Below are 72,089 nucleotides of genomic sequence, written 5' to 3'. Positions count from 1 at the left end.
GACTCACCAGCAACAACATCAGTCTGAAAATAAGGAAACGGATCATGAAAGGTTTCGTTTGGAGTGTGGCCCTATACGGATGTGAAATTCGGACAATTGGAAGAGAAGAGAGAAGACGGCTAGAGGCGCTTGAGATGTGGTGCTACAGAAGGATGATGAAGATCAGCTGGAGAGACAAAGTAACAAATGAAGAGGTGCTTAGAAGAGTACAGGAAACCAGATCTCTGTGGAGGCACATCCAAACAAGAAGAGACAAACTTATAGGGCACATCCTACGACACAACATCATGATTGGAACAATAACAGAAGGAGCTATTGAGGGAAGGAATCGGCAGGGGCGACCAAGAATATCATACGTGAAACAGATCATGAATGACGTTGGATGTAAGACATACGTGGAAATGAAGAGGAAGGCAGACAGAAGAGAGGAATGACGCTCTGCTGCAAACCACCTTCAGGGTTGAACACTAAAAGAAAGAAAGAAGAAGACCAGGTCACCACAAGACCAACTGTGTTGTGGCGCCCTTGTAGACATAAAGTGTTATGTTATGGGAACGATGTTTGGGCGAATTGTGATGTCTATTGTAATTTTAATTTTGACATGCCAAAGCATCGCTCATTTGATGTTTTATGTACCTGGAAATTCAACGTGAAGATGCTGTATGTAGCTGGCGCAAGATGCTTGTAATGGTCTTTATGAAGATCTGAGGACGGGAACTTAGTTTTACCGAAATCGGTTGTCTGCAGTAAAGTTCTTTAAAGCGATCTCGGCTAAGAAGGTCTTCTTCTCTTAAGTAATAAACGTGTAACTACATAACAGTTATCCGCATGTCGGCTTGTATTACGATCGTTTCGCTAACCACGCTGGCCCATTTCGCACGCACCGACTCTCGCGCACGGATTTCGTCGAACTAAGTGATACGGAGAGGGGTTAACTGTCCAACCTGCGAGCTCAGTCAGTGCTGAGAGTGCCGGCCGCAGCTGCAGCACGCTGTGCACTTTGCTGACGGCCGACGACATGGCGCTGGCTTCTGGAAGATGTCAGCTGTTCTGAAGTTCGCCGATGACGGCCACCACCATCCATCCTGGTCCCCAGATCAAGCGCAGTGGCGCTCGCGTCCATCACACAACTTACCCTTTCCGCCCTCTCGCCGCACAAGGACATACACGATAAGCCAGGTCCCGGTCCACACTGCTCTTTCGTTCTCCCACATAATCTACGGCTCAATGGCGACTACAATCCTTTAGAGAAGGAGTTTCACAATCTTATTTTTCGTAGAGCTTGAGCCAGATAGGTGCCCTCACTGCTTACACAACATCGAAGGAATCATCTATTGTGTCTCACTGTTTGGAGGCACAAAACGCCTGGATGTTTTCAGCTCAATACTAAATTCAAATAAGTAGGAGGCGGAGTTGATAGGAGCTGAAGGAGTCCAAGTTGTAATAATATGCGGTACGGCACATTATTAGAGAGAAGGATTATTATTCAAGGAACACATGGTAGAATGGAATTACTTATCTTCAGTAGTTTGTAGGACTGCAGCTGCGGCTATGAACTAACAATCTCGTAAAATGGAATACCATGAACTAATACAACATATTTCAGGGAGCCTGATGGGCCCACCCTAGAGAATCAATGAAAACATTACAGAACTGGCTGAGGGCCGATTATGAAAGTGTGTCTGCTTAGGTTGAAATCTAGCTAAGAAGCGAACGATGCACACTCCAGTTCCATCGAGCTGCACAGCCCTCTAGAGTGTGCTGTGCTCAGCAGACGATGGGCTGCCAACCTCGTGTTGGCACGGCGTTGTAGTAGTATCTGTGGCAATGATACTGCATCAGCGAATAGAAATCTTGCCTATTGCAGCAATAAGAGGCTTGTGATGTAAGTTTGCTGAACTCCATCATCACTTGGGATGAGAAACGGTTTCACTACTGAGAATCGGAATACAAAAGGCAGTGCATGGAACGGAAACGTGCGGATCCTTCAAGAAGGAGGCTTTAACAAATATTACAATTACCTTTCACAACTGCTATTATTAGTGTTATGTTAATATTAGAGTTTTTAGAACTGCATGTACTACTCCTACTATTAGTGCTACAGTTACAGCCATTAAAAATGTACATTAGTATCTTCGTACACACACAGCAAGATACAGTACGGTTCCTGTTTCACTCGCAAATAGAGCGAAGAAAAACGACTGTATGTATGTCTCTGTATGAGCCATTTTTCTCTTATGTTCGTGATCTTTAGGTGAAATGTACGTTGGCTGCGGTACGATCTCTCTACGGTGAGCTTCAAATGCTGCTTCTCCTAAACTTTCTCGATAGCGTTCCTGGCAAAGAACGTCGCTTTCCGTCCGGCAACTCCCACTTGAGTTCCCGAGGAAGTTCCATAACACTTGCGAGTTGTTCGAATCTATCGCTAACAAATCTAGCAGCCTCACTCTGAATTTCTACGATATCTTCCTTTAATCCGACTTCGTGGGGATTCCAAACACTCCAACAGAACTCAAGAACATGTTATACTAGCACTGCATATAGGGTCTCCTACACAAATGACCCACACTTTCCTAAAACTCTCCCAACAAATCGAAGTGGACCATTCGCCTTCCTCACTGCAATCCTTACACGTTCGTTCCTTATTATAGCTTTTATTTCATATGCTTTGCTATGGCTGGAATGGAACTAATTACCAGATCTGATCTGTTATTGGTTTCAGATGGACGCTGAGACCGAAGTTCCCAATTCAAACGCTCTGTCTAGCCTCAGATGGTTTATATCTTTTAATGGCGCGGCATGTGGGCTCGCGCTTATCTTAGGTAGTGGTAATGAAAAATTGGAAAAATGATGGCATGTAGCTCATATCGCGCTCTGTTTAACTCTAATACTGTGATTTCGGTATGTGTTGTAGTTTACATGAAACAAAAGGGGTGCATTAGTTTCGTATTAACCCTTATATCCAGATTTATCTATAGTAATCTGCAAGGTTTCAAAAGATTACCTTACGAAAACTGCAAGAAATACAAGAAAACTACACACGTCAGTGGATTGACCTTCTTTCCCAGTTTCGATTCGCTATCTGCACCATGGCGTAGTTTCACAAGGATAGAGACGTGCGAGAACATGAAGACACACTGAGGCGACAGAAGTCACGGGATAGCGATATGCACATATACAGACGGCGGCAGTTTCGCGTACACAACAGATGAAAGGGCAGTGCATGGGTGGAGCTGTCATTTGTTCTCAGGTAATTCACGTGAAAAGGTTTCCGACGTGATTATGACTGCACAACAGGAATCGACAGACATGGAACGCGGAATGCTAATTGGAGCTAGACGCATGGGACATTCCACTTAGAGAATTCATTATTCCAAGATGTGTCAGGAGTGTGCCAGTAATGCCAAATTTCGGGTATTACCTCTCACCACGAACAATGCACGGCCGAAGCACTTCAGTTGACTACCAAGAGCAGAGGCCTTTGCTTCGAGTTAACAGTACTAACAGACAAACAACACTGCTTGAAATAACTGCAGAAATCAATGTGGGAGAGTATGGCGAAATTAGGCGTTAATGGGCGTTGGCATCCGACGACCGACACGGGTGTCTGCTAACAGCACGACTCCGCCTGCAGCGCCTGTCCTGTGTTTTTGAGCAAATCGGTTGGACCATACACGACTGGAAAACCGTGGCCTGGTCCGATTAGTCCCGATCTGAGTTGGTACGAGCTGATGATGATGATGATGTTTGGTTTGTTTGGCCCTCAACTACGAGGTCATCAGCGCCCGTACAAGGTCCCAATTTTCACGCAGTCCATTTTTTGTTTCACAATACAATCTCACTGTCACGAATGGTGATGGTGATGAAATGATGAGGACAACACAAACACCTAGTCCGCAGTACGACCTGATGGTAGGCTTCGAGTGAGGCGCAGCCACCTATCTAACCAGGGACGCAAGTTGCCAAGAAGACAAAAAAGTGGTGATGCCTTCATAGTGGTGTGGGCGGCGTTTCCATAGAATGGACTGGGTCCTCTGATCCATCTGTACCGATATCTGACTGAAAATGGTTATGTTCGGCTACTTGGAGGCTATTTGTAGCCATTCATGGATTTCATGTTCCTAAACAACGATGGAATTTTTATAGATGACAATGCACCATGTCACAGGGACATGAGGTGTTCACGATTGATTTGAAGAACATTCTATACAGTTAGAGCACTCAATTGGCGTGACATGAATTCCACCGGACATATATGTCATATTGTCGAGAGATAGTTCGTGCACAAAATCCTGTACCAGCATCAGCTTCACAATTGTAGGCGGCTGTAGAGGCAGCGTGGCACAGTATTTCGATACACGACTACCAACGATTTGTTGAGTCCATATCACGTGTAACTGCTGCACTACGCCGGGGAAATGGAGGTTCGACTCGTTATTAGGAGGAATCCCATGACTTTTGTCACTTCAGTGTAAATGATCAGTTCTGTGTAGTCTGATAGAACTATTTCGCTTCTGCAGATAGGCAGCCCAGTGAACAAATTTCCGAAGTGAGCTGCACTTTCCCAGGCAACTCGTGTCAGTGACGTCAATGAGTTGCAAGCACGTTGTGACATTTTCCGTTTCACAAACAAAGCTCACACTGAACACCTGCAATGCGAGTTAAAACTTTGGAGAGGTTCCATGCCCTCTTTTGCATGTCTCTTCTCATTTTCGTCAATTTCATTACTATGTTATTGCACGGTAATAACAGACCGAATAAGGTTATTGTAATGAGAGTATTTGTACTGAGAGCTCAAAAATGCTTTTCACTTGATTCCTATACGTGTTGGGTTAGTTATTTGGGTGGTTTGTGCGAGGCAAGCATTGGAGGACGCAGGACAGGCATTTCCGGTTGGGGGCTGCACCTCCCTGAATCCTGAGGGGTTCCTACAATAGGCTTCAGCGCCTGGCGGAACGACTGACTGGTCGAGCTTCACCTGCCGGCCGCAGTGGCCGAGCGGTTCTAGGCGCTACGGTCGCAGGTTCGAATCCTACCTCGGGCCTGGATGTTTGTGATGTCCTTAGGTTAGTTAGGTTTAAGTAGTTCTAAGTTCTAGGGAACTAATGACCACAGCAGTTAAGTCCCATAGTGCTCAGAGACATTTGAACCATTTTCTTGCGGAGCCGTCCATGAATAGCATTCCAGGGGGTGTTTCAAACAGGATAGCGCTCGCATCTGCTCGACCTGCGAGACGTCTGTCGCCGCAGTTTATGTGTTAACCATTTCGCCGCGCCCTGAACGAAGATTTCTGGCACCGACTGACTGCATTGTCATCTTGATTCTGGGAGTACTTGTGGACCGTGCCCTGCTTGGTGCGACTATTTGACGCCAGATGGCCGGTGGTCTAGGCAGGTTGTTTTCATAGCCGGTCAAACAGCAAGTTCAGTGCCCTCAGCTGAATAGAAGAGGCATGATTCGTAAATTTAAACTAAGGCCAGTTGACATCATAAAGCCCTGCTTGAAATTGGAGGGAACGGTCGCTATCGGTGCAAATGATGTTCAGAGACAGTACGGGGGAATTTTGGAATAAGAACAGAATGCTGATTCCCGGTTTTAGAGGAGAGTAGGGAGTAGAGAAATGTTGGCTTCGCTCATGCGTTGTGCGGGCAGGGAATTCAGGATCTGATCTTCCTCGGAGTCTGACGGTCTTTTCGGAGGAACGTGGAATTCTCGTACAGCCTTCGCGGACAGGGTTTGACACAGAGTCGTTGCACGTCAGAAGTCGGTGGCTACTTCATCAGGACGCTGCCTACCGACGACGTGCTGCAGATTTCAGTATACCCTAACCTTTAACCTACTGTTTTGTGACACTAATCATGTGCATTTATGTTCTTATGTACCAGGTGATCAAAAAGTCAGTATAAATTTGTAAAGTTAATAAACCACGGAATATGTAGACAGAGAGGAAAAAATGGACACACATGCTTGAAATAAAATTTTATTAGAACTAAAGAAAAAGTATTGCTAGACGCGTGAATGATCTCTTCTGCGCGTCATTTGGTGATGATCGTATGCTTAGCTGCCACTTTCGTCATGCTTGGCCTCCCAGGTCCCCAGACCTCAGTCCGTGCGATTATTGGCTTTGTGGTTACCTGAAGTTGCAAGTGTATCGTGATCGACCGACATCTCTACGGATGCTGAAAACCAACATCCGACGCCAATGCCTCACCATAACTCCGGACATGCTTTACAGTGCTGTTCACAACATTATTCCTCGACTACAGCTATTTTTGAGGAATGATGGTGGACATATTGAACATTTCCTGTAAAAAACATCATCTTTGCTTTGTCTTACTTTGTTACGCTAATTATTTCTATTCTGATCAGATGAAGCCCCATCTGTCGGCCATTTTTTGAACGTTTGTATTTTTTGGTTGTAATAAAACCCCATGTCATTCCAAGCATGTGTGTCAATTTGTACCTCTAGATCTACATTTGTCCGTGATTTATTCAGTTTTGAAATGTATACTGATTTTTTGATCACCCAGTATAATAAATCTCACTGTAACATTCAATCCGCAAATCATTTCGTAGATATATGCAGATTCCCATTTCCTGTTGTTTGTTATGATGACATGTTCTTTTTTTGAGTCGATTACGATTTTTATTAAATTATTGTGAGTGTGTACTCCTTATTTTACCAACTAGAAGAGTCCACCATCATTTCCTTCCGTTACCATTGTGGGCATAATTAATTAGCTGGTAGATAAGGAGGGGTCGAGTACATCTCTCGTGTCTAGTGCCTGTATGTCTTGTAGTTCTCTTTTGAAACTCCAATGGTACTTATGAATAACCCTGCACAGTTAAGTGAACAAAATTGTGGTGCGCCAGTGGGTGTATCAGAAGCGCTGTGCCCGTTGTGTAGGCCGTGGACGCCGCTGGGAGTCGCCGGCGTCCGGCATTCGGCTCACGTGCCGCAGCCGCCCCGGGTCACCAAAAGTGTTTGCAGCCGCGGGGCGGCGCGCCGCCCTAATGAAATATGACCCCGCTCTGTGGAGGCTGCGCTCCTCCCCCCTCCCCGCCCGGCCCGGGGGCGGAATTACAAGTGAGACGCACACGTGGGGCGGCGTTATTCAATTTCTCTTATCTGCGACGTATGCTAAACGAATCACGCGACGACGAGCTCCCTTGTGGTCGAATTACTATAAAGTGTCTGCACCTCCCAAGACTTTCAAACCCACGACATTGTTCACTCGATTGGAACGGTCCAACAAGTCCAGAGAATACTGTCCCAGTACCGCTGGTTTCAACGCTGCTTGGGCGCCACAAGCATACTATCAAACTAATAGAATTATTTTTTCACTCTGCAGCAGAGGATGTGCTGTTTGAAAAGTTCGTGACAGATTAACGTGTATACACACCAGGAATCGAACCCGGAACACTACCTTTCGTATGAGATGAAGCAAGGCTCACGATCACACTCGCAGCTTTACATTCGCCTCTACCTACCTCCAGCCTTCCAGACTTCAGTTGTCCTACATACATTGCGGAGACCTGGTTTAATCACAGCCAATTCCAGAATGAATATTCATTTTTCTGCAGGGTGCTGGGTGATTTGAAATTTCCCGGCCGACCAAAATTCTGTATCGGGCCGGGACTCGACCCCCAATCTTGTCTTTCGTAGGCAGTGCTCTTACCAGATAGATATCGAGGAACAACTCGCGACCCTCTCTCTCATTCCTGCTCATAGCTGAGCAATTTTTCACAGTACCCACTCTCCTGTAGGTGCTAGTCGCACAAGGTGTATATAACTTCTGTGAAGTGTGTAACGTAGCAGCGAGCTATTGGCAGAAACGAAGCTGTGAGGGCGGGTCATGATAGTTCAGCTCCTGTAAGCACTATCTGCCGACGACAAGGTTCCGGGTTTTAATCTGCCAAGATGCTTCCACTTACCCCTCTGTTCTTTATGGCAATGTTGGGTATGTTCATGTGATCGACCCTCCACATTTACAGTTACCACTTTTGCCAATTTTTCTCATCTACTTTCCATTAATAATAATTGATAATTGTTTCTCCAGTGCCAAAGTAGCTGGTACTTTAGACTGTAACAGCTGTTGCACATTCCTGTCTCCCGTGGTATATGCGTGCATCATTTTCTAAGGTCTTTGGTTTTTTTTATCATACGTTGTCAGTGTCATTTTTCGTCTCTATCTTTTCTGTATTTTTCAGAGTATTATTTTTTATTTAATTTTTTATTTATTTATTGTTCCGTGGGACCAAATTAAGGAGAAGTCTCCATGGTAATGGAACAAATCAATACACAAAATTATAACACGATGGTAAAAACAGATAAAATGAAATACGAGAAACGTATTCAGGCGACAATGCGTAAGTTTAAATAAAGAAAATCAACAATGTAACACTGGAATTTGATTAATTTTTCAGCTCTTGCAGGAGCTCCTCGACAGAATAGAAGCAGTGAGCCATGAGCAAACTCTTCAGTTTGGACATAAAAGCGTTTGGGCTACTGCTAAGATTTTTCAGTTCTTGTGGTAGCTTATTGAAAATGGGTGCAGCAGAATAGTGCACTTCTTTCTGCACAAGAGTCAAGGAAGAGCATTCCACATGTAGATTTGATTTCTGCCTAGTATTAACTGAGTGAATTATTAATTAATTGTTATATTTGTTTCTGTTGCACTTGTAGACAGCCTGCCTGCTTCTTATAATTAATAATTTGAGTGAACTAGTATCTACACATCAATTTAATAATGCTCCTTACTTATTTCCTCTTCTTTAATTTTCCACTTCCGTGTGTTCCTTATTATTCTAGAACTCACCACATAAAAACTCCACAGTATTGGACAGTCAACATCCCTATCCGATTTTCGGGAGATAAAAGCAAATATTTGTTTAGTTTAGCACATTTTCCAAGAAAGGTGACTGTAGACAGTAATACAGTTAGTGGTACAGCACTGTTTTCTCATTTCGACGCCTGTCGTCTTTGTGGTTCCGTACATCAGTTGGTAACAACAGAACCCTTACAAGATCTCTTTGTTGTCCATATCTCTGTCTGTCTGGCTGTTAAGGTCCAGTTTTCTCAAGAACGGATAGAAGTATCGACTAGAAATGTATATCGAATACTAATGTTTGCGGTCCCTTTTTACTTTATAAGATATTTAAGCTTCTGAGTAAAGGTATTTGCAGAATACCAGTCACTGCCTTTCAAAGCTGTGAGGAATAAGCAGAATCAACACGTGGTTCGGATTACCCGTTAAAATGTAGCCCCCCTTTCCTCGGTTGAATAACTGGGGTAGGTTAGGGACACCCAAGTCCAATAGAAGGGACCAGCACCTGGCTGATCAACCACACGAAATTATTATTAATATCCACAAACATAATAAAGTTGGTACGGAACACTCAGAGCACGTGTCCTATTCGCATTTGTACATTTCTCTTATGGTACAACAAAATGTTAAAAAAATTAAAAATTGCTATCGATGGTTTACGGCATTTCAATCACCAGTTCTCACCTCCTAATGCGAAAACATTCTGTTGGCACCGACCTATATAGGGAGAAATGATCATCACGATAAAATAAGAGACATCAGGTACAGCATCGAAAAATTTAAGTGATCGTGTTTCCTGCTTGCCGTTCGAGAATGGAACGGTAGAGAGACAGCTTGGAGGTGGCTCACTGAATCCTCTGCCATTCACCTAACTGTATAGCAGAGTAATCACGTAGATGTAGATGTAGATGTAGATGTACCATCGGCTTGAAAAGCAACATATGCTCTGACTTAGCCAGGCTAGTGCATGCGGAATTCCGACAGCTTCAGGATCCTGCAGAATACGCTTTATGATACTTATGATACTTTATAATACTTCTAGGCTACTCACTCAACACACCTAAACCAAAGACAGTCAGGAAAGACTAGTTAAAATCTCAGATAATCCACTCATTTAAAATTAACTAAATCAAAAATTGGTAGTTAAGAGGAAAACAACGTTGAATAAGTAGCGTATGGATGTGCCACATCTCTCCAGTGTAGCATATCACACAAGCCTCATCTCGTCTCTGCACATCTGTGGCTTTTGAAATTCCAGTAAGAAGTGCCCTTTCGAACTATTTATCTCCAGACAGGTTCGCTCAACCTGTGGCTGCTTTAGCCATTCAGGAGGCGGCAACTTTCTGTATCTTACCCGGAACTCTACTATTGTTTTTATATTAACTGTATGTTGGATAAGAGTAAAAAATACCCCTAAGTGACATCCTGCAAACATAGCGACCGTTGCCTGTTTCTAATGAAATTAACAAGCCTTTTTATACTGCAGAGAACATCCGTAGTCCAGTGGAGGCCTGGGTTTTGTTCATTTTGTTTTGTGGCGATTAATAGCGTATGTTTGATGGCGAGGGAGAACGCTCCGTAGCCAGGGGTTACGTCTGTCTCCACGGGGACCCGACCCCTTCCGAGCCAAAGCATTTTCGTCCCATTGTATCCCCATCGACGCAAGCCTTTTCCTGGCAACACAAGCTGCTGTGGCGAGACGCCCTCTCACGTCATTAACTGGCTGTTTCTGTTAACTACAAGAACATGTTACGTTTCCAAAGTGAATTTCTTTAACGTATTGCTAAAAATTGGAAATAAAACTTATTGAAAGTAAAGTTTTATATCTCTCAGAGAGCAGCGACATTTCTCAACGTATATTCTTCTTTCCATGAACACTTTATCAAGGTTAATTTATCAATTCGTTTCGAAGAACCGTTCCTGTTCCGAAATAACGAAAGCGCCGGTACGAAGGTGAGGAATGCAAGAGCAGAGAAGGCTGTGAGACGACGTCAGCCAATTGCCCGCTGACTAGGATGGTACCACGACAGGAGCGTCCTCTACGAGAAAAGGTATAAGCGCCGCTCCTGCCAGCCTCGAGGAGAGCAGAGGGGCTTAGATGAGCACTGACACCAACAATAGCAGTGACGTATGAGCCAATGTGAATGGTCGCATGGAAACTGTATATAGTGAAGGGCACTGACTGTTTGCATGTCGCTCAACGCTTGCGACAACTCGTTGTAAATCCAAAAACAAGTATTTACATTCTCATTTATTGTAATAAAGACTATTAATGTGATTTGCTTGAATTGTTACATGGCTATCCGAGAAGGCAGCATCTTTTAGGCATCCTATAAGAGAAGAGTGGGCTGGACGCCGCAGTTCCCATACGTTCAGGAGAAATGGAAATATTTTAAGTAGTAGCTGGGAGAGCATAGTCTCAGGCATTATTGGCTACCTTAATTGTGGGAAAGCGGCTGTTTGTGTGCGTCAAAGTGTAAAGACAATGACTGATGCGAGAGGCACTTCTCTTTTTGATAGATCTTTCACACCTTACCAAAATGAGAAGAGTGATTCGTTGTTGAGCTCTGGGCTCTTCTCAGTCAACACACAGTAAGCTGGTAGATGTTCAAGTGTAGTCCATTTTTAGTACAATTTGGCTCCTGATGACCGAGGGAAACATTACGAAACCTTCATGGGATTCGGAAGGACTAAATGCAGTTTGAATATGTCGAGACATTCTCACTTGTATCATTCATACGATTACATCTTCATTGATTCATTGTTAATTTATTTGACGAACACTCTTGTCTACTGACCCAAGCGTGAGTCTCTCTCTCTCTCTCTCTCTCTCTCTCTCTCTCTCTCTCTCTCTCTGTGTGTGTGTGTACCTTTTAGACGTGTAACTGCATGTACCTTGCAGGTGTGTAGTATGTTGTCTTCCGATTCTACAGCGAGGGCTGTCACTGAACTACGGTTTGGGTTGCAGCAAATAAATATTAAATGTATTTATTGGCGCATTTGTACAAATTTTGCAGTTTTATGTCAAACGTTACGTGTTTAATGTAAAGTATTGGTAGAAACCAAGCTCGTTTCAGATATCTATCTGCATGTGTAGTCCAGCAGCTATTTATGAATAGAATTTTTTGATACAGAATTTGAATTGAAATTGGTCTAGTGTAATTGAAATAAAATTTAAACACAAAATAAATTTTTCACTTAAACACTTGCAACGCATTTCATTCTTATGTTCAATATACTGTGACACATAATGGGTATATAACCATATTTTACGTGTATGTTCAACGCACAGTAATATTCAACAGTGTAGTGCTGCTGTTCTTTTGTAAAGTCTCCAGTTTTCATAATTCGAAATTTTATTGCGTTATTGTTGTTCCATATACCGCTATAGTCTCACCTAGTAATCGAGAACAAATGCTGACTATTTCCATAAGATACAAGAGTGGTTGTCGAGTAACTTCTAATGACTAAGTATATGAGCCATAACTGTATTAAACGCAGCAATACTGTATTATCACAATTATTCAAGCTCAGATGTAGTTAATTTTTTAAATTCTAGTGAGAAAAATATTTTCGTACAATTTAACAGGAAACATTTGATTAAGACAAGATTTACACGTTAGAAGCAGGGAGTGCAGACTTCAAATTACGCATTGCCTGCATGTTAAAAGCCTTGAGCCCAACAGTCAAATACTCACAGCGACTAACCATACAATTTGGTTTGCAGACATGCATATGTAAATGGACAGGTGCACAAGCAATACAAAATTCTAGCATTATTTCACAGGTAACGTTGATCCAATCAATTAAGTTGCATGGGTATCGCCATGTGTCGAATTACACTGCTGTGCAAGAGCTAGTAACTTTCATACGATGTGTCACTGCTAAGGGACAAAACTCGATGAAACTTGGACCATGTTCAGAAAGAGCTGCCGCAATATAGTACAGAAGGTAACTGAGAGAAATACGTCGTGAGACTAATAGAAATGACAATTTATACTCAAAGGCAATAGTTACACTGAAGTCATAGCGAATCAAGATGGTCTCCAGGACATTACGAAAGGCGCAGCATGGTTCTTAATGCTGTGTGTTGTCGCCACGGTTGGCTTTGTGTGCTCTGCAGCGTGCTACCGTGCTACCGTGCTGGACAGAAAATTGGAAAGAAGTTCTTGTAGTTGGACGTTCCATTCCTCTGCCAGCTCGGTTGACAACTGGGACATGGTGCACCATGCTTGCACCGTGTTTGCTGAGATAAAGTCGGAGGGGGGGGGGGGAGTGGAGGGGGATAGGCAGGACAGTCCATTCGCCCAATAAGAACTTCTCCATACACGCTGTTCGAGCCCATGGGGAAAACTTACAGTGTCAGGAGACAATTCACCGTGACTGTACCGTGTTCAAACAACAATCATAACATCATAACACTTGGACCACCAAAACGATCATGTGGTGGACGTACCCCCATATGACGATAGGTGGGAAGGCCTAACACACCCAGCAGCATCGTAGAACTTGATTGTCGACGTAATTCAACTTTCTGGCAGATTAAAAACGTGTCGTAGCTGTAATCGAAATCGGTGTCTTCATTTTCACACGACAAACCTTAGCAGGCTGTCATATGCATGTATGTTTCGCTGAGTATGTCAGAGTCTCGATATTTTATTTATGATGGATATGATGGATTGTCTGGCAGAACACAAATTATACCAAGTGGGCTAAATAGGTTAGCCTATGAAATTTTTTTCCATCTACATAGTAATGTTTCTTGAATGCATTAAACCCTCCAATATAAAAGATAATGAAGATTTATTACGTAAACCAAGTGAGAATCAGCATTTCATTCGTCATCATAAAAGGCATTAAAATGACTGATACATACATCACATACCGGTAACTGTACTGCTCAGTGGTAAATAATCACTAAAATATGTATAAGAAACAATTAAAAGGAACGAAGCAGCACAAAACTCGTTACAGACTCATACACTTTATTAGCAATTTCTGATGTCACTGGTAATAATTTCACATTGCCAATGACTAGTAATCGTGCATATTATAAGATCTTACAACTTTTTTTTCCAAGTTCTCCGAAATAAATGCTTCTCTATTATCGGTAAAATGCTTTTAAAGTTTAAAAATATTCTTTCCGCTTTGTATGACGTTACAGTGAAAAGAATCCACTGCACCACTGACTCTACGAAGAGGTCCTCCACGTCTTTGTCTGATTTCCCTGTGCCCCAGACATCGCATTACCAATAAAACGTTACTCCACAGTCTCACCACTAACTTTCATTTATTTAACAGAAATTGTGATTCCACATATACAGGTCATTCCTCCGTAGTAAAAATATTTACATTTAAAATCTGATATCTATCTTCTAAAATCTGATATTTCCTCACACAAAGTCTCTGGTTAGGAATAAAACATGTACAAGGACTATGCTTCCAGATGAAATGAGAGCAGACTCCAATGAAAGATCCGTTTCGTAGAGTCGTTTGATCTTTGGTACCAGGTTACGGAAGTGTGACCAGATATATCGAAGAATGTGTGGGGTTCTACTATTGACAGTGGTACGGTGTAGTCAGATGTACACGTACCTGTCAAGCATCGCTGGTTCTCCGGAACATTCGGAACAGAGTCTTTATTTTCGGTGGGAGGCACCGTCTTGCTGAATCGCTCAGCAACGCCCCAGCAATACCGTTCAGGAGCATCAACCCGAGGAGAGAAAGCCGTCGTTGAGGCTTCGCGTCGATCATTCGAGTCGCACAAAGTATTTATGAACAGTCTGCAAATGTGAATAAAATACGGATTTGGAGGTTCCCCGTCAGATGGTAGGCCAAGAGTGAGTGATTAATCCGTTTACCCGGGTCGGATAACCGTAATCACACACGAAATCAGTGAACAAATCAGTATCGTCATTCGTAATCAGTAACATCCGCTGGTGGCCTGTATTAGATTCTGAACACTTATTGAAGCCACCGTAAACTGCTACAGAATGTTAGTTTAAGTGGGGAAAGAAATACAATGTGGCAAACTTCACGTAAAAGTATAATTTAAATTTAACCGTTGTTAGGAGGTGTATTATTGACGATATTAGTAAACGAAGAAAATGAACTGTTATCCTTTCAAAGCACTTAAAACTAAAGAACTGTAATATTCGTAAAGAAAAGAGGTCGACACAATTTATAGCGGGTGGAAGGTTGTATTGGCACAGAATTTTTGCTTCTCCATTTGTTGTAAAAGCAGAAACAATCCAATAACTTAGAGGCCCATATCGTTCACGTCGATATGCAGCATAACTTTGGAACATATATTGTATTCAAACATTATGAATTACGTCGAAGAAAACTGCCTATTGACACAGAGTCAACATGGGTTTAGAAAACATCGTTCCTGTGAAACACAACTAGCTCTTTATTCACATGAAGTGTTGAGTGTTATTGACAAGGGTTTTCAGATCGATTCCGTATTTCTTGATTTCCGAGAGGCTTTTGACACTGTACCACACAAGGGGCTTGTAGTGAAACTGCGTGCTTATGGAATATCATCTCAGTTATGTGACTGGATTTGTGATTTCCTGTCAGAGAGATCACGTTCGTAGTAATTGACGGAAAGTCATCGAGTAAAACAGAAATGATTTGTGGTGTTCCACGAGGTAGTGTTATAGGACCTTTGCTGTTCCTTACGTAAGTAAAGGATTTTGGGAGACAATCTTAGCAGCCGTATTCGGTTGTTGGAACACGACGCTGTCGTTTATCGACTAATAAAGTCATAAGAATATCAAAAATAAATTGCAAAACGATTTAGAAAAGATATGTGAATGGTGTGAAAATTGGCATTTGACCCTAAATAACAAAAAATTTGACGTCATCCACATGAGTGCAAAAAGGAATTCATGAAACTTCGGTTACACGATAAATCAGTCTAATCTAAAAGCCGTAAATTCAACTAAATACCTAGGTATTACAATTACGAACAACTTAAATTGGAAGGAACACATAGAAAATGCTGTAGGGAAGGCCAACCAAAGACTGCGTTTTATAGGGAGGACACGGATCTACTAAGGAGACTGCCTACACTACTCTTGTCCCTCCTCTTTTCGAATACTGCTGCGCGGTGTGAGATCCTTACACGATAGGACTGACGGAGTAGATCGATAAAGTTCAAAGAAGGACAGCACATTCTGTATTATCGCGGAATATGGGAGAGAGTGTCACAGAAATGGTACAGGATTTGGGCTGGACATCATTAAAAGAAAGGCGTTTTTCGTTGTGACGGAATCTTATCACGAAATTCCTGTCACCAACTTTCTCTTCCGAATGCGAAAATATTTTGTTAACACCGACCTACATAGGGAGATACGATCACCGCGATAAAATAAGGGAAATCAGAGCTCGTACGGACAGATACAGGTGTTCGTTCTTTCCGCGCGCTATAAGAGATTGGAATAATAGAGAATTTTGAAGGTGGTTCGATGAACCCTCTGCCAGGCACTTAAATGTGATTTGCAGAATATCCATGTAGATGTAAATGTAGATGTAAGATTTCACTCTGTTGAATGCAATAAATCTCTCTGTACAATACAGTATTGTATATTGTACAGTGCTGTATGGTTGAACAGTGAATCCTCTGTTCAGATGTAAGAGAATGCCTCACGGCAATAATAGTGACAGGTGTAATACTAAAACGCTAATTATACCGACGTAACGCAAGAATACGGCTTCTGTTCAAGAGTTACACCTTACATGGGCACTACTTAGACAGCATGACACTCCTGGACAATTGATAGTAGCCATTAACCAGACACACGATAAAGCCTCACATAGATTAGGTATTACACAACCACGCCACCGGCAGTACCCGAAATAGCGGCCCTTCGTTACCTGCAAATTAGGTTATCAAGTGCAGATAATGTTGTCACTTAACCGGTTATACAGATTATAATCCCATTTGTTCGTCGGTGCGTCACAAATTGAGCAAGTGACCGCTTCGATTACCGTGCACGCGATCTACAAGTACGACTAATGACGGCAAACACCTGTTAATGGCAGATTTAAATGTGTTATTACAACTAAGAAGCAGTATAAGCCAGGAAAGCTTTTAGCTGCTGAATTCAGAGCGCTTTGCCAGATATTTTTCGCTTGACATCTAATTTCCTAGTTGGTCACCCGAGAATACTAACTAAGTCACTCTAAGACTAATTGTATAGCTGTAAAATTTTATCTGACAATTTATTCGCAGCTGTGGATGTTTTACGTTTGATACAGCAGGAATTTTTTGCGTATTGTGTGTGATCAGTTGTGGAGAACACAATATATTTGACACATCGGGAATGGATGCGTGTGATGTCCTTAGGTTACTTAGGTTTACGTAGTTCTAAGTTCTAGGGGACTGATGACCTAAGAAGTTAAGTCCCATAGTGCTCAGAGCCCTTTTTTTTGACACGCATTATTTTTATACAAGTTAAATACATCTTTGGACAGTTTAAAAAAGTACTAGAAAAAAGATAATAAGAATGTCAATGAGTGTATCTGGGGAATTTATTTCACATAAACTGACTACAGCAGTAAAATTGTTTTGCCACAATACAAGTAATTTCGAAGTTAACAGTCCAGTTTATACATTCATATCCATTATTTTACGACGTTATTTACTAAGGCTACAGTCAATAATAAAATATAGAACTAAGTTGAAATTCACTAGCAACACATTAGCTGCAGTGTATGATCTGTGGAATATGTTAGGAGAAAAAAAGTCAGAGAATCACTGTACGTCTGCGACAGCAAACTCAATACGGCAGTAAGATCATAGTCAATAGCAAGAAGTTTTCTCCTACCATAAAGGTCCATTCCAAGGCAGCCTAACGAAACTTCAATAGCGAGTGAAGGCAATAGGTCACAATTATAAGTACGACGGAGGTTGTCCATGCATCCTGGTCATGACATCACACGAAACGCATCCGTTTGAGTTGTGGTGTTAACAGCAACCTATGCATTGGATGTTTAAGCCATGCGCGGCTCGTGCTTGTCATCTTGTGTTTACGGTACTGCTGCCTTGTTTAATATTCGATATACTGGCGTCACTAAGTTGCTGGCTTGCCTGCCCGTGAGTGGTAGCAGCAGCGCTTATCCATAAGAGCACTGTCTTATTATCTTTCAGCGACCGCTAATATTTCCGAGTCGTCGTGTTTCGGGAGTTGAGTCGGGACGGAGCCGCAGTGAGGTCCAGACAGCCATGACTCTCCCGACCATTGCCGACACACATGACTTGAGTGGGATCGACCTGGATTGGTCGTTCGGTCGGTCGTCTCATCGGACAACATGATTTTGTCACCGACCGCTTCTGGGTTCTCCGCGTGTGTCGACTTGTGATTCGTGCTTGTTCCACAGTCACTGGACTTAGTATTATTCGAGTTGTTTGTGTGGTTTGACTGAGCAGCTTTTTTAATGCTGTCTGCGTGCTGCAGACAGTCGGTCGGTTGTGACACAGCAGCGGGGAAGTCTCCACAGCGCGGGGTCAGGTCGAGACCGCTGGCGGCATACACGCGTGGTCGGGTTGTGAGGCGCTAGCTGCGAGAGCTACAAAGTTCGTCGCCCACCGAACCTGAAGTTGAGTGATTAGTTAACCTGTTATGAAGTCTCGACTGTTGTGACATCTTTTTGATCATTGCAGGTTGTTGCTTCCTGGGCCGTTCCAACTAGCAGCCACGTATGTTGTGTTTTGAGTCGGTAAAATTTTGCAGCCGTCTTCCTGTACGGTCTCTAAATTGGTTATTACTTATCAGTGAAGTGCACCAGCGGTATTTTCTGCCTTGTGGCCGATAATGCCCCATTTACCTGCCCTGGTCGTTAGTGTAGTTTTCTGGCAGTGTGTTTTTCCTCGCCGTGCTGATCCTTTCCAGCATGGCATATAGTTCGACAGTCCTATAGTTCTTAGCTCACTTTTTTTAAAGTGTTTATTGGGTCTCGGCTGTTTTTAGATGCCAATTTTGACTAATGCTTTCTGTTGCCGTGCCGTTGGTCGGGCAGAGGGGGATTGATTAGGTTAAATTAAAAGGAAAGTCAGCGTTGGCCGTAATATTGATGTATAAATACAGTTATTGTGATCGCTTCTCAGTTTTGGTTGTTCATAACTTGATACCCATGTCTGAGTTTAATTTGTACATATCAGCACTGAAGATGATCACTATGTGATCGAAAATCGACTCTGCCATCAATAATAATAGATCAATATTACGGCCAACGCTGACATTCCTTTTAATTTAACATACATCGTCATTGTGCACACAGCACTCCATGGAGTCGCCAATCAATTGATTAGGTTGTTGGCCGGTCCTACAGCCGTCCCTGAGTCGGGTTGCCATCCAACTGTTTAGCCTTACTTTTGGCTGCCTGCCCCACCTCACCTTACGTTAGAGCCACCTCCTCAGGCCGACCTTTGGAACACTTCTGAGCACCACTGCTATGTTGGTTTTAGATTGTGATTTTCATTTCAGTCTGAAGCAGTGTGCGAAGCCTTCAGCTGTCTACTAATTTACTTAGTTTTATTTTTAAAATAAGGCCTTCAGTTTCTTTTAAATAATTATCTGAAATTCTTTTTATCCAGCCCCTAAGTCCTGAGTTGTTCAGTTAACAGTGTGTGGCATTCAGCTGTACCTTTATGAGAAATGTTTTTAAGATAAGGCCTTCAGCTGTCTTAAATTAAAATTTCAAAATTGGTTTGTTGAAAACTAAATTTAAAAAAATATCTGAAATTCTTGTTATATAGTCCCTAAGTCTTGAGTTGTTCAGTGTCTTTTGCGTGGCCTACAGCCAAGTATGTATTTTATCTTTTAAAGGCCTTCAGCCACATGTATTGTTTAAAGCAATTTTAATAACTTGTTTCAGGTCCTCAGCCGTTCTTGTTTTGGGTGTGGTTTTGGGCCTTTAGCACACAAGGTACCGCAAGTTTTCTTAACTAGGCCTTCAGCCATATTACACTACTGGCCATTAAAATTGCTACACCACGAAGATGGCGTGCTACAGACACGAAATTTAACCGACTGGAAGAAGATGCTGTGTTATGCAAATGATTAGCTTTTCAGAGCAATCACACAAGGGTGGCGCCGGTGGCGACACTTACAACGTGCTGACATGAGGAAAGTTTCCAACCGATTTCTCATACACAAAAAGCAGTTGACCGGCGTTGCCTGGTGAAACGTTGTTGTGATGCCTCGTGTAAGGAGGAGAAATGCTTAGCATCACGTTTCCGACTTTGATAAAGGTCGGATTGTAGCCTATCGCGATTGCGGTTTATCGTATCGCGACATTGCTGCTCGCATTGGTCGAGATCCAATGACTGATGGCAGAATACGGAATCGGTGGGTTCTGGAGGGTCATACGGAACTTCGTGCTGCGTCCCAACGACCTCGTGTCACTAGCAGTCGAAATGACAGTCATCTTATCCGCATGGCTGTAACGGATCGTGCAGCCACGTCTCGATCCCTGAGTCAACAGGTGGGCAAGACAATAACCATCTGCACGAGCAGTTCGACGACGTTTGCAGCAGCATGGACTATCAGCTCGGAGACCATGGCTGCGGTTACCCTTGACGCTGCATCATAGACAGCAGTGCCTGCGATGGTGTAATCAACTACGAACCTGGGTCCATGAATGGCGAAACGTTAGTTTTTCGGATGAATCCAGGTTCTGTTTACTGCGTCATCATGGTCGCATCCGTGTGTGGCAACATCGCGGTGAACGCACATTGGAAGCCTGTATTCCTCATCGCCATTCACCTCTTGTTCGCATTGACGGCACTTTGAACGGCGGACGTTACATTTCAGATGTGTTACAACCCGTGGCTCCACCCTTCATTCGATCTCTGCTAACCCTACATTTCAGCAGGATAATGCACTACCGCATGTTGCAGGTCCTATACAGGGTTTTCTGGATACAGAAAATGTTCGACTGCTGCCCTGGCCAGCACATTCTCCAGATCTCTCACCAACTGAAAACGTCTGGTCAATGGTGGTCGAACAACTAGCTTGTCAGAACACGCTAGTCACTACTCCTGATGAACTGTAGTGTTGCAGCTGCATGTACACGGCATCGAAGCTCTGTTTGACTCAATGCCCAGGCGTATCAAGGTCGTTGTTACGGCCAGAGGTGGTTATTCTGGGTACTGATTTCTCAGGATCTATGCACCCAATTTGCGTGAAAATGTCACTTCTAGTATAATATATTTGTCCAATGAATACCCGTTTATCACCTGCATTTCTTCTTGCTGTAGCATTTTCAATGGTCAGTAGTGTATTTTAATTTGATCCCTCTAAGGCAATGTGTAATAAAGTCGTTCTTAGGGAAATTAAGGTGGGTTGTTTGTGCAAGTAACAGTAACTCATTACGGTCCCTTTCCACACCCATATCCTAATCCGCTCTATCCTGCGAAATCAGATATCAACGGTAATTTTCTAGTTCGGATCCTGCTAGCTGCTGCAACTAACGGTGCAGGATTACACATGATGTTACAAGGAGTCCGTTACTTGTTTTCTGATTGTAAGTCCGTATGTGAAGGCATTACGATGTGCTCAGTACGCATTACGCCGATCGCCCGTTGTGGTGGTTACCAGGAATCTTGACGACGTTTGTATCTATCAGTGCTGTCGAACATCGGACGACTACCACACCCAAATGCCACACGAATCTATGTATTTCGATATTCGACGAGCCGGCGATATCGAGTCTCACAATGCGGCCAATTTCAAACATTGCCAGGGTCTGAGAACGTTGCCTCAAACGAGTACCAACGCCCTGTGTCCTTCACGGTGATCAGTCAACACCTGATGTTGTTCATACCTTATACTCGTATATACCTTACAAGACCTGGTAACAGCACCATACACGAGAAACTCAAATGCATAATGCTCGTCCTACCTATCACACAGAATGGCCTCTATAATCGTTTAGAGACTCTCCAATGGTGCGCACGTATACGAAGTTAAATTCGCTGCGTTTACATGCAGCACATCTTCCGAAAGACGAAAACAGAATTTTCTGCTGTAGTGTTTTTATGTTAACGAGTGAAGCGGATTTTCTAGCCCAATTATATACGGCGTCTGGAGAACAGCTCATCCAGTTTCTTATTCAGTCAACACAGTCGTTATTTCTCTTTACTTCAACATTGCAGGTAGACAGCCTCACGTTCAGTCTAATATTTCTGCTTCTCCTTCCCTGCACGACAACAAGACGTAACTGGACAGTAGAGTTTCGAAACCGGCTGAGTTTGCATGGAAGCGAAAATCGATTGCGGAAATCGATAACCGGCAAGTAGAAGCGGACTTCCGAAATTGATTTTAAAGTATTTACATGATCTCCCAGAAGTGGTATTGGGAAATCGGATTGCATAATCCGTTTTTGGGATCCCAAGTAAACGGGGTAATTGACGTCCGGCGATGTGTTCTGCACGCTTCCTTTTTCTTCTCAAGCAACGTATAATTCTAAACAGCTTAATGGGTAGCATGGTTCGATTTTGCGAGTTGGTTATCTAACGTCTTGCAGGTTAACATAGACTGATTTGAAGTAGTTCATACTACTAACGGAATTCAAAAAATTTAAAACGTCATTATAATGTACTCATAAAGAAAGACCGTAAGTCGAACATCAAAATTACAATCTGTCTATATAGGCAAAGTGGTTAAAATAGCTATGAGCACTATGGGACTTAACATTTGATGTCATCAGTCCCCTAAAACTTAGAAGTACTTAAGCCTAACTAACCTAAGGACATCACACACATCCATGCCCGAGGCAGGATTCGAACTTGCGACCGTAGCAGTCACGTGGTTCCGGACTGAAGCGCCTGGAACGGCTCGGCCACCGCGGCCGGCACAGGCAGGCAAATTGGAGAGAAAATATTCGTCCATTAATTGGGATTTAGAGCACGTAGTGACTTCGAACAAACATTACGAATAACATAAAGTCTTTTCAAAAACATTTCTCGCTGACACCAATAGCGAAATAGTTAAAGGGGAAAAAGGTTTATCGCTTACTACATTTTCGCTGTTCATGCAGCAAATCTTCTGTATCAGGACTGACGTTTTAATCTGGTAATTCTTTACTATTAGGTTTATTCGCGGCACATTTTTCAGACTGTACCCACATGTATCACTGGCTGGCCAGGGTGGCCAAGCGGTTCTAGGCGCTACAGTCTGGAAACGCGCGACCGCGTCAGTCGCAGGTTCGAATCCTGCCTCGGGCATGGATGTGTATGATGTCCTTAGGTTAGTTAGGTTTAAGTAGTTCTAAGTTCTAGGGGACTGATGACCTTAGAAGTTAAGTCCCATAGTGCTCAGAGTCATTTGAACCATGTATCACTTAATATGCCAGCAAAATTGTATCATTTGAAGACAGACAGTGCAGAAGCTATGAAGTCATAGACCAGCTTTTCTTAAAACGAAGCGCAGGCTACCCAACCTACACTCTCCAGAAATTTTTCACGCTCTTAATGTTAAATATTTATCACATTAATTCACTTGTAAAGTAATCCGACGTTTGAAGCTGTTTTGTATAAGTCCTTAGAGTATCAGTGGTAGGTGGGGGACTACAGATAAAATCCTAACGCTACGCCAGGGACATAAAATTACCTGCTTAGCTGACTGTTGGTTGTAATACCGCACTTTAAACGCTTGTAAACACTCCAGGAGATCACAAGAGGGTTTCATAGCTGTGGAGCCAGGCAGTCGTCTTAGGATGTTCTGGGGTGTGAAGTCTGTCGGTAAGCGACCCTAGCCTTGGCCGGTGTACTGGTGGGAAGCGCCTCGGCGGAGAGCTGTCAGCACCGTGCTGGTGTTAGGACAGGCGTAGGCTGCAAGTAGGCAGTTGCTACAACGGGGCGACAGGCGGAAGAGACACAGGGCAGCAGAGTGGCGGGGGAGGGGGGGGGGGGAGAGTGCCGAGGTATTTGCATACCAGGCAGCTGCCAAGGACGGGAGGAAGTAGGCGCACTCCCAGCAGAAGGGCGAGGGCTGACCGGCAGAGTGAGGCAAGAGGGCGACGTCGGTCATGTGGCAGAGCACTGTTCTTTTGCTGTACTTTGTCTATGACGAACGTAAGATGTTTATTTTATATTCTTTGCCCTGCTTAGAGATGTACATACCGACGCTCTTTTTTCGTCTTTTTGCACTGATTTTTCAAAACTATTGCTCTCTCTAAGAAGGTTCTAATGGCTCTGAGCATTATGGGACTTAACTGCTGAGGTCATCAGTCCCCTAGAACTTAGAACTACTTAAACCCAACTAACCTAAGGACATCACACTCATCCATGCCCGAGGCAGGATTCGAACCTGCCACCGTAGCGGTCACGCGGTTCCAAACTGAAGTGCTTAGAACCGCACGGCCACACCGGCCGGCTCTCTAAGAAGGGAAGTTCCGGTGAAATGAAGGAAAATTGCAGGCAACAAAAGCTCTAGGAATTACCTTCGATGACAGACTAAGGAACTTAAACCGAAGTTTTAGTATTGTAGCTTTACCAAAGCTTTAGACAATGTTGATTGGTACGCACTCTTTGGAAGTCTCAATATAGCAGGGATAACGGAGAAGGATCAAACGATAGAATGCGTTCAAGTTGAACAGTCCAGTGGTAGTTGTGAGAGTAAAACGCCACCCTGGGAGAAGTAATTGACAAGTAAGTCCGACAGGAGCTGCAACACCCTTGCTATAGAGTCAATACAGTGAGTTTGCAATAAAGGAAAGTTGACAGGTATTTGAAAAACGAATTAAATTTCAGGGAGAAGAAATGGCGACTTCGAGGTTTTTTATGACATTGTATTTGTGTTATACAGCAGTCAAATAACAAAAGACTTGAAATATGACTTGAAGGAATAACACAGAAGCAATAAGGTGCGTCTGCGTGAGCAGTTGCGCCATGTGTGATAAAGTTATCCTCATTTCAGCTACTGTGGTGGCCGAGCAGTTCTAGGCGCTTCAGTCTGGAACCGCACTACCGCTACGGTCGCAGGTTTGAATCCTGCCTCGGGCAAGGATGTGTGTGATGTCCTTAGATTAGTTAGTTTTAACTAGTTCTAAGTTCTAGGCGACTAATGACCTCAGAAGTTGAGTCCCATAGTGCTCAGAGCCATTTGAACTATTTGCTGAACATAAGATGATGTAAGCAGTGCGTTTCAGATACTTTTAGCCATCTTTGTCACGTCTAAAAATGATTTTCTTTTTCTTTCTTATCATCCTATGAGCAGAAGCAATGGAAAGATAACAGCAAACAGAGGACAATGTTTCGAATGGGTTTCAAACACGTTTTCATATTTCAGGAGTTGCACAAATCATCCGCAAGCTGAAGCAACAAGGTGTAAACTGTGTGTAAAGCTGCAGCGTGGCAGAAAGTGATAAAAGAGAACAACAAGAACTCGACAAGCTAAAATCAAACGTATATCATATTTATTTCATGACGTTGTCTTTTTAGTATGTTGCTTACGACGGGAAATTGTTTATTATTCAAGAGGGAAACTTGTGTCAAAAACTGGTAGTCTGTGCGCTGCGGAAGTGATTGATTCTGAAGAGTTGCTCGAATGTGTCTTTGGCTTATGTTGGCTAGTCTAACTAACCATCTGTACAATGTGTGTTCACTGACTGCGAGTGCCGCACCTTTCTGTATTTCTTTGTTTCCCTTAAACTTGTTTACCAGTGCAGCAACGTTGTTGACCACTTTATGACATTTAAGAGTACACAAGTAAAGCACGGATATGCTGTTTGCTTATGGCAAAAATGACAGCAAAGTGGTTATTTTGCACGACTGCATTAGTAACGAATTTTTATTCTTCTATTTTTCGCATTTGTCCCATATCTACGAGACATCGGCGTGGTCAATTTCGAATCTGATGTGGTCAATTTAAGGGTTTGCCAGACCTCTTCCTGTAGCCACCACTTTACCATCCCCAGGGATGGAATGCCTGTACCTGAACAGTCTGTAGGCAGTGTTATCCATGTGAAAGTGTGCAAGCACTAACAAGTCGTTTGCGAATCGTGTAACTGAAGGTGGACGTGGGTACCAGCCTGGCATTCACTTAGTGGGCTGTGGAAAAACGCTTAAAAACACATCGAGGCTGTCTGGCACTCCAGCTCTTGTCATTAGCCAGGTGGGCGGATTCGATCCGGTTGCGGCGCACCTGCCTGAATCCTGGAACTGGTGTTCTAACACGCGCCGTTATGCCAGAGGATACATGTGTAACGGCTTCCCATTATTCTACATCAACTTGGAATAGGTTATGAGTGAACGGAAAGTTGGAAATAAGTATTATATTTTTCTCATGAAAAAAATGGTACTAAGCACTATGGGACTTAACTGCTGAGGTCATCAGTCCCCTAGAACTCAGAACTATTTAAACATAACTAACCTAAGGACATCACACACATCCATACCCGAGGCAGGATTCGAACCTGCGACCGTAGTGATGACGCGGGTCCAGACTGTAGCGCCTAGAACTGCTCGGCAACACCGGCTTGTCGCATGAAGTTCTTCCTAATAGGTACTGTGTACTTTCAACAATGTGCATTCGTTTCTGCTTTTTATATTTTCCTGTGCGGGAAGAGTATTACGTAATACTTTCAGATGATGACGGAAAGTAATCGCACACCAAAAAATAAGTGATGTAGTACAATGACACTTCGGGGATGCTTTTGTGTGGGTAATATACATTGAAGAGCCCAAGAAAATGATACACCTGCCTAATAATGTGTAGGGGCCCGCGAGCACGCTGAAGTGTCGCAAAACGACATGACATGGACTCGACTAATCTCTGCAGTAGTGCTGGAGGAAACTGACACCATGTATCCTGCGGGGGCGTCCATAAACCCATAAGAGTACGACGGGGTGGAGATCTCTTCTGAACAGCACGTTGCAAGGTATCCCAGATATACCCAATAATGTTTGTGTCTGGGGAGTTTGGTAGCCAGTGGAAGTGTTTAAACTCAGACGGGTGTTGCTGGAGCCGCTCTGTAGCAATCCTGAACGTGTGAGGTGTCGCAGTGTTCTCCTGAAATGGCCCAAGTCTGTCACATTGCGCAATGGACACGAGTAGATGCAGGTGAAGAGAGAGGATACTTACTTACGTGTCACCTGTCAGTTACATAGACGTATCAGGGTCCCATATCACTCCAACTGCACACACCCGACTCTATTAAAGCGCCCACACCATCTTGAACAGTTCCCCTGCTCACATACAGCGTCCATGGATTCATGAGGTTGTCTCCACGACCGGACACGTAAATCCTGTCTATAAAATTTGAAACGAGACTCGTCCGACCAGGCAACATGTTTCCAGTCATCAACAGTCCAATGTAGGTGTTGATGGGCTCAGACGAGGTGTAGAGCTTTGTGTCGGGCAGTCACCAAGGGTACACGAGTGGGCCTTCGGATAGGAAAGCCCATACCGATGACGTTTCGTTGAATGGTTCGCATGCTTACACTTGCTGATGGCCCACGACTGAAATCTGCAGCAATTTGCAGCAGTGCTACACTTCAATCACGTTAAACGATTCTCTTCAGTCGTTGTTGCTCCCGTTCTTGCAAGATCTTTTCTGGCAGCAGCGATGTTGATGTTCTATCGTATTTCTGATATTTACGGTACACACGTCAAATAGTCGTACGGGAAAATGCCCATTTCATCGAAACCTAGGAGATGCTATGTCCCATCAATAAAGCGCCGACTGTAACACCTCATTCAAACTCACTTAAATTTTGAGAGGAGCTGCCATTGTGGCAGCAGTAACCTATCTAACAACTGCGCCAGACACTTATTGTCTTATATAGGCAGTGCCGACCGTTGCGCCGTGTTCTGCCCATTTACATTCTATTTGAATACACTTGCCAGTGTCAGTTTCCTTTGTCCTTCAGTGCTTTTAAGTGATTAACATTGCGAGATCACAGATTAATGTATGAGCGAGACAAGCCATTGCAAATATCAAGTGATGGTACATTAATAACCGGTGTAAGCGACAGAATGTTGAATGTAAACGTGCAAGTGTTGTGATGTACAGGGGTATGATGCAAGTTTGCAGGACAGATCTCCACACCTGCTGCACTTGGTAAGACAATACAGCGTCGGTTAATACTGTTTGTGAATGACAGTGGTGTTCTCGCCCAATGATGCCCCATACGTGCTCAATTGGAGAAATATCTGGTGATCGAGCAGATGCGAGCGCTATCCTGTTTGAAACACCCCCTGGAATGCTATTCATGGACGGCTCCGCAACAAAATGGTTCAAATGGCTCTGAGTACTATGGGACTTGGACAGATCTCCACACCTGCTGCACTTGGTAAGACAATACAGCGTCGGTTAATACTGTTTGTGAATGACAGTGGTGTTCTCGCCCAATGATGCCCCATACGTGCTCAATTGGAGAAATATCTGGTGATCGAGCAGATGCGAGCGCTATCCTGTTTGAAACACCCCCTGGAATGCTATTCATGGACGGCTCCGCAACAAAATGGTTCAAATGGCTCTGAGTACTATGGGACTTAACATCTGTGGCCATCAGTCCCCTAGAACTTAGAACTACTTAAAACTAACTTACCTAAGGACATCACACACATCCATGCTCGAGGCAGGATTCGAACCTGCGACCGTAGCAGGCTCCGCAACAGGTCGAATCACTGGATTTATGTAGAAAATAGCAGTCGGTGTGCATGCGATAACCACTAGATTGCTCCTGCTGCCATACGAAATCGCACGACAGGCATAACCCCAGGTGTAGGTCCATTGTGAACGGCACGTAGAGGGTTTGGTTGCAAGCCGTCAACTGGCCTCTTAAGAAACACACCGTCACCACTAGCAGCGAGGCAGAACCAGCTTTTGACAGAAAAGGTAACAGACCTTCACCCTGCCCTTCAATGACTTCTCACTTGACACCATTGAAGTAGCAAACGAAGGTCGTTTTGGGTCTGTGAAATACGCATTACAGGACGTATGGCTCGGAGCTGTGCATGAAGCAAGCGATTTGTAGCAGTTCGTTGTGTCACAGTGCTGTCAATTGTTGCTCAGATTGCTGCTGCAAATGGAGTACGATGCGCCAGAGCACCACGCCGAAAACGATCGTCTTTCCTTTCGGTAATGCCACGTGGCGGTTGGGAGCTCGGTCTTCTTGCCACACTACATTATCGTGGACACCGCTGCCAGCAACCATGTACAGTGGATGCATTCCTGCCAAGTCTTTCAGCAATACTGCAGAAGGAACATGTAGCTTCTAGTAGCTCTATTACATGACCTCATGCCAAACCAGTGAGTATTCATAATGGCGTCTTTGTCGCCCTGAAGGCATTGTTGACTCAAACCAGCCCATCAAGTCCACTCTAAAAGGTACCAAACGTTCACCACCGTTACAGCGTGTTTTTACAAGAAACCAGATCTGCATTTTCATACTGGCGCTACTAGCGCGTCGCTTATGCGACAGGCGCGAAATCTGAATCGACATCGTCTTCCAGATGCAGAGACACGCCAGCCAACTTTTGTTTATGATGCACTACAACTCCTCAGTGTTGCGTACCTTTATTTACCTTGGACCAGCCGGATGGTGTGGCCGTGCGGTTCTAGGCGCTTCAGTCTGGAAGCGCGTGACAGCTACGGTCGCAGGTTCGAATCCTGCTTCGGGCATGGATGTGTGTGATGTCTTAGGTTAGTGAGGTTTAAGTAGTTCTAACTTCTAGGGGACTGATGACCAGAGATATTAAGTCCCATAGTGCTCAGAGCCATTTGAACCATTTTTATCTTGGATACTTACTTTGAATATGTTACCCATTCTTAAAATTTTATCAGGTAATCTTTGTCGCCGTATAGGATTAGGTACTAGAGAGTTTGTTGTGCCTGGTATACTTTCCAGACTTCCACCTATAGCCAGCACTGTAATAGCTGTTTGATGTACAGTGTGCAGAAAAAAATGTTGCGCTTGGAGGTCGGCATGCAATTCCTCATTCCGATTTAAGCGAAAATTTTATCTAGTATGAGAACGGGGAACTGGCGCAGCAGAGTGTACAGATGGGATGAGTATCACGCCCCATTTCCGTACCAGACGTCCTGGCTCTCTGAGGAAACCGCTGGACGACCAAACCCGATACACCGTCGAGTTTTGTTTCGAAACCTTATTGTTTTTTAATGTTTTAGACATCCATTCCTGGTTCTCGTCGTTTATAAGCAGGACATAATTTTGTGACTTGTCAATAGACTGTCGCATGACGGTGAGATTTAATAAACTGCATGCATGTGTCTGCTAAACGAGCAGTGTGGAACTATGACTGGTCTTGTCAAGTTCACACAGAGCGGTTTCCCGATGGAGTACACAAACGATAAATACGTCGATATGCTTCTGGTGCTGTGTGCACATCCTGCACTGTACCCTCAGGTGTGCCATCCCGATAAAAATGTTTAGCGTCACCTCGAGCTAAGCCTTCAGGAAACCGTAAATCTTCATCCACAAGAATGGACCGAGATAGTCCAAAGACTAGGACGTACTCCACAAATAGAGGAATACCTCAAAAATTGGTTGTTAATGTGTTGCACAATGAAGCACTGCTTTAACATTATTACACGTTAATTCAAGACGGCATTGGTCGAGTATAGTTACGTGAACGGCTGAAGTGGAATGTAAAGAGCAGTTTATAAATGACGTGATACGGGCTGATCTAATTTCACTCATGAAGGTATTTTCAACCTTCACAACAGACATTATTTGTCAGAAGACATCGCACTTGTCAGCTCTTGCCGTCTTCGGAATTGTGTGGATGATGCTTTTCCGAAAGTCAGATGGTATGTCGCCAGACTCATATATTCTACACACCAACGTGAACAGTCGTTTTGTTGCCACTTCCCCTAATGATTTTAGAAATTCTGATGGAATGTTATCTATCCCTTCTGCCTTATTCGACTGTAAGTCCTCCAAAACTCTTTTAAATTCCGATTCTAATACTAGATCCCCTATCTCTTCTAAATCGTCTCCTGTTTCATCTTCTATCACATCAGACAAATCTTCACCCTCATAGAGGTTTTCAATGTATTCTTTCCACCTATCTGCTCTCTCCTCTGCTTTTAACAGTGCAATTCCCGTTGCACTCTTAATGTTAGCACCGTTGCTTTTAATGTCACCAAAAGTTGTTTTGACTTTCCTGTATGCTGAGTCTGTCCTTCCGACAAACATATCTCTTTCGATGTCGTCACATTTTTCCTGCAGCCATTTCGTCTTAGCTTCCCTGCACTTCCTATCTATTTCATTCCTCAACGACTTGTATTTCTGTATTCCTGATTTTCCCAGAACATGTTTGTACTTCCTCCTTTCATCAATCAACTGAAGTATTTCTTCTTTGTACCTATATTTTCCTTCCCAACTTCTGTGATGGCCCTTTTCAGAGACGTCCATTCCTCTTCAACTGTGTTGCCTACTGCGCCATTCCTTATTGCTGTATCTATAGCTTTAGAGAACTTCAAAAGTATCTCGTCATTCCTTCTTAGCGTATTGATTCTTCCTGACTAATGTCTTGAACTTCAGCCTACTCTTCATCACTACTATATTGTGATCTGAGTCTATATCTGCTCCTGGGTACGCCTTACAATCCAGTATCTGATTTCGGAATCTCTGTCTGACCATGATGTAATCTAATTGAAATCTTCCCGTATCTCCCGGCCTTTTCCAAGTATACCTCCTCCTCTTGTAATTCTTGAACAGGTTATTCGCTATTACTAGCTGAAACTTGTTACAGAACTCAATTACTCTTTATCCTCTTTCATTCCTTGTCCCAAGCCCATACTCTCCTGTAACCTTTTCTTCTACTCCTTGCCCTACAACTGCATTCCAGTCGCCCATGACTATTAGATTTTCGTCCCCCTTTACATACTTTCAATATCCTCATACACTTTCTCTATCTGTTCATGTTCAGTTTGCGACGTCGTTATATATACCTGAACTATCGTTGTCGGTGTTGGTCTGCTGTCGATTCTGATTAGAACAACACGGTCACTGAACTGTTCACAGTAACACACCCTCTGCCCTATTTTCCTGTTCATAACGAATCCTACACCTGCTATACCATTTTCTGCTCCTGTTGATATTACCCGATACTCATCTGACCAGAAATCCTTGTCTTCCTTCCACTTCATTTCGCTGACCCCTACTATATCTAGATTGAGCCTTTGCATTTCCCTTTTCAGATTTTCTAGTTTCCCTACCACGTTCAAGCTTCTGACATTCCACGCCCCGACTCGTAGAACATTATCCTTTCGTTGATTATTCAATCTTTTTCTCATGGTAACCTCCCCCTTGGCAGTCCCCTCCCGGAGATCCGAATGGGGGACTATTCCGGAATCTTTTGCCAATGGAGAGATCATCATGACACTTCTTCAACTACAGGCCACATGTCCTGTGGATACACGTTACGTGTGTTTAATGCAGTGGTTTCCATTGCCTTCTGCATCCTCATGTCGTTGATCATTGCTGTTTCTTCCGCCTTTAGGGGCAATTTCCCACCCCTAGGACAAGAGAGTGCCCTGAACCTCTATCCGCTCCTCCGCCCTCTCTGACAAGGCCGTTGGCAGAATGAGGCTGACTTGTGATGCCGCAAGTTTTCGGCCACCAATGGTGATTATTTATCAAATTTTAGGCAGTGGCGGGGATCGAACCCGGGACCGAAGACGTTTTGATTATGAGTCAAAGACGCTACCCCTAGACCACGGGTACCGTCTTGGAGGACTTAAGGCCAAAAAAAGCGGAAGAGATAGATAACATTCCATCATAATTTCTTAAATCATTGGGGGAAGTGGCAACAAAACGACTATTTACGTTGGTGTGTAGAAGGTACGGGTCTGGCGACATACCATCTGACATTTTTTGTACAATTGTAGGACATACCGAAAGAGATACCAAATCCTTCCAGACCAAAAATAGCAGTGCTAATCTATTTCTTTGTTTCTTATGAATGGAGACACAAAGACGAAGATCTATGATACGTTATGCGAAGTTGAATGAGGAGAACGAAATGACGTTTCTAGTGCGTGATGGACATTTTGGAGAATAATGAAAAACAAAATAGTAATAGACACTGCAGAAGTGACGCACCATCGCCAGGTCGCCCGGTGTTTCTTCTCGTTTCAGACCGGTTTAAAAAGATGAGTCAAGGCATTGTCATGGTTGACGGATATGCAGATTCACTGATGTTCGAATCGGCGAATGCCAAAAACATTTTTCAGTTAAAGCATCAAATAGTACCAGTTTACACCTCTACATTGCGGTATCTTTTGTATTTCTTTCTGTTACTGTTGTCTTTATTTCAACATCAAAACATCACATGAACTTCTTACAAACGTAAACGACTACTTTCTTTTGTCCATGACATAAATAAAGGCAACAGAGAATAATAATGGATACAACGCCTGTATCCAACGAATTAAAAACAGAAAAAAAACAGTCGGTAGGCTTCAATACATTTCACACAATAATTCCATTCTGTACGTTTGACGTCCAGGTTTATCTTCACAGAGGCAGTATAAACGCATACAAGCAATGTTTACTTCAGGAAAGATGTTCAAGGCGACCGTCTTGCATTTGCAACCACTTCGCCACTCGATGGACCATACTTAGCTGGACGCTACGTGACACACGTGCATCCACCGTGGCCGAAGCGACGATGCACATCCATGGCTGGAGTACTATAAACTTGTTCCTTTAATGGTATCAGCAATTAAAAATCTCGTGTATTAACGTCCGGCGAGTGTTGAGGTTAGTACACTGGACCTGGGAACACTTCATTCAGATAGGCATATTCATTAGGAAGAGTGGAGAGGCACCATAATGCTGCCAGCCAGTGTGGCCGAGCTGTTCTAGGCGCTTCAGTCTGGAACCGCTCGACTGCTATGGTCGCAGGTTCGAATCCTGCCTCGGGCATGGATGTGTGTGGTGTCCTTACGTTAGTTAGGTGTAAGTAGTTGTACGTTCTATGGGACTGATGACCTCAGATGTTAAGTCCCATAGTGCTCAGAGCCATTTGAACCATTTTTGAAGCACCATAATTCTGACACCATAGCTGACGCCAAACACGGAGTGGACCGTTTTCTAATTCGTCAGGCCAAGTGTTGCAAAGAAACGTACTATACAGGGGAGCAATAAACTTGTCCTGAATTAGGTAACGGCCCAAAAGCACTTTTCCCCTCGATTCCAGCCCACAGGATTATGTGAAAGTGTGCCTGAAAGTTCCGCTCATGGGTGACAAGTACGATGTCTTCTGACAAATAATGTCGGTTGTGAAGGTTGAAAATACCTTCATGGGTGAAATTAGATCAGCCGATATCACGTCATTTACAAACTGCTTGTTACATTCCACTTCAGCCGTTCACGAAACTATACTCGACCAATGCCGTCTTCTGGCCGCTGGTTTGAATTAACGTGTAATAATGTTAAAGCTGTGCTTCACTGTGCAACACTTTAACAACCAATCTTTGAGGTATCTCGAAGTGACATGAAGTATCACAGGTACTTCGCCGACGTGTTTAGTGAACTGTTTCAAGAACGGCTTCCTCTATTTGTGGAATAAGTTCTACTCTTTGGACGATCTCGGTCCATTCTTGTGGATGAAGATTTCCGGTTTCCCGAAGGCTTAGCTCGAGGTGACGTTAAACATTTTTATCTGGATGGCACACCTGAGGGTACAGTGCAGGATGTGCACACAGCACCAGAAGCATATCGACGTATTTATCGTTTGTGTACTCCATCGGGAAACCGCTCTGTGTGAACTTGACAAGACCAGTCATAGTTCCACACTGCTCGTTTAGCAGACACATGCATGCAGTTTATTAAATCTCACCGTCATGCGACAGTCTATTGTCAAGTAACAAAATTATTTCCTTTGTACCTATGTTTTCTTCCCGACTTCTGTAATGGCCCTTTTTAGAGATGTCCATTCCTCTTCAACTGTGCTGCCTACTGCGCTATTCCTTATTGCTGTATCTATAGCGTCAGAGAACTTCAACCGTATCTCGTCATTCCTTAATACTTCCGTATCCCACTTCTTTGCATATTGATTCTTCCTGACTAATTTGTTAAACTTCGTCCTACTCTTCATCACTACTGTATTGTGATCTAATTCTACTCCTGAGTACGCCTTACAATCCAGTATCTGATTTCGGAGTCTCTGTCTGACCATGATGTAATCTAACAGAAATCGTCCTATTAATACCCGGCCTTTTCTAAGTACATCTCCTCCTCTTGTGATTCTTGGTAGCTATTACTAAGTCTTGCTGAAACCTGTTACAGAACTCAATTAGTCTTTCTCCTCTCTCGTTCCTTGCCCGAAGCCCATATTCTCCCGTAACCTTCTATTCTACTCATTCAGCTACAACTGCATTCCAGTCCTCCATGACTATTAGATTTTCGATCCCCTTTACATACTGTATTACCCTTTCAATGTCCTCATGCACTTCCTCTATCTCTTCATCTTCAGCTTGCGACGTCAGCATGTATACCTGAATCATGGTTGTCGATGTAGGTTTGTTGTCGATTCTGATAAGAACGACCCTGTCACTGAACTGTTCACAGTAACACACCCTCTGCCCTACCTTCCCATTCATAACGAATCCTACTACTGTTATACCACCTTCTGCTGCTGTTGACTTTGCCCTATACTCATCTGACCAAAAATCGTTGTCTTCTTTCCTCTTCTGTTCACTGCACCGTACTATATCTAGAGAGGGTCTTCGCATTTCTCTTTTCAGATTTTCTAGCTTCCTAGCACGTTCAAGCTTCTGACATTCCACTCCCCGACTCGTACAACGTTATGCTTCCATTGATTATTCAATCTTCTTCTCATGGTGACCTACCCCTTGGCCTTCCCCTCCCGGAGATCCGAATGGCGGACCATTCCGGAATCTTTTGCCAGTGGAGAGATGGTCATGACAGTTCCTCAATTACATGCCAAATGTCCACATGTCCTGCGGATACACGTTAGCTAGTCTTTAATACAGTAGTTTCCATTGCCTTCTGCATCCTCATGCCATTGATCATTGCTAATACTTACGCCATTACGGGCAGTTTCCCACCCCTAGGACAAGAGAGTGCCCTGAACCTCTGTCCGCTTCTCCGCCCTCTTTGACAAGGCCGTTGGCAGAATGAGGGTGACTTACTCTGCCGCAAGTCTTTCGTCGCCAGTGCTGATTATTAATCAAAATTTAAGCAGCCGCAGGATTCGAACCCGGGACCAAAGTCCTTTTCATTATGAATCAATGACGCTACGCCCTTTTTTTAAATTTTTTCATGACGATAACTATTTTTTTTTCAATAACATCTGCAGGAGCAGGACTACGGGTAGGGCAGGGGTCGACCCCCGAGGCCTGGCCATCCCGCCGCCATGCCCACGCAACGTGTTCTGTGGTCGAAGGATCAGGGAGAGGATTTAACGGGTTTTTCTATGTTATTTTATTTATTTGATTTTTATTTCATTTCGTTGTATGTTAAGAATTAATTTTGTGTTTTTAAGAAAAGTCCTACAGCTCCCGTAGGCGAGCTTCCGTGTCGTCTTTCCCGTCTGTTGAGAGTGGTTCCACACCCCCACCCTCCTCTCCCCCCTATTTCGACCGTAGTAGATCAATATGCTCTAGGATTCTTCTTCAGGTTCAGCTTATCATACCCGTAACTCCCCAGTGAGCAGAGCAGGAGCAAATAATGACCCTAAATAATTAGCGAAGTGGGTCCCGTATTTCGGATGGTAACTGGTATCTGCAAGTGTCAACATCAGTAAGGACGAAAAGTCGTGTGTGCCTTTGTGAGCATCTCGAAATATTTAGTGTAGGGCCACGCCTTTTAGCCAGTTAACGGAGCTCGTCCTGGTCCTTGGAAAGAATACGCCGTAGGGAGCAATATATCATCAGGTGAAGTAGACTCCAGCAATCGCTGCAAGAGTAATGCCAGCATGCGCTGCGTGAGTTGCCAGCAGTCGATGGTCGCGGCAGAAGTCAGTCAGTGTACATCCGAATCAACGACTGAGCATGTTGGACCCAAGGGGTCGTCCGTCAGATGAATGGAACGTGGCCTCTGAGGAGTAACGAACTTCCCGTTCACAACCACGTACCACAATGAACGCACCGTCGTAGGTAGGAAAGGCGTGTGTACTCCTCGCCACACAGCGTTCTATCCAACTTTCGGATCTCTGTGTGCGACCCTATTGACAGGCTGCTGCTGTTGATAAAGGTGATAACAGTCTATCGTGTTGGTCATCCATGACATCGGAAGGTCTGCTCTTAAGTAGCGGAGGTCAATCAAGAATTCTCTGATGTGGGCGAGTGCCATTGAAACGTGTCCTACAGAAACCACTTCAGCTACCAGGTTGCCCGTCAGATTGGCGTGAACAGAGGCCCACGTGCGACGCATAGTGTTGAGATAAGGTGATCGCGAACGGTTATAGACATGCATTAAGCCGATATCGCCTGCCCACTACGGCAGTGTCAGGGTGGCGTATCGGACTTCATAAACAAGATCGGCGCTCACGAAATGTCCATATGCTGCTTCAAATCTGTCGGACATCGTAACCGTCAACGGAAGGACATGCGCAAAATTGTTCAGTTTGGAGACAACGTAAGGGTTGACATAATGTGTTCGTAGTAGCATGTCTATTCGACGCAGTTTGTTGTCCTGTATTAAAGCACGTGTCTCTGCTTGTGTCAAGACTACTAGCACCGTAGCATTTTTGTGAGCTGCTCGTCGACTAAGGTCTTCAACTACTCTCCGTAGCCCCAGATTGTGCTCGCCATTTGATACCTTCTGTCCTACCAATATTGTGGTTGCATTGTGTACAATATGGTGAGGCGTTGAATGCCATAAATATCACTGGCATTTTACGACGTTCACCGGGAATTCGCCATACCCACACCCTGTAATCGGATCGCCACATTGTGTACCGTGATTAGCCAGTCCACACAATGCGCTTCCACTGGTAAACAATCTTTACGCTCCTTACACCAAGGGAGGCGTCGTTTACCAGTTCCTGGCGTCATGTGTGGCTTATGAGCAGGCGCTCGACCATGAAATCCAAGTTTTCTCACCTCCCGCCTATCATTGTACTTGTAGTGGATCCTGATGCAGTTTGTAACTGCTGTGTGATGGTCTGGATAAATGTCCTGCCTATTACACATTACGAACCTCCGGTCTCTGTCTGTCAACAGACGAGGTCGGACTGTACGCTTTTGTGCTGTACGTGTATCTTTACGTTTCCACTTCACTATTACATCGAAAACAGCGGACCTAGGGATGTTCAGGAGTGTGGTGATCTCGCGTACAGACCTATGACACAAGTGACACCCGATCACCTGACCACGTTCGTAGTCCGTGAGTTCCGCGGAGCGTTCTCTCAGGATGTGTAGCTACTGCTGAGGTCACTGTTATGGAGTACCTGGCAACAGGTGGCAGCACAATGCACTTAATATGTAAAACGTATATTTTTGGGGGTATCCAGATACCTTTGATCATATAGTGTACATCTGTAAAATCAGAGGAGGATCTTACCGCATCGGTCCGCTGTGCAACTCAAATACGGAACTCATAACTGCACTTATTTTATTATGGGCACCAGTATCTGCGTTGTACGTACTGCAACATAATTGCAGGTAAACCTTATGAACGTGTTTTTACAGTTTCGCACGTCGGTTCTCATAATAACCCTTCCGCAGTCGCAATATGTTTGTACACTATTCACTGATGGGACGCATAACTAATGAACAAAGCAATGACAACAAGCGGAACTTTTAACCATGTTGGTATGAAACTTCGACAGCCGAAGGCGTGGAAACTATGTGTCATCGAACAGGAAGTTGCTCACAGAAGATGGCCAGTTTGACGCTCTTCAGCACATACTAAGGGTTGACGGTGTTTTCTGATACACACTATATACAGGTGGGGCAAATAAAAGTTACTCGGAGAACAGAGTTCCAGGGTCCAAAGAAACACAGAAGAGGGAAGGGAATATTGTACTAACATGGCTACAGCGGATACGGCAAGTGACCACCATTCAACTCTTGGCCCTTCTGGGACCTGGTCAGCAATTTGCTGAAGAAGGATCGAAGCTGGACCTCTGAAACTGCAATTTCTGTAAACTCATACGAAATGTTCAGATGCAGCTCTTGAAAACTATGAGGGTTGTTTCGGTACACCTAGTAGTTGAAGACCCCCCGCAAGATGTAGTACCACAGTGGCAGATCACGTGACATGGGTGGCCAGCTAGGGCTGCGATCAGACCGGCCTCTGCTAAAACCTCTGTCAGGACAGCAGATTGGGTGAATGTTCTCAAAAGTTCGGCCGGCAGTTTGGGCAGTTGCTCCATTCTGTTGGAAATGGTTATAAGGATACCTTCACGTTCAATCGTATCTATTCGTCCTGTCCACTTTTATTTGCCCTACCCTGTGCAACTCTGTGATCTGGTGACCACAGATTTTTCTCAACAAGCACCATACAGTAGATTCGACTCGTTTCACTCAAGTATTGTTATGTTTTGAACTGCCTATATGCAATTGGTGTGACAACAAAAACTATTTTTCTCTTTTCATGTAACGACTGCTCACGAACAGAATACATAACACCTTTGAAGACTGTCCACACTTTCTCAATTTCAGCTCAAGTTGTAACGCGCCGAAGCCCATCGACCATCAGAGCAACGATCCCATATTGTCCCATTTTTACGTGAGATTTTTATCATGATCTTTGTAACTTCCGTTAAAAGAACTGGTTTTGAGTGGGGTCATTCGTATTTTCAAATTTGTTGCCATTTAGCAAATGCTGTAGCGATCGGAATAAATATAAACCCGACGGTGCAACATCGAGCGAGTTTGGTGTGTGAGGCGGTACCTCCCACTCCATTAATTTAATTATGTTCGGGGTTCGTCTTGCGCAGTGTGGTCTTGCATTATCGTGTTGTAGAATAACGCCTGTTCTGTTAACAATCGCTGGGCTCTTTCCAATTCAAGATTGATTTACTTGATCGATAGTTTACAGTACAGGTTTGAATTCACAGTGTGTATAAGTCTCAGCACGTCAAAATGATGGACCAGACACAACTTTGAAGTACACAATAAATCGATGAATAACGAACGAATTTTGACATGCGCAGAAACTATACTACTTTCCGGTCCCCCAAACCAAAGGTGTTAAAACTTATGAATCATAATCGAAGCTGGGAAGCTAATGAAGCAGCTCCTCATTTCCAGGTATAAAGTTTTGTGGAGGAGATGGAAAGTATTTTTTTTTCTTTTTGGAAGAACTGAACTCAGTTTTTTATTGTGCGCTGGAGCATAGAGAAATGTTTATGAGTCGTGCGACAGATGCTTAGTGAATTGTTTATGTATCCAAAGACAGCTTTGAGAGAGAAGAATTTGATTCAGTATTTGTGAACTATATACTATCGCCCTTATCGGCGATTTATTAAACCCTATAGATGATAGATACAGTCGAAGTTTATCACGGTAGTCACCTCTGTTCTACGTATCCTATTATCTTTTCCTTCTCACGCTGTAGTAAGCCGAATCTGCAAATGAATATAGAGTAGTCAACATTCTTGTTGAAACTAATGAAAATTTTAGTTGAAATTGATTTATCATTATCATATTTATATTAGACGTAAAGCGCCCGGGAGTGTGAAACCATTAGACATTTCTAATGATGACGACCCTGGAAGTCAAACCTCACGCACTCTGATTATCGACCTCGCCTCGAAGGGCACTCCAGACATGCTAACAACCTGTTGTTTCATTAAAACGTTTTCTTGACTGGCAGTATTACCTACGCTGATTAAGTTAAGTAATTCAAACGCTGACAAGTAAGCATAGCTTTCCTAAAAGAGTCACTGATTACCAAATTTTAACGTTATACATTCATGATAAGGTGTCATGACTTGGATGTTCGAGAGCTGTTCGGAAAGTAATGTCCGATCGTTCGCGAAATGCAAACCACTGTCCAAATGTTTTATTTGCAACAGTCAGCTACACCTTCCAGCTACTTCTCTACATGACTGCCGCTCCAACTGCGACACTTTCGTGTCCCTGTACCAACGTCCCAGTGCTCCCGTCATAGAAGCCAGCCGCCTGTGATTTCTGCCAATTCACTATGCTGATCTGCAGCGTGTTGTATGTGCCAAAATGTCTTCATAACCAGCGGTTTATGTGAGCCCAGATGAAAATCAGAGAGAGCAAAGTCCGGGATGTATGGTGGGTGATCAAACACTTCCCATCAGAAAAATCTGCAGGAGTGTTCTCATTGACCCTGCAGAAAGCCCGTCGCTCCTTCCTGAGTCCGTGACCATATCGGTTGGAACTTAGAATACTATAAAATCTTAACTTGATCAGATTTGTCTTGCTTTTAGTAGGATAGAGCTGATGGTGTGGCGTAGACCTCTCGAAGCCATAGAACGAAGTTGTCAATAGAACCAAGTTGTCAATGGCGGCTCCATAATGGTGTGGGCTGTGTTTTCACGGAGTGGACTAGTTCGTCTGGTCCAACTGGACCGATAATTGAGTAGAAGACTTGGAGGCCATTTGCAGTCATCCATGGACTTTATGTTCCGAAGCGACGATGAGATGTGACTGGACCATAACTGTCGGAGATTGGTTTGAAGAACGTTTTGCACAGTTCGAAAAAATGTTTTGGCCGACCATATCGGCCGACATTAATAGCATCGAACATTTATGGGGCATAATCGAGATGTCAGATCCCGCAAAACATCCGGTACAGGCAACGCTTTCGCAGCTATGGACGGCTATGGAGGCAGCATGGCTCAGTATTTCTGCACGGGACTTCCAGCGACTTGCTACGTCCATGCCACTTCGAACTGCTCTACTACGCTGGGGAAAAGGAGGCCCGACATTGTAGATATCCTATGAGTTTTTTCACCTCAGTGTTTCTGTCAGTATGTAGAATACTTCAGGACAATTGGACGTTTGCTACATGCCGCCATCGAGGTGTTGCATATTGAACGGTCAGCAATATATATTTACAAAGCTTTAATAATTTATGTTTGTCCATTTTAACAGTACACAGTATTATACAATCTACTAGTACAATATTATATTTCACAACTGTATATAAAACGTAACACAAGTTCCTGTAAACATAAACTTCTAAGACAGTCGTAGTAAAAAGAGGACAATACACGAAGCTACATACAGGTCATGTCTTACGCTAACAAGAACAAGCCTCCTTGGTAGGCGAGGGTTTTGCTGGGAGCAGACAGCCTAAGCCAGAGCCAGCCAGTGTGCACAGTGGTATTGGCCCGCCACAGGTTGGTTGGATTAAAGACGTCTCCCGCGCCCATGGGATTAGATGCGCTCCCTTAGAGCACAAGCTCCCGGCTTCCCTGCCGCCTCGGGGGATGAGCAATTTATTGGTACACTAAGCCTCCCAGATTAAACTATATCTCACTGACAAGGAGCAAAGGGATACCAGCAGCGTCTGTAGAAGAAATGCGAAATGTTCCACAGTATACCTGAGCGAAGCCTACACCGGCTGGTTAGAGGTAGGGAGGGTGGGGGGGTTAGAAGGGGTAGGAAGCAGGGGAGGGAGGGTGAAACAAATAAGCGGAATTCTTGAACAGAAGTTACAAAAAGAAAGAGGGAGAGATGCAGAACGAAGAGACAGACATAAGCAAAAGAGAATAAATTTAGGGAAGTTGTGGAGGGCAGATACTTAACAACTGTTTCGTTGCCTATCGTTCATTCTGATTTATAATCCTTCATGAATAACTTATGAAATACTGTGCAGAAAAACTACTTGCAAACAAACGTCTTGTCCTCCCTTCTTATTAAAATTTTCTAGTTCTTTGAATGAATTTATACTACGCCTTGTAAAATACCACTGATTTGTTCCACATTGCGCTTATTTGGGGCGCTTTTTCAGTAAGTCACTACATTAATGAATGAGAATTGGGGACACGTGTACCATTTAAGTAATAGTTTCCAGGATGGGGACCACTCGTCTGTATGTCACAAAGTGAATATGTTACAAACCCAGTACATCAGATAAATCTTTTTTTTATGTCAACACATACTGTATATCTATCGAGAATTTATATAAATAGACCAATTCTCTGAATGTATCTGTTTGAACACACTCATCTCCAAAACTACGGGACGAATCTTCATGGGGAATTCACAGACAACTTGAGTGTATCTTTTGGCAATATGCAGGCTTCACTTCATCAAAATGAGGTCACGGAAGAATATTGTAATTTAAAGTTTTATGTAACATCGTTTGTTTAGCTTAGTAGTTCGGATATTTCATCATCAAAGGCTAGTAAATGAAAGAAACAACAGATGTTACTATTAGTTTCGTAGTGCCCTGAAGAACCAACAGAGGCGCAGTTAGTTTTTATAACTAAGTGACATATATATTTCCGGAAATTTACATCAATGACTAACTTAAATTTACAATCTTATCTTAATTTTATTTTAATCTTCGTAATGTTAAACAATTAATTATAAAATTTAAATACATTTAATTCGTCCGGTTTTCAATTTTTGTTGTTATAACTTTTTTTTCATTACTAGTGTCTGCCTCCTAGTCCATCTGAAGTGATTTTGCTGATCTCCAACACAAAATTATACCAAAAGTACTGAAATATTACCGTCTGTAAATTTATATTTTCTACTAGCTTCGATTCTCAAATGCTGTCTTGTTGGTTTGACAATTTGACATTTACAAAGCTGTAATGTAAATTTAAAGGCGCTGACATTTCAGTATGTTTGTTTTCTCTTGCAGGACCCCAAAATCACGTGACAGTGACCTAGAAGGCTGAAACTAGCAATGAAGAAATAAAATTAACATATCAAATGTGTGCTCTGTAGTTAATCTATTAAAGAAAACCTTTCCTTGTATATCTCAGGACGACAAAGTGAGAGTTAAAGAGCTTGGCAGATCTTCTCCAAACGTAATACTAACAACAGATGCGAGTTGGACGAGGTTCACCGATTTGTCTCAAACTAGGTAACAGAAGCAGTTCCTAGATATTTCGCCTGATTGTGCCAAAGAAAAAAACATTAACTTGTAGAATAGGATGAAAAATTCGAAAAAAAATGTTTGTTCGTGGTGGTGACCAAGTGGTGAGGAGATCGGACTCGCAAACACGGGGCACTGCGGTCTGGGTTCGATGTACACTCTTTGCTTTGTTTCTCTTTCTTCTTTTCTTTTATTTATCACTATGTTATAGATTAATTATAAAATTTAAATATAATTAAACAGTTGAGTTTATACACAGTACATGAAATTAATATACAGAATTTACTTATGATTACTACCCTTGTAATTCAAAAGGATATAGGCCACCACATTGTAGCACGTTGGTGGAATTTTGCACGAGCCGTCGCTTATGAAAATATAAGGCGAGAACTGAATATTTCGTACAGCAAATGACAAAGTAGAAGGAAATAACAAAAAAAGGAAGAAACATTTGAAACGCGTAGGAGAAATAAGGACTTCACAGGTGGCCTTACAACAAAAGTCCACAGGAAAGAGGGTCATAGCACAGCCAGTTAAAAGATAGAGTTAAGACCAGAATAGGGCCATAGGCGAAACCTAAGAAAAGTAGAAGAAGAAGTTAAAGCCGCTACTGCCTGTTACAATTTACAATGAGTGCATATCGCATTATGATTCCTGTATTAGTGCCCTGAAATTGTGGGCATTAGATCCATGAATGAACAACAATGCTATCTGACTAAGTGAATGATATGTGAGGTAGTATGCGCAGTTTCCTAGAGAAATGTGGTATATACATTGAAGGGCGTATTCAAATACAAAGACATGTAAACATGCCGAATATGGCGCTGCGGTCGGCAACGACTATCTCAGACAACAAGTGTCTAGCGCAGTTGTTAGGTACTGCTGCTACAATGGCATGTTATCAAGATTTAACTGAATTTAAACGTGGCGTTAAAGTCGGCGCAAGAGCGATGGGGCACATCATCCCCGAGGTAGCGATGAAGTGGTGGTTATCCCCTACGATCATTTCACGAGTGTCTTATAAAACGTCAGATCTCCGACGTCACTGCTACACGAAAATGATTGTGCAATAACGGGACCAATGAGGGATGAAGAGAATCGTTTAACGTTACTGATGTGTAACCGTTTCGCAAATTGTTGCAGATTTCTATGCGTGGCCATTAATCAGTGTCAGCCTGCGAAACATTCAACGAAACATCGTCGATATTGTCTTTTGGAGTCGAAGGCCCACTCATGTACCCGTGATAACCGCACGACACGAAGCTTTATGCCCCACCTGGGCCCTTCAACACCGGAATTGGACTGTTAATGACTGGAAACATGCTGCCTGTCGGACGAGTCTTGTTTCAAACTGTACCAAGCGGATGAACGCGTACGTGTATGGAGACAACCTCATGAATCCATTGACCATGCATCTCAGCAGGAGACTGTTTAAGCTGGTGGAGGCTCTGTAATGGTGTGGGGAGTGTGCAGTAGGAGTGCTATGGGACCCCTGATGCGTCTAAATACGACAAGTGACACATTCATAAGCATACTGTCTGATCACCTGCGTCCCTTCATGTCCATTGTGCATTCCGACAGACTCGGGCAATTCCAGCCAGACAATGTGACACCACACACGTCCAGAATTGCTGCAGAGTGGCTCCAGGGAATGTCTTCTGAGTTTTAGTCCTTCTACTGGCCATCAAACTCCACAAACATGGATATTATTGAACATATCTGGGATGCCATACAACGTGCGGTTCATAAGAGATATCCACCCCATCGTACTCGTTAGGATTCATGGCCAGCCATGCAGGATATATGGTGTCAGTTCCCTCCAACACCAGACATTAGTCGAGTTCGTGACACCTCGTGTTGTAGCAGTTCTGCGTTCTCCTGGGGGGCCCTATACAATATTAGGCAGGTTTACCAGTTTCTTTCGCTCTTCAGTGTAAAAGGGGCCTTTAATGTAAACTAAAGGAAGTTAATTGAAACCAAGCTTTTCAGCCGTGCTCACACAAACTGTAAATGCCTCTTTCCTTGGAGAAGAGATGCTTGCTACGCAAATGAACCTAAACGTGGTATGTTGTAAGACCTGACAACAAGAAAATGGTCCATAGTAATGTAAAGATCTGAACAATCATTGTTGCAGCACGTATCTTGTAGTTCTCTGCAACTCGCACTTATTTTGTTTGACTGAAGGATTGTACTTGAAATAGGAATCTAATATGTCTTCTTTATTATTATGCCTGCAGAAGACCGTTTTATTTAAAACGTGTGGTAGTTGCACATGGCATGAATAAACGCCAGTGTGCACATTCGTATAAGAGGACATCGTAGGATTGAAAATTTACTTCGAGAGAGAAACATAATGTTCGAGATTTTAAATTTATTTATTATACAGAAAGTAGGCGTGAAAATTCGTGAACAGTATATAAAAATGTGCTCTAGCGAATCACGTTATGTAGAATACCACACACGCACAAACAATAGAGAAAAATCCCATATGCTTTACAGTCCTAGTAACTCGTACTTAGATAGTGGGAAAGAGGTGTTAAAGATGATCTATATCTCCTGATAACTCACTGAAGAATACCATATAAGTTGATTCTTGCGATCTGAACGAAGAACTAATCTTCTTCTCCTGAATTAAAAATCGAAAAGCTTTTCCCACAGCAGCAGCTAATAAATCAGGTAATATGTAAGTACATCAATGCAGCGCTACCGAGCAATGGCCTCCTCAATAATGCTAGTCACTACAGCTTGGTAGTGTCCATCTCGAAGATAAAATTGTGAACTGTAAGAATTGTGTGTAGACATAATGATGTAAGTAGCATCTGGCACAAACCAAGCAAAGTGGAAGACCAGAATGTCTAGCAGGCCGCACTACACAATAACAGAACATGAAACTCTGCACCAAGTAAATAGCTAACAAAGCCCTGCTCTCAAAGTACTGCATATGGCCGTGTATTCCTCTACTCAGCCAAAAATGAGACTTCTATAGCAGCCGGGGACATGCGCTATGAGCCGGCCGCGGTGATCTCGCGGTTCTAGGCGCAGTCAGGAACCGTGGGACTGCTACAGTCGCAGGTTAGATTCCTGTCTCGGGCATGGATGTGTGTGATGTCCTTAGGTTAGTTAGGTTTAAGTAGTTCTAAGTTCTAGGGGACTGATGACCTCAGATGTTAAGTCCCATAGTGCTCAGAGCCATTTGAACCATTTTTTGAACCATGCGCTATGAGGTCTCTCAGTTATTCTAGTGGGTCGCAAATTACACATTAATAATAACATTAAATCCATTTATAGGAGATGGCTTTTAGAAGATGAAGAAAAATGCCGTTGGGGTCTATCCCTTGTAAAAGTAACAGCAATCACATTACTCACAGTTTCGATGTACTACAGTGGATTATATAATAAACAGTTTTTAAATGTAGTTGTGGTGTTCAGTCCTGAGACTGGTTTGATGCAGCTCTCCATGCTACTCTATCCTCTGCAAGCTTCTTCATCTCCCAGTACCTACTGCAACTTACATCCTTCTGAAACTGCTTATTGTACTCATCTCTTGGTCTCCCTCTACAATTTTTACCCTCCACGCTGCCCTCCAATACTAAATTGGTGATCCCCTGATGCCCCAGAACATGCCCTACCAACCGATCCCTTCTTTTAGTCAAGTTGTGCCACAAACTTCTCTTCTCCCCAATCCTATACAATACCTCCTCATTAGTTATGTGATCCACCCAACTAATCCTCAGCATTCTTCTATAGCAACAAATTTCGAAAGCTTCTATTCTCGTCTTGTCCAAACTATTTATCGTTCATGTTTCACTTCTATACATGGCTACACTCCATACAAATAATTTCAGAAACGACTTCCTCGCACTTAAATCTATACTCGATGTTAACAAATTCCACTTCTTCGAAACGCTTTCCTTGCCATTGTTAGTTTACTTTTCATATCCTCTCTACTTCGACCATCATCAGTTATTTTGCTCCCCAAATACCAAAACTCCTTTACTACTTTAAATTTATCATTTCCTAACCTAATTCTCTCAGCATCACCCGACCTAATTTCATTACATTGCATTATTCTCGTTTTGCTTTTGTTGATGTTCATCTTATATCCTCCTTTCAAGACGCTATCCATTTCGTTCAACGGCTCTTCCAAGTCCTTTACTGTCTCTCACAGAATTACAGTGTCTTCGACGAACCTCAAAGTTTTTATTTCTTCTCCATAGATTTTAATACCTAATCAGCATTTTTCTTTGGTTTCCTTCACTGCTTGCTCAATATACAGATTGTATAACATCTAGGAAAGGCTACAGCCCTGTCTCACTCCATTCCCAACCACTGCTTTCCCTTCATGTCCTTCGACTCTTATAACGGCTTTCTGTTTTCTGTAGAAATTGTAAAAAGCCTTTCTCTCCCTTTATTTTACCCCTACCACCTTCAGAATTTGAAAGAGAGTATTCAAGTCAACATTGTCAAAAGCTTTATCTAAGTCTACAAATACTAGAAACGTAGGTTTGCCTTTTCTTAATCTATCTTCTAAGATAAGTCGTAGGATCAGTACTGCCTCACGTGTTGCAGTATTTCTACGGAATCCAAACTGATCTCACCCGCGGTCGGCTTCTACTAGTTTTTCCATTCGTCTGTAAAGAAATCGTGTTAGTATTTTGCAGCTATGGCTTAATAAACTGATAGTTCGGTAATTTTCGCATGTTTCAACACCTGATTTCTTTGAAATTGGAATTATTATATTCTTCTTGAAGTCTGAAGGTATTTTCTCTGTCTCATATATCTTGCTCACCAGATGGTAGAATACTTTCAGGACTGGCTCTCCCAAGGCTGTCAGTAGTTCTAACGGAATGTTGTCTACTCCTGGGACCTTGTTTCGACTCAGGTCTTTCAGTGCTCTGTCAAACCGTTCACGCAGTATCGTATCTCCCATTTCATCTTCATCTACATCCTCTTCCACTTCCATAATATTGTCCTCAAGTACATCGCCCTTGTATACAACCACTATATACTCCTTCCACCTTTCTCTTTCTTAGAACTGGTTTCCACCTGAGCTCTTGATATTCATACAAGTGGTTCTCTTTTCTCCTAAGGTCTCTTTAATTTTCCTGTAGGCAGTATCTATCTTACCCCTAGTGAGATAAACCTCTACATCCTTACATTTGTCTTCTAGCCATCCCTCCTTAGCCATTGTGCACTTCCTGTCGATCTCATTTTCGAAAGGTTTGTATTCCTCTTTGCTTGCTTTATTTGCTGCATTTTTATATTTTCTCCTTTCACCAATTACATTGCTCTGAATGGCTCTGAGCACTATGGGACTTTACGTCTATGGTCATCAGTCCCCTAGAACTTAGAACTACTTAAGCCTAACAAACCTAAGGACATCCACAACACCCAGTCATCTCGAGACAATCAATTACATTCAATATTTCTTCTGTTACTCAAGGATTTCTAGTAGCCCTCGTCTTTTTACCTACTTGATCCTCTGCTGCCATCACTACTTCATCCCTCAAAGCTACCCACTCTTCTTCTACTGTATTTCTTTCCCCCATTTCTGTCAATTGTTCCCTTATGCTCTCCCTGAAACTCTGTACAACCTCTGGTTCTTTCAGTTTATCCAGGTCCCATCTCCTTAAATTCCCACCTTTTTTCAGTTTCTTCAGTTTTAATCTACAGTTCATAACCGATACATTGTGATCATAGTCCACATCTGCTCCTGAAAATGCCTTACAATTTAAAACCTGGCTTCTAAATCTCCGTCTTGCCATTATACAATCTGTCTGAAACCTGTAAGTATCTCCAGGGTTCTTCCATGCATACAACTTCTTTTATAATTCTTGAACCAATGTTACCTATGATTAAGTTGTGCTCTGTGCAAAATTATATCAGGCGGCTTCCTCTTTCATTTCTTACTCCAAATCCATGTTCACCTACTACATTTCCTTCTCTCCCTTTTCCTACTACCGAATTCCAGTCACCCATAACTATTAATTTTTCGTCTCCCTTCACTGTCTGAGTAATTTCTTTTATTTCATCGTACATCAATTTCTATGTCATCTGCAGAGCTAGTTGGCGTATAAACTTGTACTACTGTAGTAGGAGTGGGCTTCGTATCTATCTGGGCCACAATAATGCGTTCACTATGCTGTTTGTTGTAGCTTACCCGCAATCTTATTTTTTTGTTCATTATTAAACCTACTCCTGCCAGCGAACTCGACTAATTCCCACTATGTCGAACTTTAGCCTATCCATTTCCCTTTTTATATTTGCTAACATACCTGGCCGATTAAGGTATCTGACATTCCACTCTCCGATCCGTAGAACGCCAGTTTTCTTTCTCCTGATAACGACGTCCTCCTGAGTTGTTCCTGCCCGGAGATGCGAATGGGCGACTATTTTATCTCCGGAATATTTTACCCAAGAGGACGCCATCATCATTTAACCATAAAGAAAAGCTGCATGCCCTCGGTAAAAATTATGGCAGAAGTTTCCCCTTGCTTTCAAAAAATGGTTGAAATGGCTCTGAGCACTATGGGACTTAACATCTTAGGTCATCAGACCCCTATAACTTAGAACTACTTAAGCCGAAAAAACCTATGGACATCACATTCATCTATGTCCGAGGCAGGACTCGAACCTCCGACCGTAGCAGTCCCGCGGTTCCGGACTGCAGCGCCCAGAACCGCACGGCTACCGAGGTCGGCCCTTGCTTTCAGCCGTTCGCAGTACCAGCACAGCAAGGTCTATTTGGTTAGTGTTACAAGGCCAGATCAGTCAATCATGCAGACTGTTGCCCCTGCAACCACTGAAAAGGCTGCTGGCCCTCTTCAGGGACCACACGTTTGTATGGCCTCTCAACAGATACCCCCTCCGTTATGGTTGCACCTATGGTACGGCCATCGGTATCGCTGAGGCACGCAAGCCTCCCCACCATGGTTCACCTGACACGATCATCATGTATGAAAATGCAGGTTTTTAGATGATTTAAAATTTTTAAACTCGTTTTGTCTATAAGATTTATTGCGCTAGAAATTTGCAAACTTTTATTTTTGTGGAATATTGTTTGTCGACTTTTTTTGTGAAGAGGTTGAAAAATCAGCCACTCAGTTGCAAAACAAAGGTTTATAGCCCTTGACCTAGGTTCTGAGATTTCTAAAAATTTCTTCTTCAGAAGGAGTGACACTTGTTACATCACATGGTGGTACATAAGATTAGATGAACCCTTGTCACATATAAAATTGACAAAATAAGAATTATCCCGAGCCATGGCTTTAGATAGCAACCAGGTTTCATATATCGTGTGCAGAACGAATGCTCACTAGTAAATGCCCACAGATAGAGGCTCTTGTCAACCTAAAATTATAACAGGTGTCACAGGATAAAATATCTGTATAAGCTACGTGTACATCATGCCAGAGACTAAGGCCAACAAGATACTTTTAGAAATATCGAACCCTAGGTCAGGGTTTAATAAACCACTGTTTTGCAACTCTTTGGCTGATTTTTCAATCTCTTCAGATTAACACAGTAGCTGTTTCACAGCCGCTTTTATAATTTTGACCTTTTTTTGTGTTTTCCACTTTAATTTCATATAACGCCCCAAGTTGTCATTAGACCCTGTCTGGAACACCAATAAACCATTCACTGATTCGATTTCAGTTACATCTATAAAATTTCAACTTTATTTATTTACCAGCATGTTGAAGTCAATTATCTTGAAAATGGTGCTGAATAATATGACCTCTGGCACCAAACAATGACCGAACGGAATAGCTCAGTTCATGTACGAAATGATTTCATTTGGTTCCACAGGATCAACTTGATAAATTCGGCACAGATACAAAAAACTTGAGCAATTCTTTGCGGTGATTGGCATTATTTTGTAGCCAATGTTTGATGTCACAGTCTCCAGATCAGTGATCGCAAAATTGGTCATCATCTCGCAGGTACATCTTCGGTAGCTCCTGGTACTGCTCGGGTTAGTTAACATGAATTGCTCCACTGAGTTCAGAAGGCGCGCACGACAACAACTGCTTGTTTCTCCCGTGACAATGTCATTGTCAGCCAATAATACTGTTCCGCAGTAACGACAAGCGCAGGCACAAAGATCAAGAATGATACAAAGGAGAGGGCTGTGAGACGACGTCAGCCAATAGCACGCTGACTAAGACGTCACCAAGACCGGAGCGGCACCTAGACAAGGAGAATAAAAGCGACGAGACGCGGTTCTCGGGTGTGAGTGCTTCGCTGATGATTGTCTCCGGTTTTTCTGTGCGTCAGTGTCTCTCCGTTTGTGTACAGTGTTTTCGGCAGTGTTTTCTACTACGTTCGCTTGTCAGGAAGTTCTCATCTGCTGCCACCGTTCATGTACAGTGACTTCCGCTGAACGACTTCTGTTTCATTGTGCAGTGTTCCCCCTATGTTTACTATGCTTTTCATGTTTTCTCTGTCTACCGTGTATACAGTGTGGTCTATTGATAGTGACCGGGCCAGATATCTCACAAAATAAGCGTCAAACGAAAAAAAAAACTACAAAGAGTGAAACTTGTCGAGATTCAAGGGGGAAAACAGATGGCGCTACAGTTGGCCCGTTAGATGGCGCTGTCATAGGTCAAACGGATATCAACTGCTTTTTTTAAAATAGGATCCTCCATTTTTATTACATATTCGTGTACTACGTAAAAAAAATGCGAATGTTTTAGTTAGACCACTTTTTCGCTTTGTGATAGATGGCGCAGTAATAGTCACAAACAAATGGCTCACAATTTTAGACGTACAGTTGGTAACACATAGGTTTTTTAAACTAAAATACAGCATGTAGGTACGTTTGAACATTTTATTTCGGTTGTTCCAATGTGATACATGTACCTTTGTGAACTTATCATTTCTGAGAACCCCTGCTGTTACAGCGTGATTACCTGTAAATACCACATTTAATGCAATAAACGCTCAAAATGATGTCCCTCAACCTTAATGCATTTGACAACACGTTTAACGACATTCCTCTCAACAGCGAGTAGTTCGCCTTCCGTAATGTTCGCACATGCATTGACAATGCGCTGACGCAAGTTGTCAGGCGTTAACGGTTGATCACGATAGCAAATATCTTTCAACTTTCCCCACAGAAAGAAATCCGGGGGCGTCAGATCCGGTGAAGTTGCGGGCCATGCTTCGACGACCAATCCATCAGTCATGAAATTTGCTACATAACACCGCTTCAATCGCACGCGAGCAATGTGCCGAACATCCATCATGTTGGAAGTACATCGCCATTCTGTCATGCAGTGAAACATCTTGTAGTAACATCGGTAGAATATTACGTAGGAAATCAGCATACACTGCACCATTTAGATTGCCATCGATAAAATGGGCGCCAATTATCCTTCCTCCCATAATGCCGCACCATATATTAACCCGCCGAGGTCGCTGATATTCTACTTGTCGCAGTCATCGTGGATTTTCCATTGCCCAATAGTGCATATTATGCCGATTTCTCTTGTGCCTAGTAGCAGAACTGTAGACTGCGTTCGAAGTCGTCGCCATGCAATTCCTGGTGCATAGAAATATGGTACGGGTGCAATCGATGTCGATGTAGCATTCTCAACACCGATGTTTTTCAGATTCCTGATTCTCGAGCAATTTGTCTGCTAGTGATGTGCGGATTAGCTGCGACAGCAGCTGAAACACTTACTTGGGCATAATCATTTGTTGCACGCCGTGGTTGACGTTTCACATGTGGCTGAACACTTGCTGTTTCTTTAAACAACGTAACTATCAGGCGAACCGTGCGGAGACTTGGATAATGTCGTGCAGGATACCGAGTAGCATACATAGCACACGCCCGTTGGGCATTTTGATCACAACAGCTATACATCAACACGATATCGACCTTTTCCGGGATTGGTAAACGGTCCACTTTAACACGGGTAATGTATTAGGAAGCAAATGCCGTCAGCACTTTCGGAACGATACGTGATACCGCGTACTTAAACGTTTGCCACTGTTACAGCGCCATCTATCACAAAGCTAAAAAAGTGGTCCAACTAAAACATTCGCATTTTTTTACGTACTATACGAATATGTAATAAAAATGTAGGATCCTATTTTTAAAAAAGCAGTTGATATCCGTTTGACCTATGGCAGCACCATCTAGCGGGCCAACCATAGCGCCATCTCTTCAAGCTAGACGAGTTTCGTTATTTGTAGTTTTTTCGTTTGATGCTTATTTCGTGAGATATTTGGCCCGCTCACTATCAGTGGACCACCCGGTATATGTTGTACCTCTTGGTCGAAGAGCGGCGCATGTAGGCCGCAGCCGGCCCGTCTCAGCCGAGGCATGAAGTAACAATAAAGGGGAAAAAACAGCCTAGAGTGCACTGTAGAGGAGGCAGTAGAAGAAGCTCACTAGAAAGATCGGCAGTGATTTTAACGACAGCTGTGACTTATGAACTGGTGTGATTAGACTGAACGGAAATTGTATCTATTAAGGGACACTAATCATTTCCTTGTCGCCAACTGCTTGCCACACACCATGTAGAAAATAAAGTTAAGTGTGTCAGTTCAGTTATTGTAATAAACTCCATTAATATGATTTGCTTGTGTGTTGTCCACTTATCCAAGAAAACAATTTCATAGCCACCTTATCAAAGACGAGGGGGCAGGATCCAACAAATATTACATGGCCAGCCTCACAGTTGAGTGTAAACCCGTGAGGTTGGTTCAAATGTCTCTGAGCACTATGGGACTTAACATCGGAGGTCATCAGTCCCCTAGAACTTAGAATTACTTAAACCTAACCAACATTAGCGCATCACACACATCCATGCGCGAGACAGGATTTGAACCTGCGACCGTAGCCACATCGGCCGGCTACGCGTGAGGTTTTTCTTTTGTTGTTATTTTCTAACGGGGGTAGTTTGATTTACACGTTGATAGTAAGGTAGATTTGTTCTCACGATGACGTGTTCAAGCAAGAAACAAAACATCGTACCACTTTCATTCGGAATTTGTGATTTACGTGTGTGTGTGCGTGTGTGTGCGTGTGTGTGCGTATGTGTGTGTGTGTGTGTGTGTGTGTGTGTGTGTGTGTGCGTGTGTGTGTGTGTGTACACTCAGGGATTTCCCACTGGATTCTGTTGTAAGAAAAGAAAAAGCTAGCCAGCTAAAATCCAAATTTTATGCCCAGCTATCGACGTTCTTAAAAGCATTAGACAAGAATAAATCAGCAACTGGGGCTTTATTCCGAGTTTCAAATATTACTGCACAGAATAAGCCTAATAAAGGCTGGAAGCCTACGAAGTAAGCTTACAAAAATTCATAATGCATGTGACCATTACAGTTTCTGTAATAATAGAACCTTTCCTACAGATGTTCATAAGAGATTTGTTGGTCAGTGTATAAGGCTCTGTAGTAGAATGTAAAACGTAGTCATGCTGGGTACGATAATTAACTTACAGTAGTTAAGTATGAAATTAATTCATAGCAAAAATGTTATCTGACGCGTGCGTAATAAGAGTTTCATTCTATACGTCTCGCGCATGCACGCCGCCCTCTGTGAGGCAGACCGCGAAGCCCTCGCGCTCCGCAATCTCTAGTCACGAGGCCCATACAACGGGCTTAAAGTGAATTTGCTACAGCTTGTTTAATAGAAGTGACAAAACCTTATGGTTATGCATCAAGTTTTATTGTGCAAATGGCTCTGAGCACGATGGGACTTCTGAGGTCTTCAGTCCCCTAGAACTTAGAACCACTTAAACCTAACTAACATAAGGACATCACACACATGCCTGCCCGAGGCAGGATTCGAGCCTGCGACCGTAGCGGTCGCGTGGTTCCAGACTGTAGCGCCTAGAACCGCTCGGCCACACCGGCCGGCATCAAGTTTCCTAAAGTTGACTTAGGACATGGCTTGTTTTAGGCTAACATTTGAATAATATTTTATGTATGTACTACACGTTTGCATCCTGTAAGATGACCATATGTAATATAATTTACTAGCACATTATGATATTAACTTGTCGCAGGTTCTGAAGAAGGCGTCATTACTAACGTTGAGACCTAGGCAAACGATAAAGTTAACGTGCAACTGTAGGCTGTATATTCTTATATAAACAATTTCAGTTGCTGCCGCTGAATAAAAATGTTAAAAATTATAACTAATCTAACCGAAACTGACTTACGCTATGGACAACACATACACCCAAGCCCGGGGGAGGACTCGAACCTCCGACGGGGGTAGCCGCACGGACCGTAGCAAGGCGCCTGAGACCGCGCGGCTACCTCGCGCTATGTAAAAGCACCTTTATGGAACCAGTTATGTGTTTCCTGGCGTGTGTGTAATTTTGCAAATTCGTAATGAACGTTCTTAATTCTGTGAAGGACGTAAGCACTACAAGGCTGGAATACACGTACGACATACACCTTTTTCCCTTGTTCACAATAAAATACGTTTTATTTTAAAAAAGGAAACTTACATTTTGTCATTATCTGCCGCCATCAGAATTATGAAGATGTATTCCTCCAAGTACATCGGGCGGTAAGGAAAGTATATAAACAGAGCAGAGAAGAACTGCGAAATCATTCTATCGATGACACGTGCCAAAAATGTAGAAATACACCAATATAAGCGTCTCTGAATATTATGGGGTGGCTCCTGCAAACTGTCGAATCAACTTGACTGTTCACTTGCTGCTGACTTAAGCATCCTTGGAAAGTGACTTAACGACGATAAAACCACAACAATACGTTGCACGTCCACACCTCATCACTGAATGTAAAGCTGGAAACTTCCCGCTCTGCAAAGCAGAATAGGCGGCTACCTACGGTACATCTGACGACAGAAAAGAAATCTTGTGCAGGCCCAAGAGTTTCGAAGCAAATCGACATCGTCAGTTACCATGGAAGTGTGGACGGAATCAGCAAGTTTGGACCGTGGATCGGTGGTATCCCTTCGCCTGTCGGCGTCACACTACATCGATGGTTGAGTCCGGATGTGCCGTCATCCAGGCGAACGACCGTTGTAAACATGGTCTGCGCCAGATACAGTCTGCTGCTGACACTTGTTGCTATGCGCCACACTCACGTGGGCTTTCGTGGGACCTGTAGTAGTGATCTAAGGCACTATGTCAGCTGCAGATGTCGAGGAGAGTACTGCAGACCACCTGCATCTCTTCATCCTTGATGCCTTCCCAGCAGAGCAGACATCTACCACCACGACAACTGACCGTTTCACATGACCAGAATCGTGCTACAGCGGTATTGCAACGTGATAAGGAAATCATGTTGATATCTTGATCAAATAATTCGCCTTATGTCAACCAGTTTGAATATATCTGAGCCACTACCTGGCGCCAATTCTGCGCTCACAAATCACAATCATTACGGGAATGAATTGACTTTGGGCGTACACATCTGGTGCCATATACCTCCAGAGGCCAACAAAGAACTTACCGGCTCCATGCCATGCATAATACCGGCTTTCTGCTGTATGGCGTTCCATAGGTGAACCAACACATTGTTAAGCAGACGTATGTGCTCTGGCTCAAAAGTGTATATTTAATCCATACATATAATTAAAAGCGCACGCATGTGTACCACGAGACCGATTTCAACCAACCTTGGTTCACGTATCCCTCACTACGAGGTAACAATCACTTTGGGTGTAAGAACCACCTACGTATCAGATTTAATGAAATATGGCGTCATAATAATGAGATGCGTGAGAAACCGCTGCATCATCCATGACCTTAAAATCCATTACTTCCGTGCTACCGATCCTAGTCGTCATAAATTTCGCAGGCAGTAGCCACATATGCCACTTAATTCACCTACAAAATTATACACTCCTGGAAATAGAAAAAAGAACACATTGACACCGGTGTGTCAGACCCACCATACTTGCTCCGGACACTGCGAGAGGGCTGTACAAGCAATGATCACACGCACGGCACAGCGGACACACCAGGAACCGCGGTGTTGGCCGTCGAATGGCGCTAGCTGCGCAGCATTTGTGCACCACCGCCGTCAGTGTCAGCCAGTTTGCCGTGGCACACGGAGCTCCATCGCATTTTTTAACACTGGTAGCATGGCGCGACAGCGTGGACGTGAACCGTATGTGCAGTTGACGGACTTCGAGCGAGGGCGTATAGTGGGCATGCGGGAGGCCGGGTGGACGTACCGCCGAATTGCTCAACACGTGGGGTGTGAGGTCTTCACAGTACATCGATGTTGTTGCCAGTGGTCGGCGGAAGGTGCACGTGCCCGTCGACCTGGGACCGTACCGCAGCGACGCACGGATGCACGCCAAGACCGTAGGATCCTACGCAGTGCCGTAGGGGACCGCACCGCCACTTCCCAGCAAATTAGGGACACTGTTGCTCCTGGGGTATCGGCGAGGACCATTCGCAACCGTCTCCATGAAGCTGGGATACGGTCCCGCACACCGTTAGGCCGTCTTTCGCTCACGCCCCAACATCGTGCAGCCCGCCTCCAGTGGTGTTGCGACAGGCGTGAATGGAGGGACGAATGGAGATGTGTCGTCTTCAGCGATGAGAGTCGCTTCTGCCTTGGTGCCAATGATGGTCGTATGCGTGTTTGGCGCCGTGCAGGTGAGCGCCACAATCAGGACTGCATACGACCGAGGCACACAGGGCCAACACCCGGCATCATGGTGTGGGGAGCGATCTCCTACACTGGCCGTACACCTCTGGTGATCGTCGAGAGGACACTGAATAGTGCACGGTACATCCAAACCGTCATCGAACCCATCGTTCTATCATTCCTAGACCGCAACGGAACTTGCTGTTCCAACAGGACAATGCACGTCCGCATGTATCCCGTGCCACCCAACGTGCTCTACAAGGTGTAAGTCAACTACCCTGGCCAGCAAGATCTCCGGATCTGTCCCCCATTGAGCATGTTTGGGACTGGATGAAGCGTCGTCTCACGCGATCTGCACGTCCAGCACGAACGCTGGTCCAACTGAGGCGCCAGGTGGAAATGGCATGGCAAGCCGTTCCACAGGACTACATCCAGCATCTCTACGATCGTCTCCATGGGAGAATAGCAGCCTGCATTGCTGCGAAAGATGGATATACACTGTACTAATGCCGACATTGTGCATGCTCTGTTGCATGTGTCTATGTGCCTGTGATTCTGTCAGTGTGATCATGTGATGTATCTGACCCCAGGAATGTGTCAATTAAGTTTCCCCTTCCTGGGGCAATGAATTCACGGTTTTCTTATTTCAATTTCCAGGAGTGTATATCACTCTACGACACATAGCTCAAGAGATAGGACTCCGTCAAGGCTGAGATGCATGAAAAAATGCCGCAGCATGCATGGTGTTTTAATAAATTTATTGTCGAGTCAGCGCTTTTAATAGCTTTCAACTGCCAAGCGCAAGCAAGGCAGCCGTCTATAGAGCTATGAAGAGGCGTTGTAGACATGACAAGGAGCTGCACTTATACATTTGTACATTATGCATATATTGTATCTTTTTACGTCTGTTTCATAATTAGAGAGGTATTTTCACGAAGATATGTAAACGGAAATTTTTCGATATCACAAGACAAACAGTCCCTACTACATATTAGCAACTGGTTTTCAAAATGTGATAATATAACTCTTAAAGTTTTCTTTTACCTTCCAACTAACGCTATTTTGGCGCAGAACAGAACTCAAAAACCTGATAAAATGTGGACGCAACAGGATAGCTCACTGCGTGGCCTGGTTCACATAGACGACATCCGACACCCAAGTGCAACATGATATGGAAGTCAACCACCATCCTCACCAACTATTCGATCTTGGTGTACCACATTTTGTGGAAACAGGTCGTGTTCTTCATAAAAATGGGGCGGGTTGACCAAGTGTTTCAGACGCCAACGCTAGGCATTTGCAAGGAGTCCGAAAAAAAAGTGCGTACGGCGGCCAGAGAATTGGAAATGTCGCGATTAACAATGCACACTGTATTGCATAAGAGGTTATGGTTATATCCCTATAATATCCAGCTGATTCAGGCATCCTCGTGTTACACAGAAATGGAAAGAGACAGTCTAAAGGCCAATGTTTGGTGCACCATTGGCTCATTCTTTTTGATAGAGGCTTTCGTCTATGGTGGAGTTTATCTGGACATGTTACGGGAGTTTCCTGTACCGCAAATGATACACCTGCTAGCTTAGGTCCAGCAGGATGGGGCAACATCCCACTGTAACTTAAATGCCCGCTAGTTTCTGAATAAAAAGTTTCCGGATCTACATCTCCATCCATACACCGCAAGCCACCTGACGGTGTGTAGTGGATGGTACCTTGAGTATCCCTACCGGTTGTCCCTTCTATTCCAGTCTCGTATTGTTCGTGGAAAGAAAGACTGTCGGTATGCTTCTGTGTGGGCTCTCAGGATTACTAAATGATCCTGTATCGAAGCGCGCTGCTTTCCGTTGGATCTTCTCTGTCTCTTCTATCAACCCTACCTGGTACGGATCCCACACTGCTGAGCACTATTCAAGCAGTGGGCAAACAAGCGTACTGTAACCTACTTCCTTTGTTTTCGTATTGCATTTTCTTAGGATTCTTCCAATGAATCTCAGTCTTTCATCTGCTTTACCGACAGTCAACTTTATATGATCATTCCATTTTAAATCACTCCTACTGCGTAATCCCAGACAATTTATGGAATTAACTGCTACCAGTTGCTGACCTGTTATTTTGTAGCTAAATGATAAAGGATCTTTCTTTATATGTATTCGCAGCACATTACACTTGTCTACATTGAGATTAAAATGCCTTTCACTGCACCATACGTCAATTTGTTGCAGATCCTCCTGCATTTCAGTACAATTTTCCATTATTACAACCTCTCGATACACCACAGCATCATCCGCAAAAAGCCTCAGTGAGATTCCTATGTTATCCACAAGGTCATTTATGTATATTGTGAATAGCAACGGTCCTATAACTCGCCCCTTGGCACACCTAAAATCACTTTTACTTCGGAAGACTTTTCTCCACTGAGAATGATATTGCTGCGTTCTGTTATCTAGGAACTCTTCAACCCCGTCACACAACTGGTCTGATAGTCCATATGCTCTTACTTTGTTCATTAAACGAGTATGGGGAACTGTATCGAAAGCCTTGCGGAAGTCAAGAAACACGGCATCTACTTGTGAACCCGTGTATATGGCCCTCTGAGTCTCGTGAATAAATAGCGCGAGCTGGGTTTTCGAAACCCATGCTGATTCCTACAGAGTAGATTTCTAGTCTCCAGAAAAGTCATCATACTCGAACATAATACGTGTTCCAAAATTCTACAACTGATCGACGTTAGAGATATAGGTCTATAGTTCTGCACATCTGATCGACGTCCCTTCTTGAAAACGGGGATGAGCTGTGCACTTTTCCAATCTTTTGGAACGCTACGCTCTTCTAGAGACCTACAGTACACTGCTGCAACAAGGGGGGCAAGTTCCTTAGCGCACTCTGTGTAAAATCGAACTGGTATCCCATCAGGTTCAGCGGCCTTTCCTCTTTTGAGAGATTTTAATTTTTTCTCTATCCCTCTGTCGTCGAAATAATTTACCATTTTGTCATCTGTGCGACAATCTAGAGAAGGAACTACAGTAGTCTTCCTCTATGAAATAGCTTTAAAAAAAGACATTTACTATTTCAGCCTTTAGTCTGTCATCCTCTGTTTCAGTACCATTTTGGTCACAGAGTGTCTGGACATTTTGTTTTGAACCACCTACCGCTTTGACATCAGACCAAAATTTCTTAGGATTTTCTGCCAAGTCAGTACATAGAACTTTAATTTCGAATTCATTGAACGCCTCTCGCATAGCCCTCCTCACACTACATTTCGCTTCGCGTAATTTTTGTTTGTCTGCAAGGCTTTGGCTATGTTTATGTTTGCTATGAAGTTCCCTTTGCTTCCGCAGCAGTTTTTAAATCGGTTGTTGTACCAAGGTGACTCTTTTCTATCTCTTATGATCTTGCTTGGCACATGCTCATCTAACGCATATTGTACGATGGTTTTGAACTTTGTCCACTGATCCTCAACACTATCTGTACTTGAGACCAAACTTTTGTGTTGAGCCGTCAGCTACTCTGTAATTTGCTTTTTGTCACTTTTGCTAAAGAGTAAAATCCTCCTACTTTTTTTTAATATTTCTATTTACGGCTGAAATCATCGATGCAGTAAACGCTTTAAGATCGCCGATTCCCTGTCTTGCGTTAACTGTTTCAAATAGTTCGGGTCTGGTTGTCACCAGAAGGTCTAATATGTAATATGTTATCGCCACGAGTCGGTTCTCTGTTTTACTGTACAAGGTAGTTTTCAAATATTTTTTAATTTTTTTTTATTTATTTTTTATTTTTTTGTCATCGGTTTACTGACTGGTTTGATGTGGCCCGCCACGAATTCCTTTCCTGTGCTAACCTCTTCATCTCAGAGTAGCACTTGCAACCTACGTCCTCAATTATTTGCTTGACGTATTCCAATCTCTGTCTTCCTCTACAGTTTTTGCCCTCTACAGCTCCCTCTAGTACCATGGAAGTCATTCCCTCATGTCTTAGCAGATGTCCTATCATCCTGTCCCTTCTCCTTATCAGTGTTTTCAACATATTCCTTTCCTCTCCGATTCTCCGTAGAACCTCCTCATTCCTTACCTTATCAGTCCACCTAATTTTCCACGATCGTCTATAGCATCACATCTCAAATACTTCGATTCTCTTCTGTTTCGGTTTTCCCACAGTCCATGTTTCACTACCATACAATGCTGTACTCTAGAAGTACATTCCCAGAAATTTCTTCCTCAAATTAAGGCCGGTATTTGATATTAGTAGACTTCTTTTAGCCAGAAATGCCTTTTCTGCCATAGCGAGTCTGCTTTTGATGTCCTCTTTGCTCCGTCCGTCACTGGTTATTTTAATGCCTAGGTAGCAGAATTCCTTAACTTCATTGACTTCGTGACCATCAATCCTGATGTTAAGTTTCTCGCTGTTCTCATTTCTACTACTTCTCATTACCTTCGTCTTTCTCCGATTTACTCTCAAACCATACTGTGTACTCATTAGACTGTTCATTCCGTTCAGCAGATCATTTAATTCTTCTTCATTTTCACTCAGGATAGCAATGTCATCAGCGAATCGTATCATTGATATCCTTTCACCTTGTATTTTAATTCCACTCCTGCACCTTTTTTTTATTTCCATCATTGCTTCCTCGACGTACAGATAGAGGAGTAGGGCGAAAGGCTACAGCCTTGTCTTACTCCCTTCTTACTACGAGCACTTCGTTCTTGATCGTCCACTCTTATTATTCCCTCTTGGTTGTTGTACATGTTGTATATGACCCGTCTCTCCCTATAGCTTACCCCTACTTTTTTCAGAATCTTGAACAGCTTGCACCATTTAATATTGTCGAACGCTTTTTCCAGGTCAACAAATCCTATGCACGTGTCTTGATTTTTCTTTAGCCTTGCTTCCATTATTAGCCGTAACGTCAGAATTGCCTCTCTCGTGCCTTTACTTTTCCTAAAGCCAAACTGATCGTCACCTAGCGCATTCTCAATTTTGTTTTCCATTCTTCGGTATAATATTTTTGTATATAATTCTCGCACTTGTCAGCTCTTGTCGTCTTTGGAATTGAGTGGATGATGCTTTTCCGAAAGTCAGATGGTAAGTCGCCAGACTCATATATTCTACACACCAACGTGAATAGTCGTTTTGTTGCCACTTCCCCTAATGATTTTAGAAATTCTGATGGAATGTTATCTATCCCTTCTGCCTTAGTTGACCGTAAGTCCTCCAAAGCTCTTTTAAATTCCGATTCTAATACTGGATCCCCTATCTCTTCTAAATCGACTCCTGTTTCTTCTTCTATCACATCAGACAAATCTTCACCCTCATAAAGGCTTTCAATGTATTCTTTCCACCTATCTGCTCTCTCCTCTGCATTTAACACTGGAATTCCCGTTGCACTCTTAATGTTAGCACCGTTGCTTTTAATGTCACCAAAGGTTGTTTTGACTTTCCTGTATGCTGAGTCAGTCCTTCCGACAATCATATCTTTTTCGATGTCTTCACATTTTCCCTCCAGCGATTTCGTCTTAGCTTCCCTGCACTTCTTCTTTATATCATTCCTCAGCGACTTGTATTTCTGTATTCCTGATTTTCCCGGAACATGTTTGTACTTCCACCTTCTTTCAATCAACTGAAGTATTTCCTCTGTTACCCATGGTTTCTTCGCAGCTACCTTCTTTGTACCTATGTTTTCCTTCCCACCTTCTGTGATGGCCCTTTTTAGAGACGTCCATTCCTCTTCAACTGTGTTGCTACTGCACTATTCCTTATTGCTGTATCTATAGCGTTAGAGAACTTCAAACGTATCTCGTCATTCCTTAGAACTTCCTTATCCCACTTCTTAGCGTATTGATTCTTCCTGACTAATGCCTTGAACTTCAGCCTACTCTTCATCACTACTATATTGTGATCTGAGTCTATATCTGCTCCTGGGTACGCCTTACAATCCAGTATCTGATTTCGGAATCTCTGTCTGACCATGATGTAATCTAATTGAAATCTTCCCGTATCTCCCGGCCTTTTTCAAGTATACCTTTCCTCTTGTGATTCTTGAACAGGGTATTCGCTATTACTAGCTGAAACTTGTTACAGAACTCAGTTAGTCTTTCTCCTCTTTCATTCCTTGTCCCAAGCCCATAATCTCCTGTAACCTTTTCTTCTATTCCTTCCCCTACAACTGCATTCCAGTCGCCCATGACTATTAGATTTTCGTCCCTCTTTACATACTGCATTACCCTTTCAATATCCTCATAGACTATCTCTATCTGTTCATCTTCAGCTTGCGACGTCGGCATGTATACCTGAACTATCGTTGTCCGTGTTGGTCTGCTATCGATTCTGATTAGAACAACCCGGTCACAGTAGCACACCCTCTGCCCTAACTTCCTATTCATAATGAATCCTACACCTGTTATACCATTTTCTGATGCTGTTGATATTACCCGATACTCATCTGACCAGAAATCCTAGTCTTTCTTCCACTTCACTTCACTTACCTCTGCTATATCTAGCTTGAGCCTTTGCATTTCCCTTTTCAGATTTTCTAGTTTCCCTACCACGTTCAAGCTTGTGACATTCCACTCCCCGACTCGTAGAACATTATCCTTTCGTGGATTATTCAATCTTTTTCTCATGGTAACCCCCCCCCCCCCCCCCTTGGCAGTCTCCTCCCGGAGATCCGAATGGGGGACTATTCCGGAATCTTTTGCCAATGGAGAGATCATCATGACACTTCTTTAACTACAGGCCACATGTCCTGTGGATACACGTTACTTGTCTTTAATGCAGTGGTTTCCATTGCCTTCTGCATCCTCATGTCGTTGATCATTGCTGATTCCTCCGCCTTCAGGGGCAATTTCCCACCCCTAGTACAAGAGAGTGCCCTGAACCTCTATCCGCTCCTCCGCCCTCTTTGACAAGGCCGTTGGCAGAATGAGGCTGACTTCTTATGCCGGAAGTCTTCGGCCGCCAATGCTGATTATTTATCAACATTTAGGCAGTGGCGGGGATCGAACCCGGGACCGAAGACGTTTTGATTATGAATCAAAGACGCTACCCCTAGACCACGGGTACCTTCCTAGTTTTCAGATAGAGCACTTAAAAAAATTTCACTTGATTCTTTGTACCTGCCACCCGTTATGAACGTTTGAGTCTCCCAGTCTATATCCGGCAAATCAAAATCTCCACCCAGAACTATAACATGGTGTGGCAATCTATTCGGAATATTTTCCAAATTATCCTTCAGGTGTTCAGCCACAGCAGCTGCCGAGCTAGGGGGCCTATAAAGACATCCAATTACCATGTCTGAGCCTGCTTCAACTGTGACCTTCACCCAAATTATTTCACATTTCGGATCTCCGTCAATTTTCTTCGATAGTATTGCACTTCTTATCGCTATAAACACGCCTCCCCCTTGTGTCCAGCCTGTCTCTGCGGTATACATTCAAATCTGAGTTTAGAATTTCGTTACTGTTTACATCTGGTTTCAGCCACTTTCTGTCCCTAGTGCTATATGGGCACTGTGACCGTTTGTTATTGAGAGCAGTTCTGGGACCATTCTATAGACGCTCCTGCAGTTTACTGTTAGCAGGTTAATATTGTTATTCCCTGTTGCATTTTGCCTACTCCTACCTTGCCGCGTCTCAGGAGGCGTCTTGTCGGGCCTATGGAGGGAATTCTGTAACCTAAAAAACCCACATGTGCACTCCACACGTACTCCGCTACCCTTGTAGTCGCTTCCGGCGTGTAGTGCACGCCTGACCTATTCAGGGGGACACTACATTTCTCTACCCGATAGCGGAGGTCTAGAAATTTGCACCACAGATCTCCTCAGAATCTTCTGAGCCCCTGGTTAAACCCTCTACTCGGCTCCAAACCAGAGGAATGCGATCGGTTCTAGAAACGATACTACAAATAGTTAGCTCAGATTCCATCCCGCGAGCGAGGCTTTCCGCCTTCACAAATTCCGCCAAACGCCCTTACGAACTGAGGATGACCTCTGAACCCAGACGGCAGGAGTCATTGGTGCCGACATGAGCAACAATTTGCAGTCGGGTGCACCCAGTGCTCTCTATCGCCGCTGGCAGGGCCTCCTCCACATCTCGGGTGAGAGCCCCCGGCAAACAGACAGAGTGAACACTTGCCTTCTTCCTCGACCTTTCCGCTATTTCCCTAAGGGGCTCCATCACCCGCCTAACGTTGGAGCTGCCAATAACTAATAAACCCCTCCCCCCGTGTGCCTGCTAGGGCCTTGCTGAAGGAGCAGCCACATGTCCACTCACAGGGAGAGTGGGCGACGCCACACGGCCACCTCCAGCCTCCACATTTACCCTCCGCCTCGTGCGCCGTGCATGCCGCTGAACCCGCCACTCCCCTTGGGGAGAGGGTGGCCCAACCGCGCCCGGTACCCGTGAAGATATCTCGACAGCAGGGACAGTGGGTGAAGCACGTAACACCTGGGGTGTACCTTGCGACGTACCAGACTCCCCACTGCCGCTACACTCCGAGGCAGCAGCCTGAAGACGGCTGACCGCGGCCATCAACACGCTCAGCTGTTGGCGAAGAGTGGCCAGCTCCTCCTGCGTCCGTACACAGCAGTCACACATCCTATCAATCCTAAGAAATCAATTTACTGTAGAGAGTTAATCAACTTTTAACTAGACTGCTAATTCACTGATGGAGGCTGATTGTTGACTAAACTGTGGTTGCTAGCCACTTCTAGTAGAAAAAAATGAAAATAGCACTACATGTCTCTGCACTGTATTGAAAACAAACACTATCACTACTGGCATTATGGTTGACTAAAGACACTCTCTGTGACTCTATTCAAAACGGAAACGAAATCTATCGAACACCATTACTAGCACTCGACAATTAAGGCTTCCTAAAAGCAAAAACACACGGAAGAAGAAGTGCCAAGTAAGAAACATACAGTTAATACTTAAATTAACATAGCTCGCTGCACAGCAGACGTGAAGCAGACGGCAGTTACGACGACAAATCGATGGTCGCCACAGTACCCTGACATCACACCATCAGACTTCTCACTGTGCCTTTTTGTAAAGGATCTGATATACCGAACCAAGGTTAGAGATCCACAGGACTTAAAGGCCCGCATTATCTATGCACTGGAACGAGTCACCCTGTAGGCCTTCAATTCTACGTGGAGAGAAATGGAATTCCGACTAAGGTGGACACATTGTTGTGTGTGGATGGGGAACAAAACTTTATGAGACACAACGGAATTACAGAAGCTGGCTGAAAGCGGGCATTGATTTAAATCAACGAGACAGATTGAAAATCTGTGCCTGACCGGAATTCGCACCGAAGTCCCCTGCTTACTAGGCAGGCGCGCTGACCACTGCACCATCCGGTCACAAGGGTCGTAGCAACTGCACGGTCTATCCTAGTACGCCTCCCACCAGACCCAAATTTTCGGCCTGTACAAACACTACGAATGTAGTACCCTTTCCCCGTTATTCCAACTAGTACCGGCATTTCGCTGATTCCCGTAAGAGTTTAAATGGTTCAAATAGCTCCAAGCAGACTTAACGTCTGAGGTCATCAGTCACCCAGACATAGAGCTACTTAAACCTAACTAAGCTAGGGAAATACCACACATCCATGTCCGACTCAGGATTCGAACCTACGACCGTAGTGGCACCGCGGTTCCGGACTGAAGCGCCTAGAACCCTTCGGCCACCTCGGCTGGCCTTAGAGTTCGAGTTGGTGTGCATCTAACTCAAGAGATCATTGGCCTTACTCGCATTAATTGTACAGGGCGTTTCGTGATTCATGCTACACACCTCTAGAGGTTGTATAGGGGACTTGGTACATCCGGTTCTACATAGAACTCCACGTCCGGAAACGTAATGTGACGAGGCTATGGAGCGTCAAACTTAAACGTGTCGGCGCCTGTAAATCCATGTATATAAAGGGTATATCTGTGATGTTTCTATAAATTTTAAAGAATGGTGGAGACCGGTAAGTGTATCCATTTAAGGAGAAGGTCTCCAGATAGAAAATGAACAAGTCGAAAGTTAAAAGCGAAAGCTACTCTGATACCTCTGACCGTGGAATATATGTGCTGCTACTGTTGTCGCTACGAGTGTTGGATATGCAATTTTCAGAGGTGGTAGTATGGACCAAGACAAGAAAAAAAGTCTAATAAACACGTTTCCGGACAAGGGTTCCTGAGTGGAACTTAATCTACTAGGTTCTCTTCACAACCTGCAGAAGTATGTAACATGAATTGTGTAACACCAGTTATACACTAGTGTAGTGTAGTTGAGGCAGGACAGTTACGCTAAACCTGCGGTCTACAACTGCTGTTGGAGCGTTACCAAAGTTGAGCAATATATTTTACCATTTACTATTCTGTGTTACTTTCAGCGCGTTTCTATGTTGCCCTAGAAAGTACACATCCTTCCTACCAGCACACTTTCATTAGTCTTTTTAGACAGGAAACCTGTAATAGTATTCTAGGTTACGGGTTCCGCGATAATCCCGTAGTGATATGGATTTCATACAATGACAAAAATAAGTATCTCAACAAAGAAAAACGTAGGAAATTATCTCCTGTGTGCAAATACCCTTTCTGTTTGTTTAGCTTTTAAAATTTCTGTAGTTTCCCTCGTTTCCACTTTACAGACCTTTGTTGAGATATGGACGCTGCTCTTTTAGTTGCCTTACATATCTGGACAAAAACAGGGTACTCGCCATTTAACACAGGAAGACGTAATAGAAATCGTGCACTCAAAATTGGTGGTTCAGAAAACACGTCTCGATAGTCTGATCAGTTGCAGCTCAACAAAACAGAACTTTAAAGAGAAATCGAAATAAATCATATTCAACCAACAATGAAGTCGCGCCGGCGTTACGAATGTCAATAGGAGCTATTCAGGCTGGAGAGCCATTAAGCTGTTCATGGCTCGCTCGTATTTCGTGTTCACCGCTGAGGTCGAGGGTCACTCACATAGCGTCTGCTAATGGACGCCGGCTTCGGGGCCGCCCGTTAGTGAAGGTGCAGCTTTTATACTGCAGTGCCACAAGAATGGGCGGCTAGGGGTGGGGGGAACAGAGTAGAGTGGCAACGGAGCACTTACTGCTGACTGCTCCACCTCGGTGGCTGGCGTTGTTCGCTATAGGCCCGCCTCAACCATGACAATCATTTTCTCCCTGACACGAAACTCCAGGCAATAACGATAGAATCCAAGGACTAGTTTTACAAACCTGGGTATTATTTGACATTACAGTGGTTGTAGAGACAGTAGAAATACGAATAACTTCAGGTAGGCAGTCAGACTAACAGATGAATCATTCAACCATCTTACTGGTAGCTGCTGGGAAGTTGTTCGTGAATGGTGAATTTTTCTATGTGGGTATTGGGTCACTTCTCAAACTATCACATAACATGTACTCATCTCAGAAAAACACGCCCTGCAGTATCCGTGTGGGTAGCTAGAAGAGGAAATTCGTATACAAAGCTGTGATTCCATTTTTATCCATATCCGTTCATCAACATTAAAGAACTTGGTACAGGGAGCCTACATAAAAGTATGATTTTGCCTCATAAATTTCAGATCAATAACGCTTGTGAGCTGGTTCATTGATACCACAATAACTGAAATTATATTTCATTTTACAATATGAATGACAAAAAGATTTACTTAACTTGATATAGTTCTTTGCCACAGAATGCTTGATAATTTACAGCTGTCACTGACTGTTGAAACATCACTTGATACACTTTCTTGAAGACAAGTTCAACAACTACAAAAGTACATTCCCATCTGAGATTTAAATAACCGTTTATTCTGATTCTATGATGATTATTTCAGCTGAGGACACCAACTGGGAACGTGTGCTTCCATGCTCAGCTCAATACTGAAGTCAGCACGAGGGTGCTGCTTTGTCTTCTTTAGTCACTCCCATCCCTCATTACAGATTTCAACGAGATATCGCTAAGGTCTTTGATATCGGTGTGCTTTGCCGACAGTGGTGTGGCACCATGAAACTTCTTTATCTCATAAACTTCTTCGGGGTTAGAAAAAAAGTTAAACTTCGCCTATCACTAGATTGTGTGGGGAGTAAATTGGAAGCGTACATAATAAATAAATCTAGAATTTATGAATAAGTAAGAACGATTGATCGTGTGTAATAACGTTGTAGAATACCAGAGTGAGTCACATAAACTAAGTGAATTGCACCCGAGAAGAAATATTTTATGCTAGTCCGTAAGATAAGTAGTATATGATGCTACAAATTCATTTGGCGTTTTGGGAACTATATCTTCGTAGTTAGCATAAACTTGACTTAGGAACTGTGATCTATCAAATAGAGGACCTATTTTCTTTTTTCTATTTATATGAGAAGAGGTACGACTCCCACCGGCCACTGCTAGAAGCAGCCAATTAGAGAAGCATGTGTGACCATGTCCTAGACTGTTCGGTCTGCAGTACCTACTAGTAACTGAATAACTTATGGATAAGCTTGTGTATGTTGTGGCTCTGATGATTTTATTTAAATTAATAAAAATTCGTTTTGGTGAGAACAAAGAGATTGCAGATAGACCAGAGTGGGTATTTTTGTGATACTCTTTTTTAATGACAGTTCACATTCGATATTTTCAAGAAGTGAACAGGTCTTCATACTACATGATGTATCTCGGTGTCATATATTATAGGAAGTAACTCACTGCTTTGAACCTAAATAATGGACTACACGCTACTGTGTGGTAACTGTAACAACATATTGAAGATCAAGTGAAATTTAGATAGTTTACTAATTCAATATAAAAGGATTTATTAACCGAATGTTATGAGTTTGACGTAAATACTTGTTCTTACTGTAAACGTTGCATGTGAAATTATAGCTAAATTTAAAATAGATATTCTTGAACAGTGCTTCAGAGACTTCCAGTTACCACAAGAATACTGACTTGATAGCAGTGTTGATATTTTCGTACTCTGAGACTACACATAAGGCACTTATTTAAAACATTTGAGAACATAATCCTGTAAAGTGTAATGTAATTTCAGCTCCTTCAGAGCAAATATCATGCAGACTAGAGACAGAGGCAATGTAATGATAGTTATTGTCAGCTTTTGTTCTCTGTGTAACTTTCTGTTTCACCCTAGGTGAAGCAGCTGAATGTGTGGAGATTACTGACATGACTGGTGACATCTATGGCAGTAAAGCAGCCGCATGCAACATCACCAGCTTTACCAACGAGTGGTACTAAAATGTATGTGACAGATTCACATTCACAACTGTTAATTTCACAAAAAGTTACTCCAATAAAAAATCTAAAATAATTTAACTGAACTCACCATTATGGAAAATACCTATCCGGAAGACCAAAGTGCTCCTCAACATCAAATACCACATTCCCATCTTCGTCTGACAACAACTCATATTTCAAAAGAAGAAAATATTTTATATTCTCTTTTGCGTTTGTACATCAGTGATAACATATTCAGCTTTTACATAATTATTAAATTTACAGACTACATACTCTATTGTACTTACATGATATTCTCTAAAGTTTCTGGCACAAGGTTAAGTATTCACTGCAGTTTCCAGTGCTCCTACAGTTGAATATATACTTGTGAAAAGGGTCTGTCTCCAGAGCCACTTTCTTCTCTGTGTTAGCAATATGGCAAGTAACTGTCTCTATTTGTGGTGGACTAGCAGGA

This window comes from Schistocerca gregaria, chromosome 4 (genome assembly GCF_023897955.1).
Source record: "Schistocerca gregaria isolate iqSchGreg1 chromosome 4, iqSchGreg1.2, whole genome shotgun sequence".
Taxonomy (NCBI): domain Eukaryota; kingdom Metazoa; phylum Arthropoda; class Insecta; order Orthoptera; family Acrididae; genus Schistocerca; species Schistocerca gregaria.
Note: the sequence above shows the minus strand (reverse complement) of the source record.